General features: G+C 37.1%; 4 protein-coding genes across 4 annotated transcripts; 2 read left to right on the plus strand and 2 right to left on the minus strand.

Annotated features, from left to right (window-relative positions):
* The first annotated feature begins 12,594 nt into the window (after positions 1-12,594).
* On the plus strand, positions 12,595-18,691 carry LOC126693798 (magnesium-chelatase subunit ChlH, chloroplastic). The gene is made up of 5 exons (XM_050389933.1): positions 12,595-14,186; positions 14,530-14,612; positions 15,347-17,149; positions 17,575-18,051; positions 18,145-18,691. The coding sequence occupies exons 1-5, from the start codon at positions 12,776-12,778 to the stop codon at positions 18,520-18,522; spliced, it is 4,152 nt and encodes a 1,383-aa protein (XP_050245890.1). The 5' UTR covers positions 12,595-12,775; the 3' UTR covers positions 18,523-18,691.
* A 1,868-nt stretch (positions 18,692-20,559) lies between these two features.
* Positions 20,560-25,191, minus strand: LOC126693799 (probable glycosyltransferase STELLO1). Its single transcript, XM_050389934.1, has 3 exons — positions 23,136-25,191; positions 21,481-21,607; positions 20,560-21,315 (listed from the first exon to the last, which is right to left on the minus strand). Exons 1-3 carry the CDS (start codon positions 24,830-24,832, stop codon positions 20,845-20,847), a joined length of 2,295 nt encoding a protein of 764 aa, XP_050245891.1. The 5' UTR covers positions 24,833-25,191; the 3' UTR covers positions 20,560-20,844.
* Positions 25,192-33,660: 8,469 nt separating this feature from the next.
* Positions 33,661-34,401, minus strand: LOC126691563 (uncharacterized). The gene has a single exon (XM_050386582.1). It carries the CDS (start codon positions 34,399-34,401, stop codon positions 33,661-33,663), a length of 741 nt encoding a protein of 246 aa, XP_050242539.1.
* A 4,265-nt stretch (positions 34,402-38,666) lies between these two features.
* LOC126691564 (uncharacterized) lies at positions 38,667-40,970 on the plus strand. The gene is made up of 4 exons (XM_050386583.1): positions 38,667-38,863; positions 38,937-39,180; positions 39,901-40,247; positions 40,868-40,970. Exons 1-4 carry the CDS (start codon positions 38,760-38,762, stop codon positions 40,968-40,970), a joined length of 798 nt encoding a protein of 265 aa, XP_050242540.1. The 5' UTR covers positions 38,667-38,759.
* Positions 40,971-53,740: the final 12,770 nt, after the last annotated feature.

The raw sequence follows: 53,740 nt of genomic DNA on the forward strand, positions 1-53,740 counted from the left end.
AAAATGGTTTGAACTACTAGTCATTGGCATGCCCAGAGAATGAAATATCTATAAACTACTATAAGAGATTAAAATGTATGATCATTTAAAAATAAATAAAAAAGAGGATGCAAAGGGCTTAGATCATACTTGATTATTGTAGTTCTCATCCATGGGTACATTAGATGGGTGCATCGGCTGGCATGGTTTGCTGGAAGTCCTCTCTTGGGCAGAGTTTGCTGGAAGTCCTCTCTTGGGCAATTGTTCTAAAAAAAGAGAGGAAATATTGGGTATTATTCACAACAAATAAATAATTAAATCATTGAACTAACATTTAAAATTTAAAAAGAAAAAGAGTTACTTGACCTTGTAATATCTTTTAATGCCTTCCTTTTACGCTTCTCCATGTTGCTTTTCATTCTCGCATTTGTGACTCCTTTTGGTCGCACACATGGGGGATCTAATATAGGCAAATTATTAAGTGAGCAATTAGTCTTCTCAACATCACCAGAGATGTTATTATCCACAAAAATATTTTCTTTTTCACCATCATCTCTTGCCCCACTTAACATCTCCATATCTTTCTCAACAAATTCTATCATCTCTCTAATTTTTCTTTTGCACATTTCAATATGCTGAGTTGTTGCTGCACTTCTTGTGAAAAATTCATAAACTAAGCGCATTAATTCATTACGGTGTGATGTCACTAACAACTCATCATTTGCATCCGCTGATTTTGTATGATCACATACAACATTATCTTTCTTTGCATTTTTTGTCCATCGTTTCAAAATATACTGATCAGGAAGCTCAGTTACATTTTTCACAATAAGTATTCGCAAAGCATGTCGACATAGTAACCCCAATATTTCAAACATTTTACAGCTGCACGTGATTTCATTATTTAAGGAGTTAAAATAGACAACATGAACCCTTCGACCACCTCCTTCAATGATTTCATAGGTGAAAGACTCTCCATCAGAATTAACATCTTTGTGTGTGACCCCCAAGGTAGAAGTAATTTCTAACTCAAATCTTTTAAACATTGTACGAGTATAAATAGATGATGCATGTTGCAAAAGTCCACAATTTTGGACTATTTGAAAAGACGTACCTTGTTTGCAACGAAAATCTTCTTCTAACTCGTCTGTGCGCATATTTTTTGAAGCTTTCTCATACTCATGTACAAATTCTGTTAGTCTCATTGTTTTGCATGCCATATGTTGAAAAACATTATTTGTACTCTCGCTCCTGGATGAAGCTTTCATTCGGCAAGAGAAAATGTTATGACTAAAAACTGAACACCACCTTTCACGATTTTCATATAAGGTGTTAAGCCACTTATTACCCACCAAATTGTAATCTCTAAGCAAGGCATCCCAACAAGACTGAAACTCTATTTCTGTCTCACAATTATAAAGAATCTTATTAAATTTACTCTTAAATTCAGGATTCCCATAATGCCTTGGTAAATTTTCTACAGCATTTTTTGAGATATGCCATAAGCATAGGCGATGACAAGTATCAGGAAGCACAAATCTTATGGCATTCTTCATTGCTTGACATTGGTCAGTAAAAATTGTTTTTGGTTTTTGATTTCCCATTGATTCCAAGAATGTTTCAAACAACCAAGTAAACGAAGCAGTTGTTTCATCCAATAGAAATGCACAACCAAAAAGTACATTCTTCCAATGATGGTTGACACCTACAAATGGGGCACATATCATATTATACTTGTTAGTTCGATATGTAATGTCAAAGCATATTACATCTCCAAAAGAGTTATAATCAATTCTTGATCTACCATCTCTCCAAAAAAAATTTGTCATTCGATTTTCTTGATCAACTTGAATTGCATAAAAAAACATAGGATCTTCTGCTTGCTTTTGTTTAAAATGGTTTACTAAACTTTGAGCATCTCCAGCCTCAACATTGATTAACTTCTGCTTGTTCACCGCATTATAGCAATCTCATTTTATAAACCCAGCTTCCTCAACTAAATAGGAATATGTACTTACTGTTCTTATGCCTGCTTCTTTAAAAGTTCTTATTACACCTAACTGAGCATCAATTATTTTTCGATTCGACCCTAAAAACGGTCTTTCTTCAGGCTTTGCAAGCTCGTGATTATGATTAGAATTGAAATGAGTAACCTTCCACTCACCATTTGTCACTGTAAACCTTATACTAGCTCCACAACCAGTCCTAGTTTGTAATCTTTTGAATTTCTTATCATCCAAATGGTCACCATCTCGTGGAAATCCTTCTTTCGAACACACATACTCTCTCTGTCTTACACCATTTTTTGCATATCTGAGTTTTTCTTTTCGAACACTAAACCCAATTCGTATAGCATAATCATTATACAATTTATATGCTTCCTCCTCACTGTGCACCACCATTCCAAGCAAATTTTCAACATCTTGTTGTTCTTCATCGGCTCTAATATCTATAATTAAAAACATCACAAAACACATTTCTAAGGAAACTCAAATCAAAAGGATAATAAAAAAAGAAAAAAGAATGGTGTGTGCGTATAAACTATTAACTATACAAATTCTAATTTTTAACTATTTTTACATTTTGGACTTAAGGTACGTTTAGAACTTAACTTGTGCTCTGTTTCAAAAACAAAGAAACAGAGTGGCATCTAATAAACCCAAAAACAAAAAGTAGGCAGGGGTATGGAATGGGTTCTAACGATTCATACCATAGACTCATAAAATTTTAATTTTTAATATCTATAAACTAGATAGAAAGAAAACAACACATAAAAATTTCATTATTTTAATTATTTCTTATCTTGGGTTTTTATCAAACACGTAGAAGATACTATATGTGTAAACTACATAAAAACAAAACAAAGCTAAGAGAATGATACATTGAAGAGTGAAATGAGTCTTTGTAACATGCATACCTTGATCAATATTGGTTAGTTGCAATGGTGGTGTGTGGATTCCAGGAACTACTTCAACCATAGCTTACAGTGAGTACAACTCACTATTCATCCAAGGGAGAAGAAAGAAAACCCAACATAAGATTGTTTGAAAGGCTCCTCCAATGATGCGGGAAGGGAGAGGGAAGAGGATTGAGCGGGTAAAATAAAATTTTGTGTTTCAGAAATTGGGTGAGAAGTGGCTAACACAGTGGGTTAACAGGGTTTGATTTTGGCTAATTGATTTTGGGTCTCCGGGTAAGTGAGTAAGTCTATAAGTAGAGATGAGATTTAACCTTGGTTTGATTTTTTAATTATAGTTAAGTTAATGGGTAAGACTGATGTGGAGCTGAGTAAGAAAAGATTGTTATGTGGCCTTTTTTTATTAGATGTTGGGACTTGGGAGAGATGAGTCACGGTTCAATTTGTTTTCTTTGCTCAAAGATGTGGTTATTTTAATATACTTATGATCCTGTTATTAGATATTGTGTGTGGCCCGGTTTTGGGAGGGAAATGATGTTTTAGAATTCTTTCTTCCATGTCCCTTTTTAAAGATGAATCAGCACCTTAATTGGGAACAAGCTCCAACTCAACAACAAGCTGCCCAAGAATTGAGAAATTTTATTGCCAAAATGAACAAAATTTACAGAGAGATTCAAACACCAAAAACAGAGCAATAAAGGAAGCAAGTGAAATCAAATGTGTTATTCCTTGTGACCCTCATCAATACAATCCAACTTATTTATGTAACAGAATCCATGTTAACTAACTAATTTACTACCCAATGATTAACAACCCTGCTCTAACTGCCTAACTAACTAACTTCCCCTGACCATCCCAACCAAGCGCTCAACTTTTTGGTACATGCTGAAGCAGCAGCCCACGCACCTCACAGCAGCAGCCCACGCACAATACAGCAGCAGCCCGTGCACCCCAGTGCACCCCTCAACGCACACAACTATGCATCACCCAACACACCTTAATGCACACCATTGCCTTCAAAGCCACTGATACAATCTTTCTTCAAAACTTTGGGACATCAATTTCGCAGCATCAACAACAACATTCAAATTCCCATAAAAAAAAAAAAAAAAAAAAAAAAAAAAAAAAAAAATCTGTATGCCTTCATCTCATAAACCACCTCCCTGTTAAGATCGAATGGGGGCATGAGTCTTAAAACCAAAACCCAAAATTCCCATGACCACCAAAACCGATCGGAGCTTGGGGGCTTTAGGTCCTATCTTTGCTTCTCGACAAAGATGCTGCTGGTTGAGAGAGACTTCGACCTTATCGGGATGAAGGTAGACCTTGTCACGAAAGAGAAGAATGACGCCGACTTCGTCGAGAACCTGAACGAATGCGGCGGATCTAGCGACGCCCATGCTCTCGCACGCTTCCACATTCACCAATCTCATCAGCCTCCTCGCCTCCGCGAAAGACATCGCACTATTTTTATCTTCATCTTTATCATTATTGTTGCCGTTGCTGTTGCTGTTGTAGTAGCCACGGCTTGAATTTCAATTTCATACGAAAAGGGATGGGGATTTCTTCTCTAGAGAATTGGGGAAATAGGGCTAGAGGGAGAGAAAAAGAAAGAGGCGTGTTTGATTTTGGCTTTCCGACTGGGTAAGTTTTGGTTTTGTTTTAACCATGGTTTGGTTTTGTTAACCAGAGTTAAAGGACATGGGTTGCTGCTGATGTGGACCTGAATCAGAAAAATGGCCACATGGCACTTATTAATTGGTTGGCAAGAGCAGGGAGGACCACATCAGTGGTCCTCCCGGTGGAACCAAAAATTTCTCCATCTTTGGCTGTGCACTGTAGCTCAAAGCTATACCAAAATATTAACATTTTATTTATCTATTCAATTAAATAATATTTACTCTCATCTTCTTCCTCCTGTAGCACTATAGCACGAACACATTACATTCATTTTTCATCTTTAGCTCTTCTCCCTTTCTTTTTCTTTTTCTTTTTCCTTTTTTTCCCCTTTCTTCCTCCATGGAGAGATCAGAGATTGACGGTGTTGATCAGGGGTGAGCAAAGTGATACCAGAGTCGACCCAACTGACCGGCGCTGATCCAACCGTACCGCCTCTGTCACCGACCAACTGAGCCGAGGTCGGTGATCAGATGAAGAATCCCGCTCTGACGCCGGTGCAGTGCTGCCATCGGAACTGCAACTCCAAACCGAGTTGGTTACTGAACCGACCGATATGGCAATATTGTTTCATTCTATAGGTGTTTTGTGTTTTGTTGACAAAACGATTCATTTCACTTAGTAATTAAAAAACAAAATATTTCAAAAGCGGCGTTGTTTTGAGTTAGGGTTGCTGATTTCTGCCTAGTATAAATAGCATTTTTCCACTCTCGGCCGCTCAACTCTCTCAGACGCTTTATCTCAGTATCTCTCGCTCTCGCCTGAGTCCGTGGACTGTGACCAACAACTGACCGTGAGTCACTGAGTCGCCTCTTGCAGCTCGACAGGCTCACCATTCATGAGTCACGACCAGGCCAGCTACCGCACCTATGGAACCTTCAAAATTGGCCAAGTTAGTAATGAGGTGAACCTGATACCTTGCCATGTTTGTACAATTCTAAGTTTGTAAAGTGTGTCTTCATATTGGAGAAAGTCATGTTCTGTTGTCCCATACGTGACAATATGTAAATTTCAAGTTAGTTGAAGAATATTTCTTCTGTGTTCCTTATTCCTGTCTTGAGAATGCATTACAGGTGAGAGCTTCGGCAATTGAAGAAAACAACTACATTGGGTTTGCAATAGGATATTTTAAAGGTGTTTCCAAAGAAATGGCCCATAACGTAGCAGCCCAATGGCCCATAATTAACAATTAACACTTTAATTGTTTATCAAATCAATTATAATTTTAAGTCTGCTAACTTTTTTTTCTGTATTTTGATTGTTACGGAGGGGAGACCGAGACTGAGACAAAGATTTCTCTCACTCTTCATATCTTTACTTCTTTGATTGGTTTGGTAGGTTGGTTTAAGTGCTAGCCAAAGTATAAAAAGAACAAGTTAACACAAAGTACAAGAGCCAGTAACTACTAACTATATTATCAATCTATTTTTGGGCATATCAATCCGTTTCTGGGCTAATAGATTATATATCTATTTCTGAGCATATTTCTTTATTGCTTATATATCAAATTATCAATTGGTTGAACAGATTGTTAATTTCTTTTGGACAAATTGTTAATTATAATGGTCCTTTTCTCTATTGGATGATAAAGAAAGACTCAAAGTCATATCTTGCAGGACATATACTATTTGGATGCTAATGGTGCTCTCTTCGATGCTGCTTTACTATCAGCTGTTGCTGCATTTTCTCATTGTAAGATTTACATTCTTTCTGTCATTTGGTATTGTCTGTGACCTATTTAGATGCTAGCAACAGGCCTAACAGAAGCCTAGAAAATTCATCATACTTGGACACAACTCAACACGCCCCTAAAATTTGAATCTCGATTATACTGTTTCCTTACCTTTCCTGATGTATTGATGGTGAAGAGAGGCATGACTCTGGTTCTTACCCAATGTATGTAGCATTGGTTATACTTGGTTATGTATATGAAATTACGCCTTCTTTTCCCTGTTCGAATATATGTTGCAAGTTTTACAATGTTTCTGTTGGTTGTGTTTTACTTTTTGGTTTACTTGGAGAAACTGGGTAAATGCACACCATTTTTTTTATTTATCTTATTGTACAAGCACTGTAGAAAGCTTCTTGATTGTACGGTGCAAGTCCAACCATGTGTTGGACCTCCATCAATTTAGTAGTTGAAAATTTTGGGTAGTTTTAGACAATTTTAATTTGAGAATTTTCTGTCACATGATCTCCCACAAATATTTTCATTGTCCAAGCCAATGAGCTTCAACTCAAATTGTATCTACTATCATTATAAGAACAAATTTACCCGTCAAAACCTAGCGGTTGGAAGCTTGGGATGAGTTGTAAATCCAAACATCTGGGGCTTGATTCTCACTAGGAGTTCCACTAAATTACTCAAGGTGGGTGGCCCTGCCTTGGTGAGGTGAGGTTCCACGTCATTTAAAAAAAAAATATATATATATATATATATATATCATTATAAGTGTTAGGACATATGTGATTTGATGTTAGGAATATATGTCAATATTTTATGTAATTGACTAATCCTTTAACAAAACGCACTTTACTTGTAATTGGGTATATCTAATATGTGTTTAATACTTCAAGAAATAAGGTTTCAAGTTCAAGTATTAAAATCATGCAAGTTTGTCCAAGAATCAAGTAATGAAGTGCTGGATTTTAAAGCTCGATAGCTAGCTCGACAACTAACATCTATCAAGGTTTAAAAGCTGCTGAAGCCCATGGCTCGACAGCTAGCTCGATAGATGGCTATCTATCGAGGTTTATGAAACTCAGTTTTTCAAAACTGCTTTTTATCCAATTCGTGAGTATGTATTTAGGCTTTCTTTTCTCACAACCCTAAACATATATAAAGATTAGTTTAAGGGCCATCAAAGGTTATACAAGTTGCACAAGTGTGAAGTAAAGTTTTGTTCATGTAAATTGTGACCGGAGACAGAATTTGCCTTAGTTCATCTTTCTTTTAAAAAAGTTATTGTGTTTGTACACTGTATGGTTTTGTGACCAAAGAGCTTCTTGATTTTCATCGTGTGATAAACTGAAAAACTTTACAACTAAAATTCTTCTCAAGTTGGTGATTAAGTCGCAAACTAAGATCCGCGCAATTGGTTAGTCACATACTGGGAGTCATGCATTAAAAATGAGAGATTGTCACTATAGAACAAGTCCAATTGGGTATTGGGGTAAGGGTTCAACTGTAGGTTGGTATAAGGTACTGTGATTCTTTTACTTGTAACCGCTTGTTTTGATAATAGTGGATTATCGAGAGTGATAACCTTAAAATCACTTAGTGGGGTTTTTGCCGTGTAGGTTTTCTCCATTTGTAAACAAATCACCGTGTCAATTTATTTTCCGCTGCATTTAGTTTAATTGGTGATTTGTTTGTATTTCCACGTATTTTGTATGTTAATTTGATTAATTAATAAACTTAGCTAATTAATCAATTAATTCATCACAAGGGGTCAATACATTCTTAATCTATCAATAAGAACAACATGGAGGGTAAGGTTATGGGTTCAAATTCAAAACCCATTGGGTGTGCATGTAACTTACTAATCAAAAGGAAAAAAAATAGTGAGGTTGTGGGTTCAAAACTCACTAGATTTATGAATAACTTACCCCAAAAAAAAAAAAAAAAATCATAGTCTAATTGCTTTGCTAGAATTAGATGGTCTAAAATCGATTACTATGGGCGGGATCAGATTTATTTATTATTTTTTTTTGTAATCCAAGTTAGTGATAGATTGAGTATTTGTTAAAGATGTGTTTCTCAGTTTCAAGTTTTTATAACTACATAAAAATTTTCAATTCATATTTTTGCATACATATGAATGCAAATTTAACTCAAAATCTTTAACTATACCTGCAGTACCTTATTTGTTATAAAATTGTCCATGCCTTGCAATACAAATACCTGCAGTTTCCCTAAATGATGATGGTAAAATAGTTGTTGTGTCAGAGGAAAATGGAGGAAAGCTAGAAAAGGATGCTGTTAATAAAGAGAGGATGAAACTGACGCTAAAAAGCATTCCTATTCTCACTAACATGCGTACTTCACAAGAATTATATATTGGCAGACCCCACTGCAGAGGAAGAGTCCATCATGGAAACTGTTGTTACTGTGGTTTTGGATTCTTCAAGTCAACGTGTTTCTCTTTACAAGCCAGGTGGACCAATTCTCGCCTATAGATCTGCTATCCAGGTTAGATTTCACCCTTAAAAACACCTTTAAAGGATCCATCAAAAATGCCAATGTGTTGATTAATTTTAGTATGTTCCAAACTTTGGTCCTGCAATATACTTAGTTAAACCATAACAATTATAGCAGAATGCTTTTTGATTGTGAGGTATATGATCATAATATATCTAAAACTAAGATTGTAAAAAGTGGTTGACATTGATTCCATCCTTTTGTGAAATCAAATTGGAACCCAGGACTCGATACGCTGTTGGAAGTTTTGAATTATTAGACCTTTGTGTAGAAAAGGAATTAAAATTTTGAAATGGCTGGGAAAAAAGTTATGATGGCGTTATACTTTATCAAATTCTGAACTAATCACCCCCCATTCCCCTAGCAAAAAAAGAAGAGAAAAGACTCAGTGGAGACCATTTTTATACTGGTTTATCCAATTTATGCACAATTGTTCCAAGGAGCATATATCAGTAGATATTAGCCAATGCCCTTTCAACATTGACCTGTGCAAATACAAAGAAAGTTCTTAGTTGAATGCTGATGATGAAGAGTTGTTGTTGTTTCAGGATTGTGTTGCATTGACAAGGCAAAGAATGAAGGAACTACAAAAGATTTTAGATGAAGCCAATTCTAGTATGGAGGTTGATTAGTGCAGTTAATGAGTTTGGCTGTTCTCTTCCGCAGCTATATTTATTTATTCTTTGTTTTTTGTAGTGACATTGTTAAATTTATAAAATTTAAAAATAAAAAATTTGAAAGGTGTCTTCATTTTTTTTTATCTTGGTTGCACAAGTGGAAGAGTTTGTTCTTTGCATTTTGAGAGAAATCGTGTAACATTATTTTATTCTCAAGGGTAAATCAAATGTGACTTTCATAAAGAAGTCCACCTATCACTTGTAATATCTCTTCCATTCTACTTAGTTAATTGCCATTGACTTCCATGTTTGAATTACGACTTCATTAAGGGCTTCTTCTCTCCCTCTCTCTCTCTCTGTGGGATAAATAATTGCATAATTGAAGGGTTTTTTTTTTTTTTTTTTTTTTTTTTTTTTTTGATAGTTCAATTTTCACGAGTGGGAGAAGAGGGATTTAAACCTTTCTTCTCATAAAAGAGAACAAGCAGAGCCATTGGGCTTCAAGGCTCTTGGAAATCCATAGATACCTTTTTTTTTTTGGTTGTAAAATTTAGTGTTCCTTCCCTTTTATTATTATATTAATAAAGATAATAAGTACTTTGGGGGTCAAAACTTAAATAAATTAAATTAAAAAAAAAAATAGAAAGGAAAAAAACGATAAGGTTAAAGATCTCTTACTGTTGGATCTTGATGGAAATGTTTGCAGTCTAGACAGGGTTTAAAACTTCTTGATGTCCGATGCAATTATGAACTAATTGATAAGGTAGCATATAAGAACTAATTGATAAGTTAATGTATAAGACATGATTTAAAAAATGTAGAGTATAAGAAATTAGGGATTATTGTTTAGAGTATTGGAATGAAAATAATAATTTTAGAGTATTGTTTTCTTCCCTTGTTTGGTAGTTTAATAGGGGGAATGGAAAGTTTGTTTTCTTGTTTGGGAGTTTAAGTGAGAGAGAATGAAATGGGTAGGAAAGAATACACATTCCTCTCTATTCTCTTAAAACCTTAAAGAGCCATTTGGTAACGTTGTTCTAGTAATGTTGTTTTTATTTTTTGAAAATATGTGTGGGTGAAAAAGTGTGTGGAAATGCGTGTAATATTGTTTAAAAACTGAAAACATATTTAAATTTTCATTCCCCCAAAATTAAGAGGAATTGGAAGAAATGGAATTAGATTTAGTGATTTTTTTACTAAAACTCTCAAAATACCCCAATATATTCAACCTTTTATTCTAAAATAAGGGTCTAATAGTAATAGTAATATGTTACTCCCAAACAAGGTTACTTACATTACATTCATTTCTATTCATTTACATTCCTTTACTTTTAAACATCCAAACAAAGTTACTTAATTTCATTCTATTCCATTCATTTCTCTGATTTAAATACATTTCATTCCATTCCTTTATAATTATTCCATTCTATTCTATTCCCTTATGAACTCTCAAACGGAATCTAAATGAAATTTTTTTTTTCATAACGCACTTATATAATGCAAACATTCTGAGAAAGAAAATAAAACCAAAATCTTGGACATCACTGGGTGAACATGCAAGCGCATGCTTGGACATCTTGACATTGGCTATCCTACCAGGCATTTGGAAGAAAGAAGTGATAGAATAATGTGTTAGAAAATGCTTTTAGCTCTGTTTTTGTGTGTGTGGAGAATCATGTTCTTAACTTACTAAATTGGTAGTTCATTGAAACAAGAATGCCTACTATACGTTTAATGCCTCTTTTGCTGGACTAATAATGGGACTAGGGATGGATGCAACCTAATGAGGCAAAACATGTCTTTAAATATGTTAAATTGCATGTTCGTTCCCGCAAAAAGTACATGCTACAGCCTTTTCACTTTCCCAGAATTATAGAAGAAAATTTGGGCTCTAATATCCTCTTCATAAGTGTTTTCACTTTTAGTCCTTGCCTCCTCTCACCCCTTTTTCTCAATAATCAAGTAATATATATCAAGGGTTTTGGTTAACGCGTGTCTTAATGCATTGGTTAAAATTGAATTTTTTATTGTAATTGATTAGCTCTTTTTGGAGTCTCACAACATTTATTTAAAGAAATTATAAGGATTTGGTTAACAAGTGTCTCAAGAAATTAGTTAACGTTGAATTTTTTATTGTGATCAATTAGCTTTTTTTTTTTTTGGGGTAGCCTATAATATAAGTCCAAAAAATCTAGAGAGTGCTCACACTTTACCATAACTAATACACATGTGAAGTGGTGATTGGATTGATCTTCACAAGTCCATGTGTAAAAAATATAATCCAAGCACACATTGACAAATGTACAAGTTATGTCAAAGTGCATTGCAACATTTGTAACCATAGAATAAGGCGTAAAAGTCAATTAAAGTAGCATAGTATATGCTTATTTGCTTTGGATGCTTGTTTTACTTTTCAATGCAGTGAAACCCAATAAATTCCTCCAAGTGCATTGGCTAACAAAATCCGTACTTTTATTTGTTGGTCCATGAGTCCGTCTGTGGAAGTTCTTTCACTGCCATGCATTCAAACTATCCGTGTAAGATCCAAGTTCTAACGGCGTGAGAAATGTCCAAGCAGGAGCCTCGAATTTTAGTGGGCTTCCTCATGGCTGTACCATGTTTTTGTTTAGCCCAATGACAGTATGCACTTCTTTATATCTCTATGAGTATGAGGCCCAGAGAGAGAGAGACTGAGTGAAACATAAACATTAAACAGTGTGCTCTTCATTATATCTCTATCTATAGGGTCGTAGATTGCTTGGCTTAAAGCAAGGCACCTGGTCCCATAAGTATCACAGAAAATATCAACTCCTTTTCGATGAGAAACACAAACTCAAAAACAAGAATCTTTGTACAAGTAAAAGCCGAAAAGGCCCACCGTTGAAGTGAAAGAAAAATCTTGCCAATTCATCCTTTTTCTATCATCAGTACCATCATCATCCACTCTGCTTCTCATGGGTAATCCACTCTAACCAATCAAAATCCAGGAAACTCCATCATAAAGACACTAATAGATAGGCAAGTAGACCACACCATTGCATTGCCTCTCTCTCTCTCTCTCTTCACATCCTGCAAAGCAAACTCAACCTCAAAATTAACTCACACACTCTATAGACTCCTACACCACCCATTTTGCCACGTGCCACGTGTTCCTCACTCCACCACTAACCATAAAAACCAACTATTTCATTTCTCAACACCTTTACACACAAAAATATAAACCCAGGACCTTAGCCTTCTTAAGAAAAGAATAAAGACAGAGAAGAGGAAGAAACACTGAATTCGAAACTAAAACACAGGCCACTCCCTTCCTCTCTCTCTCTCTTTTATCTCCACTATCATTTACAGACACTGAGAGTGCAACCCTTTACTCAATTTTCTTAAATGGCTTCTTTAGTATCTTCACCATTTACGTTACCAACCTCCAAAACTGACCACCTTTCTTCTCTCTCTACAAAGCATTACTTTCTTCACTCTTTCCTCCCCAAGAAACCCCACCAAACCAACCCATCAAAGTCCTCCATTTTAAAAGTAAAATGTACTGCAATTGGCAATGGCCTATTCACGCAAACCAGCCCAGAAGTTCGTAGAATTGTCCCAGACAACAAACAGGGCCTCCCTACAGTCAAAATTGTCTATGTAGTCTTAGAAGCACAATACCAATCATCACTCACAGCCGCAGTCCAGGCTCTCAACCAAAACCAGAGGAACGCTTCCTTTCAAGTTGTTGGTTACTTGGTTGAAGAGCTTCGTGATGAATCAACATATAGAGCCTTCTGTAAAGACCTTGAGGATGCCAATATCTTTATTGGGTCTTTGATTTTTGTAGAGGAGCTTGCTTTGAAGGTTAAGGATGCTGTGGAGAAAGAAAGGGAAAGACTTGATGCAGTGTTGGTGTTTCCTTCAATGCCTGAGGTAATGAGACTCAACAAGCTGGGGTCTTTCAGTATGTCACAGCTGGGACAGTCAAAGAGCCCCTTTTTCCAGCTCTTTAAGAGAAAGAAGCAGTCTGCTGGGTTTGCAGAGAGTATGTTAAAGCTTGTAAGGACTTTGCCTAAGGTTTTGAAATATTTGCCTAGTGATAAGGCTCAGGATGCTAGGCTTTATATACTTAGTTTGCAGTTTTGGCTAGGAGGCTCACCTGATAACCTGCAAAATTTCTTGAAAATGATTTCTGGGTCTTATGTGCCTGCCCTGAAGGGGATCAAGATTGAGTATTCGGACCCGGTTTTATATTTGGATAGTGGGGTTTGGCATCCTTTGGCTCCTTGTATGTATGAGGATGTGAAGGAGTATTTGAATTGGTATGATACTAGAAAGGATGCTAATGAGAAGCTTAAGGGTCCAAATGCACCAATTGTTGGTCTGATTTTGCAGAGGAGTCACATTGTTACTGGGGATGAGAGTCACTATGTGGCTGTGATTATGGAATTGGAGGCAAAAGGGGCTAAAGTGATTCCAATTTTCGCCGGTGGGCTTGACTTTTCAGGGCCTGTGGAGAGGTATTTGATTGATCCAATCACGAAGAAGCCGTTTGTGCATTCAGTGATATCACTTACTGGTTTTGCACTTGTCGGGGGGCCAGCCAGGCAGGATCATCCCAGGGCTGTTGAGGCACTGAGGAAGCTTGATGTGCCTTATATTGTTGCATTGCCTCTGGTATTTCAGACAACTGAGGAATGGTTGAATAGTACCTTGGGGCTTCACCCAATTCAGGTAGCTTTGCAAGTTGCTCTGCCAGAGCTAGATGGAGGCATGGAGCCCATTGTTTTTGCCGGTCGGGATCCTAGAACAGGCAAGTATATCTTCCTTATCAATTATTTCTATTGTTGTTGGAATTTCATTTTATTGTTATTGCTTATATAGTCTGATTATAGTTAAGTCATCACCTTGGAAATGCTCTCAGGAAAAAACCAAAAGCAAGTTCTGCTTTTTAAATCAAGTGCAGTATTTACTTCTGAAAACAAGTACAGATTCAGACCCACTCTAACCATAAATTACATTTTATTTTAAATGGTTTTATTACTCGAGCTGAAGTAGTTTTATTGTTGCCTTATCTTGTTTCAATTTGATTCAGTACACTCTATCTCAGATGCCCTCTTTCTTAAGGGTTAATTAACGATGTAATGTGATTGCAGGAAAATCACATTGTCTGCACAAGAGGGTGGAGCAACTTTGTACTAGAGCAATCAGATGGGGTGAATTGAAGAGGAAATCAAAGGTATATTTGCATTTGTGCTAAATACTCTCTCCCAATAAATAGTGTTTTCCTAGATGGCTTATGGTAACTTTATTATTATTTTCCCTTTTACAATATGATTTGCAAATAATAGAAAACCTAAGTCAGCTTGAAAGAGTTCCAGCCCAGAAAAGCTTCTATGTGTAGTAGTGACTAACAAAGAATCGTTTGGGTTTCAAAATTTTGAAATCAAAATTACAAATGACTTTGGAGAAAAGTGTTGAAAATAATTATGAGGATGTTGACTTACCAATTAAGAATACTAAGAGTTATTGATGTAATGATGTTGCTCTAGACCTTTGTATCCCACTAGCTTATTTTCTAATCCATATTATATATATATATATATATATATATAATTTTGAATTGGCCGTGATGCTTAGTAGTTTAGAGTATGATTTGGATGTTGACAATAGTGAGAAGGATTAACATACCTTTTATTCTGAACTTTATCATTACCTAGAATCCAAATAGTTTCAGTGGACATGCTGAAGATTCCTCTTTCATTTACCTCATCTGTTTCACATTGTAGAAAATCCTTGACCGTTAGATGTTTTGCTTAGAAACTGTACTTCATGATCTGTATTTGATTTGTAATTTGAAACTTCATTCCTTAAGTGATGTTCTGTCTTTTCTATTCTGTAGAGAATGTACTTAAAGGCAATTAGATTTTTGTTTTCCTGAGCTTGTTTTGATAAATACATGCACTGATGCAGGCAGAGAAGAAGCTAGCAATCACAGTCTTCAGTTTCCCTCCTGACAAAGGAAATGTTGGAACAGCAGCCTACCTTAATGTCTTTTCATCCATCTACTCAGTTCTAAAAGAACTCCACAGGGATGGTTACAATGTTGAGGGCCTACCAGAGACTTCAGAAGCCTTAATTGAAGATGTAATTCATGACAAAGAAGCTCAATTCAGCAGCCCAAATCTGAACATTGCTTACAAAATGGGTGTCCGTGAATACCAAAGCTTAACTCCCTATGCCACAGCATTGGAGGAAAACTGGGGAAAACCTCCTGGGAATCTAAACTCTGATGGAGAGAGTCTATTGGTATATGGTAAACAGTATGGTAATGTATTCATTGGGGTTCAGCCTACATTTGGCTATGAGGGTGACCCGATGCGGCTGTTGTTCTCCAAATCAGCTAGCCCACATCATGGCTTTGCAGCATATTACTCTTTTGTTGAGAAAATTTTCAAAGCTGATGCTGTTCTTCACTTTGGCACTCATGGATCACTTGAATTCATGCCTGGAAAACAGGTTGGAATGAGTGATGTCTGCTACCCTGACAGTCTGATTGGGAATATTCCCAATGTCTATTACTATGCAGCTAATAACCCATCTGAAGCAACAATAGCAAAGCGCCGGAGCTATGCCAATACCATCAGCTATCTGACTCCCCCAGCAGAAAATGCTGGGCTATACAAGGGGCTTAAACAGTTAAGTGAGCTCATCTCCTCATATCAATCCCTTAAAGACACTGGCCGTGGGCCACAAATTGTGAACTCTATCATCAGCACGGCTAAACAATGTAATCTTGACAAGGATGTGAAACTCCCTGATGAGGGAGAGGCAATCTCAGCAAATGAAAGAGATCTTGTGGTTGGAAAGGTATATTCCAAGATCATGGAGATTGAATCCCGCCTTTTGCCTTGTGGGCTCCATGTCATTGGTGAGCCTCCATCAGCCATGGAAGCAGTTGCAACTCTGGTTAACATTGCTGCGCTAAACCGTCCTGAAGATGGAATTTCATCACTCCCAGATATACTAGCTGAGACTGTAGGAAGAGATATAGAGGAAGTCTATAGAGGGAGTGACAAAGGAATTTTGAAGGATGTAGAGCTTCTTCGGCAAATAACTGAAGCATCACGTGGAGCTATTACTTCCTTTGTTGAGAAAACAACCAATAAGAAGGGCCAAGTTGTTGATGTAGCTGATAAACTGAGTTCAATCCTTGGGTTTGGTATAAATGAACCATGGATTCAGTACTTGTCTAACACAAAATTTTACAGGGCCGATAGGGAAAAACTTAGAACATTGTTTCAGTTTTTAGGAGAGTGTTTGAAGCTGGTTGTGGCTGATAATGAGTTGGGGAGTTTGAAACAAGCATTAGAGGGAAAATATGTGCTTCCAGGGCCTGGTGGTGACCCAATTAGAAACCCAAAAGTATTGCCAACAGGAAAGAATATTCATGCACTTGATCCACAATCTATTCCCACAACAGCAGCAATGCAGAGTGCAAAAATTGTGGTGGAGAGGTTGATAGAGAGGCAGAAGGCTGACAACGGGGGAAAGTATCCTGAGACAGTAGCACTTGTATTGTGGGGAACAGATAATATCAAGACCTATGGTGAGTCCTTGGCTCAGGTCTTGTGGATGGTTGGTGTGATGCCAATTGCTGATTCATTAGGTCGAGTGAACCGGGTGGAGCCAGTAAGCCTTGAAGAGCTTGGAAGGCCTAGGATTGATGTCGTTGTTAATTGCTCTGGAGTGTTCAGAGATCTCTTTATCAATCAGGTATAAATCCTAATCATCATTCCCATTTGTGTAGATTCTAACATTAAATAATATAACAAGGGTACACATGGAGCACCAGGTATACCTCAATAATTGTAGAATTGTAGTTTTTGTGGACTAATATACGGTGAATCAGGATTTGGAATCTTAATTCTTACATAAGATAAGAGATATCAATTTACAATTCTTAGTATTTTGATGATATTTTTCTAACAGTGCCATTTAGGTATGATTTTAAATTCTGCAGCACCGTAATTCATGTCCTAACTTGAAATCAAAACCTTGAATGAAAGGGTATCAACTATTTTCTATCCAGACATTATGTTCTTCTCATTCTCTCCTCCCTCCTTTTTTGAACTGTGTTTTACCGTTTCCTGGCAGTCCTGCTAATGAAATTTTCATCAAAATTTTTATTTTCTTCACAGATGAATCTCCTGGACCGGGCAGTAAAGATGGTAGCCGAACTAGATGAACCAGAAGACCAAAACTATGTTAGGAAGCACGCTCTAGAACAAGCCAAAACCCTTGGGATTGGTGTTCGGGAAGCTGCAACTCGGGTTTTCTCCAATGCCTCAGGGTCCTACTCCTCAAACATAAATCTTGCTGTGGAGAATTCTTCGTGGAATGACGAGAAGCAGCTACAAGACATGTACTTGAGCCGAAAGTCTTTTGCTTTTGATAGTGATGCCCCTGGTGTAGGCATGACTGAGAAAAGAAAAGTTTTTGAGATGGCTCTGAGCACAGCTGATGCCACATTCCAAAACCTTGATTCTTCAGAGATCTCACTCACTGATGTGAGTCACTACTTTGACTCAGACCCAACTAATCTAGTACAGAACCTGAGGAAGGATGGGAAGAAGCCTAGTGCATATGTTGCAGACACCACCACAGCTAATGCTCAGGTGAGTCATAGAATCTTAATTTATTTCTTATGATTTAAAAAGCATAACTAGACCAAGTGATACCATTAATCGTATTGGTTTCTTGAATTGCAGGTACGGACCCTTTCTGAGACTGTGCGTCTTGATGCGCGAACAAAGTTGTTGAACCCCAAGTGGTATGAAGGAATGATGGCTAGTGGATACGAGGGTGTTCGTGAAATTGAGAAAAGGCTTACTAATACAGTTGGGTGGAGTGCAACTTCTGGCCAAGTTGATAATTGGGTGTATGAAGAGGCCAACTCAACTTTCATTCAGGATGAGGATATGTTGAACAGGCTAATGAGCAAAAATCCAAATTCCTTCAGGAAGTTGGTTCAAACTTTCTTGGAGGCCAATGGACGTGGGTACTGGGAGACCTCTGAACAGAATATTGAGAGATTAAGGCAGTTGTACTCAGAAGTTGAAGACAAGATTGAAGGGATTGATAGGTGAACTGCAAATCAACTGTGAGAAAGTTTGTAAAGTGCAAATACCAAAAACACTGATAATTTCCTTGAGTTTCTCTCTGTGTAGGGTACATTGCTGTAATTTTGCGCAATGTATGTAATGTGAATTTTTTTATCCATTGCCTAGTGTAATTTAATTCATTTTCGGGGATACAGCCTTCTGTGTGCTGTTGCTATTGCCTTTACATTATTAGTAACAACAAATACTTGGCCACTATCATGATAATATTGTCATTTCTCCTCGGTCTATCAATCCTGAATAGTTAGATTAAGTGTTAGCATCAGACTAGTACAAAAAAGGTGTTTAAATCAGAATTTTAAAAATGTGGCTAGAGTATCACATACCAGAAATATATAAATTCTTGTAATTTCTGCACGAGAGCAGTTGATAATTGATATGATCTAAGCACTGGATATCTGAATTCCTAACAAGTCTTCACCCCTCCTACTCCAACACGAAGATAATTTGAGAGCATTAAGACAATAGCCACAAGCATAGGCTCTTCAACTATGCTACGGTTTTGGTAGTGAAGGAAAGAGGGAAAAAAGAATGGAAAAATGCCATTAAGCTGTTGATGGGGGTATTTGATGCTACCGAAGTTACTGAGGTGGTCATTTTATGTTGGTAAAATATTATTTTCTGTGAGTGAGATAGCAACAAGGGAACAATGAAACAATATATATATATAACCTTGGGGTTAAGTTGATATGGTTGAATTTTAAGGACCCAACGGTACCAACCCGTATTTATGGAGACAAAAAGTAAATTTTTTACCTACCATTTTTTTCCGTCTTGATTGTGTTGGGAACGTAGCAATATAGCATAGAATATTTCCTGTGTCTCTTCAGACTGATTGTGTTTTTTTTAGAAAATAGAAATGGTCTTATAACCTAATCATATTTCTCCTCCCATCTAAAGAAGTGACCAGAGCGGTTTTGGTAGGATAATTTGAACAAGATATATGAAGAAATTTAGGAGAAATCACTTCTTTCAGGTCCCACAAATAAATTTATTCAAAACAGCAACTTAGTACAGATTACAAGCATCAAGAGCAGCAACCAGACAGCAACAGCCAACAGCCAACAAACGACTTCAAAAATTACAGCAGAAACTTTTAAGAACCTAAAAAATTTAAAATTTAAAAAATAATTTTTTTTTTTTTTTTTTTAAAAAAAAAAAGAGTAATAAGCTAATATCAATAATGCTAATACATGAGTGTTATGAGTCGGCAAATCTTGTAATTCAATGAAAGAATCTTTACCAATGCTTGAGTGAAAGGACCTTGCATCTGACATCAATGACAATAAGTTTATATATTACAGCATCTTCATCTATGATTCTCGCATAATGCTGTCTAGCATTCCTTTTCAATTTAAATGTAATACAGGTCCCACGTTTGAAATATATCAAAAGAACAAGCGAGTTAGGGGGACAAAAATAAATATGAAAGAGTCTATGCAGGGGACCATTCACAATAAAATCTCAAAGGGACCAAGCTTTTTTCCTTCTTTTCATCAATACATGACAGATGAGACCAATTTTGCTTTTTCTTCCCATTACTTCTTTAATTTTAACTGAAATTGGTAATCATTTTCATCAATCATAGACATATTTACTTCAAGAAAGCTTCTCCTTGCATCAATAATGTATCTCTAATCTCTTCTTTAGCAAATCGTTTTCCAAAAAAATAAGATATACTAACTTTAAGAAACGCTGCGTTACAGCCTTTTACAGTCTATGCAACCTCCTTTTTATTCTTTTTATTTTATTATTATTATTATTATTTTTTTTTTTTTTTTTTTTGGCAGTAGCCAGTAGGCCAGCTATGGAAGTGAGGTTTAGAAAACAATTCAACAAGACCTTCCTGTCATAATTACAAGGTTTGGTAGGTAAATTGAAGATTCATTGTTACCATGCAACTCTCAACTTTTCATTATATTTCCTTATTGAAAACACAAAATTATTCAAGCAAGATCCAATGTAGCATTTACAAAAAATCTTAACCATTCAATCAAACAGTAATTGTCAATGTTAAATACAATTCTCTTTTCATATATTCATGAGCAAAAAGAAAAAAAGATTACATTTTTCTGTGGAGGGAATCTCCAATCAGTAATGAATCATACAAGGTAAATCTACAAAAATGGAAAGAAGAAAAGGAAAAAGAAAAGAAAGAAAAACCCTCCCCTCCCTCAATAAAAAATACAAGAAAAAAAAAGAAGATACAGTTTGGTATAACTGTTAACAAAAGTGGAACATGTTTCTTGCTTCCTCTCTCTTGCTGTTGTTTCTAGTATCACATTAACTTCATACTAACTCCATTAGGAGAGGGTCACCTTCTGCCATTATTCTGATAAGCTTTATGAAATCTTGTTCACTTGACACATTCCATGGATGAACTGCAGTTGCTTGAGCAGAATAAAGTGTTGATGAATTATTTGTAGGTGGTTTTTGCTTGTAGATCATTGAACTAAGCACTGGGTCAAAATTCTGTGGTGAATCCATTGATACAAAGAACATGGGGATTGCAACCTTTTGATGGATTTCTAGACCACCCACTAAATTAACAAGTTCGACAAAGTCAGCTACAAAGCGCCGGGGAATGTAGAATACCTCAGAACTGTATATGGCAATGCTCTGGCTATCCGTCATGCTTTCCTTATAATTGACCTGGAAGTGAGCTTGCATCATGCTAACAACTTTCTTTACCATGTCTGCTTGTTTTGAAAACCAATCTGAGTTGCCATTGGTTGACACAGTAGTCCAAGACTTGGAGACCTGAATCCCATTGAATTTGTTAAAGAGAGCAATTCTAATGGTTTCCAATGAAAAAACTAATCCACTTTTATCATTGATAAAATATATGTGGCCCGAGATTTTCTTTGTGAGACCATAATATTCATATTAGGGAAATAGATGTTAGAGTAATTGAAGGTATATTACCTTATTTGCAATCCACAATTTACTCCTGTCTGCTTGTAGCAAATTCCAGTAATTAAGAATCGTATCATCCTGAAGGAATAAAAATCCTTCTGCACTGGTATATCTATCAAAAATCTTAGGCAAGTGCCTGAAAAGAGAATTAGACAATAATTAGACAGCATGATTATGAAACTTTAACCATGTTAACTAACTAGAGTTTCAAAATAATTATATATGGTAAAAGCCAACATATAGAACAGTTAGAACTTCAATTTTACACTTACTCCTTTCCATCATCATCAATAGTAACTGAATGATTAAGAATAAAACAAATTGACAACATAACAACCTAAGGTTGCTTCTAAGCGAACTTTGATTTAATAATAAGCAACAACTCAAACTAACACTTATCCAAACCAAACTAGAGGAATAAAATTTGGGTTGGGGGAAAGGAAGCTAAAAGAAGGGGGGGACCAACTATTTTATGATAACTCTCAATGTTTGTTGAAATGGGAGACTACTTGGAGAGTGATTCTAAAAAATCCACACTGCCTTACAGACTTCGTATTTGTAACAGTAACAACACTCTCCTTTTCTAAATCTGAATTCTTTGTTTAACCATTTGGAGCCTAGATAGGCAAACGTTAGCACTTTCAACTTCAAGGTTACAACAACACTATTCCCAAACCAGATTTTGGACCAAATTCTTCAATTTCAAGATTAACCAATGTGTTTTACGACCACTTAACAGTGTGCCCCAAATTCTTCTCTTTTCATTTTTGGGTCCATCAGGACAACCCCAGTTCAAGGCTAATAAGTACAGCACAGGCCAAATCTATGGACACAGAACTTTGAAAAGGTAGGGTATACCTCTTTTGTAGCAGTCTAAGAGTTGCCTTCCAGCACATGATTAGTGTTAGATTGAATCTAATGATCTACTCAGTCCACAACTGATATGTACCTACCATCTACCATTTTCATCATGAAGGTCAAGTTCAATAACTATTAATTCGCAAACTTTTTTTAGTGATGCAATTTGTATAAAAAGTAGCCTTTCCAAGTTAACTTTATATTGGGAGAAACTTCATAACAGCATTTTCAAGTACTTCACAGCTCATACCCATTAGATCTTATATACCACCAGAGATCCAATCCAACAAGATATGCATGTTTTTGTTCTTCTCCTAACTTCCACAAATTTTCATTTCAAGTTTCATAGAAAATTACAGCTCTTATGGAACCAACTTTACCTGAATTTAAAAGTTAATTACCCTGAATATAGATAAATTGAAAAACAGAAAACCAAAAGGAGAGCCACAACAACAGAATACTATTGCTCTCCTCATTGCTGCTTAAAGTCATACATTGTCAATTAACATGTTCGAATAATAAACAATAATAATTTCATGACAACCTCAACAGTTTCACATGATTGTACATGGCCAACAAATGCTACTGTCTCAAAGTTTTCACTCACTAAGCATAAATTTTGAAAAAAACATCTCATTTGGAAAATTATATTGCAGCATCCTCCATGTTTTAAGCTCTCCTCCTCAGCAACCAAAAGAACATAATAGAAAATAATATTCAATAGTCTAACGATATGCAAAGACAAGACAATAATGATAATAAATTGTATACATAATTAGTAAAAATGCATTATGTTAACAACTTACTTGTATAGTTGCTCCCATTGGCCTTGTTCAACAGCAAGATCTGGGTTCCTTGCCCCTGAAAAAATAATCACCGTTTTGAATATTCGCCCATAAAGCAATCTCCATTCAAGAGCAGTACGCTCCACAGGCCCATTGCAAAACATAATAAGCACAACATTCCCAAAATTCTTCCTCCACCTAATCAAATTTGCAATCTCGTAATTCACTGTTCCTGTTTCCTCTACCCCAAGATGAACGGATGGCAACTTTTGTGGGACGAATTCTTTCCTATCTCCATGACCGATACTTGCCCGTGGCCTATCCAATTCCAGTGACATTAGCCTCGGCTGCTGGTATCCAACAGCCAGCAAGTCCTGAAGCCAAGCAGCTGTAAACTTCAAGTCCTTATCAGACCAAAACCCCTCCTCAGCCATTGCAAAACTTAATTCCAAAACCTTTTCAAACAATCTGTGCTTATTTGATCTCCACGAAACCAAAAACTTTATCAGACGGCCAACATTCACGTGAAGATCCTTCTCCTCTGAAAATGGGTATCCCTCAATCCTATCATATCGATGAACCGTTGGGGGATAAACTACAACATAACCACCAATTTCCCACAAAAGCCTCTGTCCCCAATACCCTCTCAACACATCAGAAGCCATTGTGCTAACTGAAACAGGAAGCATCAAACCCCAAAACGCCGAAGAATGGTAAATCGTGTTGAAAGAATTGACCGGCACCATCATTCCTTGTGGCAACGCCACCTTCGGGGTGTGCTCATCGAACCTAATATCAAACGCTTCCAAACTGGATTTCCTCGTGAAATAAAACACGGAATCAACATCAGGCAAACCATTAGAAATCCCCTGCTGAATGAACTGTTTCCCACCAAACACTTCAGTGTAAAACTCTTCATGCCCAATTTCACCCACATTCTCCAATGGCAACCCTCTAGGCCAAACGGACCGCTGCCCAAAATGTATATACGGGTTAATCACGCTCCGATTGGGATTATCATGACTATACTGCAATATAACCTCTTGCCTAGCATCTTCCCCGACTAATTCTACATCAAAGTGCTTACCCAAATCCCCATCAATCACATCTCCACGATCATCGGCGTCGAAGATCTTCTTCGCGCCGTGTTGGATCGCAAACAAATACCCAACAGTTTTTCTAACATAAGAATCATAAGGAAGAAAATCCACAACACGAAAACCTAACTGTGCTTGTTGTTCCAAAGACAAAAAAATCGCACCTTTGAGGGACCAATCTGATGGCGTTTTGGAATTACCGATGGCGAGGACTTGCCAGCCTCTGATCTTGACGAGGTTTCGGAGCGAATCGGTTGGGTAATTGGAGACCGAAACGACGATCCAGCGCTCTGTTCGGAAATTAACGTAAGGGGACTTGTCGGTAATGGGTGAAATTGAATTCCAATTAACGTTGGGGAATTGGATCTTCTCGAGGTTTTTGGCCTGGGTTTCGAAGCAGAGGAGAGCGGCAGTGTCGCCGACATTTCGGAGGAAGAAGAGGGCGGCGACGGTGGCGATGAGGAGGAGGACGGTGATGATCTTGTAAAGGTTGTCGGAAAACCATGTTGAGAAATCGAGAGCTTTGGCCTCAGAGAAGCGGTTTTGTAAAGTATTTCTGAGCTTGGATTTCGGACCTTTCGGTGATTTCGGGGCTGAACTAGAACGGTCTTGGACCAACATTACTCACTCACTGTCACTCACTTTAGCTCTGAATCTGAAACACTAGTAGAGTATCAGATATCTCTCTCTTTCTCTCTCTCTGTCTGTAACACATAAACACTGTGCAACATTTAGTTCCTAATAATTCTTTCTTGCTTCTCTTTCGGTAACTCCGTCTTTCTCTTCTTTGTTTTCTTTTTTATTTTGTTTTTGTGTACAGGACTCAAGACCTGTGGTTGCTGCCGACAGGTGTGGTTGATTTGGGTGATTGGGGTGGGTTTCTTAAGCTTCAATATAACTGCTTATAGTTGTCTGTGGGGTTTGGTCTGGTGTCTCTGTCTCCTAACGTTTTGCTTTCTTTATTTTCTTTTCTTCTTCTTTTTTTTCCAGCAGCATGTGATGTGGAATATCTTTGGCACAGCACAATTTATTATGGTTGGATTGAATTTTTTTTTTTTTTAAAGGCAATTTATAATTGGTTAGATTGATTAATAAGGTGTACTTAACGTGATGATGATTATATTATTTGGGAAATGGCGGGGTGTCTTTGTTGGACATGAGGTGCTGCAAGCTACACTACATCCCAATGCAATTTGGTTTGGGTTTACTGATCTGTTTTTGGGGACCACCCCTTTTGATGGATCTGGACCATTGATGCAACCGCATCTAACGGTTATAAATGGTCTCACATCATCTATGGTTGGCAATGAACAAACTAGACTCACCACACTCTCACATAAACATAAATTTTAGGTGTGAAACTCACATACACTTGGGATCATAAAATAAAGAGAAAAATGATGTTGATACTATAGAATAGAGACACCAAACGTAACGAGCAGGATTGAGTGATTGCCAAGGTTCAGCTCCCCATGCCAATATTTTTCACGTGTATCATCAATTTTATCATATGTGTTTTGAGTCTTGAAAAAGAAAAGACTTCTATTCTAAGTTCTAACACAAGGAAAAGGTTTGTATTCAATGAAAACTTTCACTGGACACATTGGATTACAGATACATTGGATTACACACGAAGAGTGTAATCCAGTTGAGTTCGACGTCAAATTAGAGTGATTCATACTTTGGTTTAGCTTGCCACACTTATTGATCAGACCTTGACTTCAGTTTTGATCTTTGCTTTGTTTAGCAAACTCCAAAAATGGCACTCTATGATTGACCAATCATCAGGCACAAAAATTTCAGCATTGCTAATGGTAGCATACTGGCACTGGCAGTCTCTCAACTTCAACGGTTTTTTTAATTTCACCTATTTTTGGCATTCTATCCAAATCAAGACGGTTTTCTATGGGATTAAAAAAAAAATTTACTTTTAGCAAAGTACAGAACGGATAAGCAAATTGTCAACTGTCTTGAAGGAGAAACAAGTGAAGTGGTATCGTGGGAATGACCACAGCATCATTGTCACAGCCCAATTACATCAATTAAAAAAATGGCAAGTTAAGGATCAGATTTCAAGCCATCAGGAATGAGTTTTTTACTCATATACTCATAGATTAAACTAAAATATAATTTACATATTGTATAAAACAAAAATATATAATTTCCAAAACTGAAGTTGAGATAATTTACTCTCTTTTTTTCGGTTTTGTTCAAAGCCAAAAGTGTTGTGCGCACCGGAAATGAGATTATTGGGCCTAACCTCACTTGAGCTCACAACTTATTTATGAAGTGGGTTTTAGGATTTCCTACTTTGAGTCGTTCTCAACACAAAGACTCAAAGTAATATCCTCTCTTTCTCTCTCTCTTTCTCTTCCTTCCCACCTGTTTTTCCCCCTTTTTTTTCTGAACTCCTTTTTCTTCCCCAACTTCTTCTATTTATAGCTCTAAGTTAGTGGAGGGGTCATGATTATTGTCATTGTTAGTGCAATTAAAGGTCCAATATTATCTGTTGTAAGTGGGTGTTTAGGTGAGAGTGGAATGTTGAGATTATGGCTTTGGAACTTGGTTCCAACTCAAGCTAATATGCCCGGTAGTGATGTTTCCTAGGAACTGCCGAGCACCCTATGGTATGTCTGGATTTTAGACTTTCTTAGTTGTTCAGGAAATTTATGCCGAGCACCGGTTAGGGGACGAGATTTAAACTTGTAGTTCATGAAGGTAGTATAAAGCAAAGATTTGAAAAATGGGGTCGTGCTACTAGGCCTGAATCCAGGGCCCAATTGGGTCTGGGCACCTCAGTGCCGTACATTTAGCCCCCGCTTGATTCATGCCCGGTTGCTTGGAAGAATCAAGGAACCGACCAGGCCCTCTTGTTTCGAAAGCCCAACAACTAGGGACTCATGCGATTATGGATTCCCATTAATGCTCTTCTCAAAAGACGCACTATTCTGGAACACCAGGTTTAGTTGTCATTATTGCCTGACGGTTTGTGAACCGAGGCGGCACGCATGTCGGTTATCATTGGCATTCGTAGGATTTTTTATGAATCGTGCCTATTTATTGCTGATTAAACGTTCCCTTGTCCTCTTCTGCTCCTATAAATAGTTCTCTTCAAAACATTCTTTCACTTTTTCACTTCCTACTTCCTGAGCATACTCTCTGCCGATCATTCCTTTGAGCGCTTACTCACCAACCTAGAGACCCTTCCTTCCTTAGAGCCCAAAGTAAGTTCTCTTCCCTCTCCTTTTTCTTCAACTTCTTACTACGAGTTCCCTCTCTCAATATTAGATTTCAAAATGGGTTATTCTTTTCTTCTGGAGGCCCCGGCGGCTTTGGCCACCTTTAGGCAAAAGTTTGATATCCCCGGTGACGTGGAAGTGGCTTACTGCCACGAAAGTGAAATCGCTCTCCACAGAGGGCATGGTATAGCTTTTTTTTCCCTTAATGGCAGTTCTAGATGGTGGGGTTAGGTTCCCCATGGACCTTCTTTTGGTTAGCACACTTAGGTACTACGGGCTGTGCCCCAACTAGCTCCCTCCCAATTTTTACCGGGTAGTTAGCTGCGTCAATACGTTGAATCACACATTTGATTTACAATTGGATCACCATGATATAAACCACATGTACAGTCTCTGTAGGAATAAAACTTCCAATTATTACTTAAAAACTAGGGATAATCGAGTACGGCTGATATCATGCCTACCTTATTCAAATAGGAACTCGGCCGGGGAGTTTGTCCGGGAGCGCGGCAACTGGTTTGCCGGGGAGATCCCCTGCCCCCTCTCACGGCGTGAAGTTGGTTCATACCAATCTCTGACTTAACCATTTCTCTTTTCTTTTTCTTTTTTTTCTTTTGATTGAAGTAGCTTCTTATTACTAGTCGTTGATATCGTATCTCGTTCTTTTGCAGAGGGTAAACTATTCGTCCCGGACATTAGGACAATTCACGTCAGAGACTTGAATTTCATCCTTTGGTCCGAGATATTTGTGCATTGGGATGGACAACTCCGAGCCTCACATCTGATCCTCGGGGTCGAACCAGTTTATTCTACCTGGCAGTCCTTCAAACAAGCGCTGTTAGTTGACAATCTGCTTTTGTCGTACATAGACGTTCGGCACACGAATTTTCTACTGCCGAAACTTACAATTGGCGAGGCGAGGGAATTGGGCAAGCGTTACACCTGCTCGGACGAGCTAGCGCCTCTACGGGACGAGTCTGTGGAGCGCATGTCTTAGCGTCTCCGAGAGTTAGCTCACGAGGCTATCCAAGAAGAAGTTCTTGTTCAAGGACCCGCTCACCCCGAGGACCCTGTTGAACCCAAGGCCCCTGTAGAGGAAGCCAAGCATTTTGCAGTTGAAGTGACCAACTTGTCAGCCACTGATTCCTTTCTCAGCGAAGACATGGTGACCTAGAAAACCATGACCATTGATCGCTTCGTACCCGGTGCGCAGCAAGCCACGCAGCCCCCACCCTCTCGGAACCAAACCCAGGCGCCTTCCCCTCCACCCCCTCCTCAAGCTGGACGAGCCCAGAAAAGGTAGAGGATTGCCGATCAGCCGCCCACGGGTTCGAGAGATGTAGCAACTCAAACTCCTCCCCGACCAACCGGAGGTATTGTCATTCACAAGTCGCAAACCCAGGTCGAGCCGGGTGTTGCGTCCTTCTCTCAAGCCACGCCGCCGTGGAAGCCTAAATTTCTGCTGGATGGCAAGCCTCTGCCTTCAACTGCCTATGTGCGGATGTGGGAGAAAAGCGAAGGGGGCCGCATTGCTTAGACCTTGGCCACAGGTCTACTTCTACCTGATGATGTACATGCCTTTGAAGAAGGGTCGGAGGAGTCCGTGGGGCACAGGCTACAGTGGCATACTATCGCGGTAACTCTCTACTTCTCAATTACTTATTATCCTCTTCATTTCGTTGCCGTACTAATTTCTGTCTTTGTTAGGCTGGTCAATTGGCCCATATTTTGGGTGGTCGTGCAAAGGATCTTGCCAAGGAGGTTGATCGAGAGAGGGAAGCATGGGAGACAGCTATCAAAACGACTAAGGAAAAACTAAAGGCAGCTGATTATGCAGAGAAGAAGGCTGCTGCTGCGGAGAAGAATAGAGCATTGGCGAAGAAGAAGTCCACGGAACTCCTAGCTAAGCAAAATGAAACAGATGTCAAGTTGACCGAGGCGATTAGCTTAAAAACGGCCCAAGCCGAGGAACTTGCTGACCTGAGGGCGGCCTTGGAGGCTTGCGAAGAAAAATGGTACAACGAAGGGTTTGCCGATGCCGAGAATTCTGCGGAGCCGATGGTAAACCAAGCTCGAAGGCTAGGTTTTTGTATGAATGATAAGGTTTTCACCTGCTCGGCGATATTGATCAAACCGAGAACGGGGCTTCTGTCCTTAGAGTTTTCATATGAATGATAAAGTTTCCACCCGCTCGGTGATATTGGTCGAACCGAGAACAGGGTTTCTGTCCTTAGATTTTTTGTATGAATGATAAGGTTTCCACCCTGCTCGACGATATTGATCGAACCGAGAACGGGACTTCTGTCCTTAGAGTTTTCGTATGAATGATAAAGTTTTCACCTGCTCGGCGATATTGATCGAATCAACAACGGGGTTTCTGTCCTTAGAGTTTTCGTATGAATGATAAGGTTTCCACCTGCTCGGCGATGTTGATCGAACTGAGAACAGGGCTTCTATCCTTAGAGTTTTCGTATGAATGATAAGGTTTCCACCTGCTCGGCGATGTTGATCGAACTGAGAACGGGGCTTCTGTCCTTAGAGTTTTCGTATGAATGATAAGGTTTCCACCTACTCGGCGATATTGATCGAACCGAGAATAGGGCTTCTATCCTTAGAGTTTTCCATTCGTACTAAATATGCAATTACTTAAAGCGCAATAATGAAATCGAACATAGCTCAGACAAGTAACTTCATCATTAAATTGATTAGAGCGGAGCACAAAATTTGGACTTACGTTTTCGTGCATGAATGGTCACTGATAAAACTTCTTTAGGTTATGGACATTCCATGGCTGGGGGAGTGGCCTCTCGTCAAGGTCTTCTAGGTAGTAAGCCCCCGCGCCCGCAATGGCGGTAACTTTATACGGTCCCTCCCACATTTGAGCTAACTTCCCTGCACCTACGTCTCGCATGTTTCCCACAACCTTTCTCAGCACCAAGTCTCCAACACTGAATTCCCTACCTTTTACATCTCGGTTGTATCTTTAGGCGAGTCTTTGTTGATATTCTGCGAGCCGTATTGTTGCTGCTTCTCGGCACTCTTCTAACCAATCCAAGTGCTCCATCATTAAACCATCGTTTTGGATGAGGTCAAATCCTGCGACCCGTGCACTGCACAAGTTTACTTCGGTTGGTATCACGGCTTCTGCCCCGTATGTCAAGGAGAACGGGGTCTCCCCCGTGGACCTTCTGAGAGGTGTACGGTAAGCCCACAAAACGTTAGCTAACTCTTCGGCCCACCTCCCCTTTGCCCCGTCTAACCTTCTCTTCAACCCGTTCAAAATGGTCTTATTCACTGCCTTAGCTTGGCCATTGCTTTGGGGATATGCCGAAGTAGAATATCTGTTCTTAATGTCGAGATCACTACAAAAGGTCCGGAAAGCTTTGCTATCAAACTGTAGTCCAATGTCTGATATCAGTGAGTCCGATACCCAAAATCTTGTGACTATGTTCTTCCATACAAACTTCTTCACATCCACGTCCCGGATATTGGCCAGGGCCTCGGCTTCTGTCCATTTTGAGAAATAATCAACCGTCACCAACACGAAACGGTGGTTACCTGTTGCTCGGGGGAAGGGGCCGAGGATGTCTAGCCCCCATTGTGCAAACGGCCACGAACTGTTGACGGGGTTTAAACAACTCGCTGGCTGGTGGATTAGAGGAGTGTGTTTTTGGCATTGTTCACATTTCCGGAAATATTCCGGTGCATCCTTCTACATCTGTGGCCACCAAAACCCTTGAGTCATCGCCCTGTGTGCTAACGAACGCCCCCCAACATGACCACCACACACTCCGTCATGCAACTCGGTTAGAAGTTCATGTACTTTCTCGGGATGTAAACATAAAAGGTACAGGCCTCCGAAAGACCTCCGATACAATTTGCGATCTGTCGATAACCAATACCGGGGAGCCACTCGACGAATCTTTTTAGTCTCTTTTTCATCGTCTGGAACCTTATCCTCAGCTAAGAAGTCTATGATTGGGTTCATCCAGCACGGCTTGGTTGTTGAAACCACGGCCACGTCAACCCCGGCTGAGTTACAGTTATCTTTCATACTGATACTAGGCTCCCTTATAAGTTCTATTTTGATGAGCCAAGGAATCTCCTCGGTAATTGACGAGGCTAACGTGGCCAGTGAGTCAGCGTGTCTGTTTTGTACCTAACCTACCTAGGCTACCTTCACTGTCCCAAACTGGCTAATGATTTGCTTAGCTGCGTTCAGATAGGCTTTCATCCGAGAGTCCCGAGCTTCAAAGCTTCCCAGGATCTGATAAACAACCAACCGAGAATCTGAATAAATCTCCACATCCCTTGCGCCCAAGCACAATACAGCCCTCAATCTGGCAAGAAAGGCCTCATATTCGGCTTCATTATTAAAGGCTTTGAATCCCAATTTGAGGGAATGCTTCAGTCGTATGCCCTCCAGAGTGATTATCACAATTCCGGCTCCGGCCCCCATAGCATTTGAAGCGCCGTCCACAAACACCTTCCACAGGCGATTCTCTACATTACAGATTGTCTTCCCATCATTCTTGGGGGTGAATTCTGCAATGAAATCAGCAAAAACCTGCCCCTTCACCGAGCTTCGTGGCCTGTACCTTATGTCAAAGGAACCTAGCCGAGTTCCCCACTTGGCTATTCGGCCCGTGAAGTCTGATCTTTTTAACAATGACTGCAAGGGATACTCGATGAGAACGAACATAGTATGAACCTGAAAGTAATGCGGCAGCTTTCTCGTTGCGTGCACCAGAGCCAACACTAACTTCTCCAAGGGCAAATATCTCGTCTCAGCATCTACCAAGGTTTTGCTTATGTAATACACCGGCTGCTGCACTCCTCGGTCCTTCAGCAATATAGCGCCCACAGCATGATCGGACATTGAGAGGTACATGAACAAATCTTCTCCGGACTCCGGGGCCGTTAACATGGGCGCTTGGATCAGATACTCCTTCAGGTCTCGAAAGGCCTTGTCACACTCCTCATCCCACTAAAACCCCTTCAATTTCTTCAAAAGTTGATAAAATGGTCTGCATCGATCGGCAAATTTTGAGATGAATTGATTTAGTGCGGCTAACATCCCGGTTAATATTTGTACTTCCTTGGGATTGCTCGACGGTCTAAGGCGATTCACGGCTTCTATCTAGTTGGGATTGGCCTCTATCCCCTGAGTAGAGATCAGATACCCCAAGAACTTACCAGCCCCCACACCGAAAGTGTACTTCTCAACATTCAAGCGCAACTTATGCTGCCGAAGTACCTCAAATACTCCACAGAGATCTTTTATATGTCGTGGTTCCTGTTTACTCTTTACCACCATATCGTCAATGTATACTTCTACCGTACACCCAATTTTCTCTCGGAACATCCTTGTCATCATCCGCTGGTACGTGGCTCCGGCGTTCTTCAACCCAAATGGCATTACTTTATAGTGATAGTTTGCATCGGGGGAGATAAATGTTGTCTTTTCTCGGTCCTCGGGTGCCAGGGCAATCTGGTGATACCCTTGAAAGGCGTCCAAGAAGCTCATCCTCGGGTGCCCATATGTAGCATCCACCAATTAATCAATCTTGGGCATTGGGAACGGATCTTTAGGACATGCCCGATTTAAGTCCGTGAAATCCACACAAACCCTCCATTTGTCATTCTTTTTCTTCACTGCCACTGTATCTGCTAACCAATCCGGGAAGAACACTTCTCTTATCACTCCTGCTTCCTTCAGCCTTTGGACTTCCAAGTTGACCACGTCAACATGCTCCTTCGATGCTCTTCTCGGCCTTTGCTTCTTCGGGGGGAATGATGGGTCCACGTTGAGCTTTGGACAATGAACTCGGGATCTACCCCGGGCACTTCGTACGGACTCCATGCAAAGACATCCACATTTTGCAAAAGGAATAACAACATTTCTACCTTCTCTCGGTCATTCATGCTCGTGCCTATTTGGAAATACCTGTCAGTGTCAAGAAAAATTTTAACCTTCAAAACCTCCTCGGCACAACCTACCCTTACTTCTTCTCGGGGCTTCTGTAATCGCTATAAAGTTGCTCCTTTGGTGGTTTCCTTTTATCCAACCTGCTCGCCTTTCCACCTGACCACGGCGACCAGACACTGCCTGGCCACTCGCTGGTTTCTCCGTACCACGGCAACTCCATACTTGGTGGGAAATTTAACTTTCACGTGCAGGGTGGACGAAACAGCCTTCATTGCGTGAATTCACGACCTTCCTAGGATTGCTGTGTACAGTGAGAACGATTTGACTACTATGAAGGTCACCATCACTTCCTTGCCTTCCATATTCACCGAGAGAGAAATTTGACCTTCGGGGATTACCACTCTCCCGTCAAACGAGACCAGCGGCATATCATATTTCACCAAGTCCTGATTTTTTAATCCGAGTCCCTCAAACAAATCTAGGTACATTACATTAGCTCCGCTTCCTTGGTCTATCATCATTCTTTTCACCAAGAAGCCGTTTATCCGTGCTGTTACTACCAACGCATTATCATGAGGTTGGATCGTCCCCTCCAGATCTTCCTCGTCAAAAGAGATTGCCATCCAACCAACTTTCATCCTTTTCTCGGGTGATTTTCCTTTCGCGCAGGCCACTGTTAATACTCTCCTAATTGTGACCGCACTCCTCGGGGCAGCGTGGATGACCTCGATCACTCCCAACGGTGGCAGGAGGGGATTCCCTTTCTGCTGAGCACCCTGGTCGACATCTCGATTACTAAAATCCACTACGAACTCTTTCAAGTACCTTGCCTTTACTAGTTGCCCCAGATGATCTTTTAATACTCGGCACTGCTCGGTGGTGTGTCCTTTATCTCTGTGGTATGTGCAGTACAAGTTTTGATTCCTCCAAGATGGGTCCCCCCCCATCTTGTTGGACCACCTGAAAAACGACTCATTCTTAATCCGATCTAGAATTTTGTGAATCGGCTCTTTGAACGCCATATTCACTCCTTCAATTTACGCTTCTGGCTCCTGCATCCTGAAATCCTTTTTTGGTCTTGTCAGAAAAATGCCCTGCCAAGATCAACCGAGCAACGGGGCCTTATCCTTATTCTGCAGCCGATCATCTTCGAGACGCTTATACTCCTCAATACGCCTCATAAATTGCCTCATATCCTCGGGAGGTCTTTTCGTCAACGACTCCTGTAGCTCAGAATCTTTGGGAAGCCCCATCCTGAAGGTGTTTGCCGCAATCTTCTCATTTCCCCCATCGATCTCATTGTACAGTTCCCAATATCGACCGGCATAACTCCAAAGGGTTTCGCCGACCCTCATTTTTATGGAAAGTAGCGCGTCCATCAGTTGCGGCACCTGGCTGCACGTCACAAATCGAGCGCCGAACTCTTGTATCAACTCGGCGAAGCTACGAATGGAACCTTTTCATAATCCATTGAACCATCTCAAGGCCGTGGAGCCAAGACTAGAGGAGAATACCTTACACATCAGCGCATCATTGTATGCATGCAAGGACATCATGTGGATATAATGATTGACATGCTCCATAGGGTTTGTTTTCCCATCGTAGGAATTAAATGGTGGCTGTGTAAACTGACTCGGCATAGGGGCCTATTCAATTTCATTTGAGAATGGTGACCGAGCAGCTCTTCGTAAGGCCCGACTCATGGCGTCCATGGCAGCATTGTGGGTTCGCCGTTCCTCCGGGGAATCCGAACCTTGGTTGTCATATCCACGCGAACGTGAACGGTTCCGGTGCGGACACGTCTCTCTGGAACGCGAGTGGTTTCTGTGTTGGCATGATTCTCGGGAAAGTGACCATTCCCGGAATCGTCGAGGATCGGACTGGCTAGAGCCCCCTTCACCTCGATTTCCCACGCTATCATCCCTCCTTTCTTGGTTGTTTCGGTTCCTTCTCTAGCGCCGACCCCTTACTTCCAACTCCAGATCCCTCACTAGTCTACGCAACAGATCCAACTCTTGGTCTCTACCATCACGCTGCCCGCGTCCTGAGGCACTCGACATCATTCGATGAGTTTGGTCTGATCCCTCTCCCAGGCCAGATTCTTCTTCTCCTCGCCCATGCTCCCTATCCTCATGCCTTTTCTGTCTTCTTTCTCGCCATGTGAAGCCCTAAAAGGATCCTACCGATCCTCTCTCGGCTTGGCCTCCCAAACGCCCTTCAGACATTTCCTGTGTTTAAGTCTCAATCGAACCACAGCTTCGTAGGATAGCCCCACAGTGGACGCCAATTGTGCACGCCGGAAATGAGATTATTGGGCCTAACCTCACTTGGGCTCACAACTTATTTATGAAGTAGGTTTTAGGATTTCCTACTTTGGGTTGTTCTCGGCACAGAGACTCAAAGTAATATCCTCTCTTTCTCTCTCTCTTTCTCTTCCTTCTCACCTGTTTTTCCCCCTTTTTTTTCTAAACCCCTTTTTCTCCCCCAACTTCTTCTATTTATAGCCATTATTAGTGCAATTAAAGGTCCAATATTATATGTTGTAAGTAGGTGTTTAGGTGAGAGTGGAATGCTGAGATTATGGCTTTGGAACTTGGTTCCAACTCAAGCTAATATGCCTGGTAGTGATGTTTCCTAGGAACTGTCGAGCACCCTATGGTACGTCTGGATTTTAGACTTCTTAGTTGTTCGGGAAATTTATGCCGAGCACCGGTTAGGGGACGAGATTTAAACTTGTAGTTCATGAAGGTAGTATAAAGCAAAGATTTGAAAAATGGGGCCGTGCTACTGGGCTTGAATCCAGGGCCCAATTGGGTCTGGGCACCTCAATGCCGTACAAGTGTGATACTACAATGATTACAAATTTGAGTACACTAACCTTACAAATTAATTTGTCAACTTTTAAAATAAATAATAATAAAAAATTAAGAGTTTTATTTTCAAGAAATTTAAAACAATAGGAGAAATTTACATATTTGGTATCATGGTTGTTCAAGTAATTTGTAGAGAAAACCCAATGCAAAATAGTGATTTATGAATAAATTCTTCTAGTTTATACTCTACATCTTAAATAAACCCTTTTTATTTAATATCTTCATTGACCATTATTTTTTTAAGTGATTGTTCATCAAATAATGTTTAGCTACACACCTTTTTACAAATAGACTTCTTAATAGGATGAGTATATATCTTTCACTCTTATTATTATTAAATTAATTAATGTTGAATATATAATAATTAATTAATTACGATAACCCTATGTGGTTACATTTAATCTTCTATTGAAGATATTTTTACATTATTTAGTATGTTGATACCAATTAAACTTTTTTTGAGTAAAAATATTTATCACATTCATTGTCACATTAGTTTTCTTTTTTTTTTCTTTTTTTTTTTAGTAGTAGTAAAATTGGTAGAAGCTTTAATATTTTTTAAATGAAAATGATAATGAATGTTGACCATGTAAAAAGGTAATAAGAAATTTCATTCATGAGTCATAATAAATTAAATTAATTAATAAGAAAAGGTGACACACTATTATGTGAGTGAATGATTTTGGATAGAACCGGACATCCCTTCTTAATCTTCTCATGAACTCCACTAGTTGTGAGTGATTTTAGTATGAGCATAATCACATGCCATCCAACAATAATGTGTATTTACTATTTTGCTAATTTGATTTCAACAACAAAAGGAAAATAAAAAATAAAAATAAAAAATCTCATGCAATGGTCAAAGTCTATATGCATTTGGTTAAGCTTATTTGCTTAATACTAATGAGAAAAAAGTGAGTTAATCTAAGTTGAGATAATTAAAAAATAAATAAATAAAGGAGGAATAAAAATAAAAAATAATAGAATTAGTAAAAAATAACGTCAATTACAGGAAATAACAAAGAATATGACTTTAAATAAAATAAAATGATGAAAAAGTACATATGGTCAGCCCTTACTAATCTATTGAGAATTTATAGTTGACCCCAAAATTTCAAGCCTTAGGTTTGGTTGTTGTTTTGTTATTAAATTTCTAAGAACCCTTGGTAGTAGAATTTCACCCACTATTGTAATTTTTTTATATAAATTTTGAAACTTTGGCAATAACATTTCAATTAGAGTAATTATTTTAATTATCTTAATATACTTATAGTGTGTAACATGACATAAGGAGGAAAAAAAAAATAACAAAAGTGGTCATCCAAATTTTTTTTTTTTTTGGAACAATAATAATAATAATAACAAATAGTTGGGTTTGTCACTACTTGAACCCCTAACCTTAGACTTGCAAGGTGATGAGCTACAAGTGCTTCCTAAGCCAACCACATGTGAAAGGCATTAAGGTATATAATGTGACTTATATAAGATTTCTAATATAGTAACAAACTAGAAGATTTGTAGTTTCACATATAATAATATTTTGTATTTAGATAAGTTTTGGTCACAACTTATCTGAATTGTAATAAACTTTTATTCAATAGAGACTTTATTAATGGCATAAGTTGAATTTGAAACCACTTCAAATTCTAATAAAATTATGTATATATCAATTTAAAAACAAACACACACAAAGTGAAAAGGGGATCAATATCTTTAAGACTTAGGCTAAAAAAAGTATAATCACTTAATGTAATAAAAAAAATCTTGAAGACCTAACTTTTACTATATATTACTTTTTTTTCTTTTTAAGAAACAAACACATAGAAGGGAGAGAAAAATTGGTTCTAACATTATACCACAACTCTACTCAAAAGGCATAGTAACTTTAATATAATCACTATACATAGACTCATTTGTTATTTTCGAACTTTACCATTAATTTGCATAAAAATTTCCTCAACCTCATAAGAGCTTGTGTTAGTTGTGTGTAAGTAAGTAAACCATAAAATCAAAGGACTTGTTTGGTACACGAGTTCAAGTACATGTTTTCAATTTTTAAATAACATTACACGTATTTTTACACATTTTTTCACTTACATATATTTTCCAAAAATCTGAAAACTGTTATTAAAACACAACAAACAGGCCCAAAGTATCTCAAGATTGATTGCGTTTATAAGTAAGTACACCTGATGAAAATATAACAACAGCCCAATCACTAGTCACTACACCGTAGTCCATATATGATATCCATATTCCATTGGAGAAGCATCGATCCAAAAACTGAAAAAGAATAAGCATCCGGAAGTTGCCACCTGTCACATAGTCTAAACTCTGCTTGTCACTGTAAACCATCTCCTTTTATAACAGAATGCTAAGACAGTCACGATATACCGTTTAGAGAGAGAGAGAGAGAGAGAGAAGAAAATTTGAAAATTTAGCCACCCCGCCAGATTTAGAGTTTAGAGAATAGAGAGAAACAGAAAGAAAGAAAGAAAGAGAATTGAATGGAAAAGTTCCCGTGTCCTCTCGAACTCAAAGTTGCTTCGGCTCTGCTTCTCCTCTCTGTCTCAGGAGCCACTCCTCCTTCTCTCATCTCCCCTCCTCCCAAGTAATTTTCTCTTCTTTTTTATCTCTCTTCGTTGCCGCTGCTTTCTCTGTTTTTTTAATTTTTCTCTGTGTAGGTTTGATCGTGAGGACGTGTCGCTTAAGGATGGAAGGAAAAGAAAAAGTTGCAGAGAGAGCTTGGTGCTCAAGGATTCAAACAAGGATTTCTCACTCCAACTCCAGGACGATGAGTACCGCGAACGCTCTGTTTCCGTGTCCTGCTCTTCGTCGCTCACCAGCGAGGTTTCATCGGACGAGATTCGAGCGTGTAGGATGAGGCTCATTTCTGCTATGGCTCGTCACCATCAAATGAACCTCAAGGTCATCTTGTTTCTCTGTTTTTGGTTTTCTGTTTTTGTGCTTGTTTTAGTTCAATTTTGCTTAATCGATTTGCATCCTATGTAATTTGTTTGTTTTGAATTTGATTTTAATATGCATGACGATCGGGTTGATTCAGATTTTCTGAACTATTGGCGTTTAGAGTTGTTGTTTGGTTGTGTTGTGCAGCTTGTGCTCCACGTTATCTTTGAACTTTTGGCCTCTTGATTGTAAGCTTATATTTGAATTCATGTGTTAAGTTGCTTCTGCTTTTGCTTGTGCTTCTTTTTCTTTCTTTATTTATAATTTACATTTTGAATTTTGATATCTGAGTTTATTTTGTTGCTTGTTTTCGGATTTGAAGCTCGGAGTATATCGATTACTCTGTTTTTCGCTCACATTTGAATTTCGAAATTTGTTGCCATTGCCAATCGAATTGTAACAAAAATGATCTCCTTAGTCCTTGTTTGGCTTCTTCACTTCCTAATCCAATCTGGTCAAATTCATTGCTCAATATTTTCAAACTTCACTCTGGCTCCGTTCAATTTTAATTCTCTCTGTTCAAGTACCGCAATGGTTTATTTGTTTAATTGATCAAATTTTAATTCACATAGTTCCATTAAACCTAAACAAAAACTGTTTGGCAGTGGCACTCCTTTTTTCTTTCTTTTTAATTTGAATTATTTCGTCATCCGTGAAATTAATCGTTTCATACTGTCACAGGTTGTACGGAAGAGCCGCTCGAAGATTCAGTATAGCTCCGATGGACGTAAAATCAGCTCCGACAAATCGTCAACGGTGAGCTCTGAATCTGTATCCAGAGAGGCATCATGCTTGTCAAGCAATTCGAGCGCGCGAAGCAAAAGTATCCACTACGGTGGTACCACTACTTCGAAAAGGCAAGGCTCCGGGCCCGAGGAGATGATGAAGAAGAGGAAGCGAGTCGGCTCGAATCATATTCGCCGCCGAGCTGACGCCATTTTGAAGTTCCTCTCTGCTGGCTGTTTCTCTGAACTGAAGATCCGTCAAGCACTCGGTGACAGCCCTGACACAAGCAAAGCTCTCAGAATGTGATCTCTCTTATCTCTCTCTCTTAATTTGCACGTTTAGCTCTCTGCGTGTTTGTTTGGCTAATTGTGATGTGAGTGCACAAACACAATAGAGTGGGATCATTTCAACCCTCAACCGTTTGAAATGCATTGAATCATACTTAGTTTAATCAATCTAAGAACATAATATTTTTCATAATTGACATGAATTGTGATTTTGTGCATAATAAATATGGTGTTAGTAATCAACCCAAATGAGGTGAAAAAAATTTTACTCTAATCACAACATGAAATATCAGTAGTTTTGAAAAAAATTGTAAAAAAAAAAAAGCTTTGTCTCCGGCATTTCTTTTTTGAGTGGCTTGATCGACTCCTCACTCACTCTTGTATCCAATATTATAAGGACACAAACTTTTTTGCAATATTCTTTATAACATGTTGATATGGTAAGTTTTGATAGGGCTAACATTTATTTTACTTTGGTCCACTATTGACACTATCATTATTAGCACTAGTCATAACATTTCACAACTATTGAAGAAAATTGTGTGTACCTAATCTTATTGTAAGGGATGATGTGAGTATAGACTAATGAGAGCTAAAAATCTTTATATTTTCGTGGTAATTGAATATCTATGCAGGTTGGTAATGCTTGAAGAGGTGAAACGATCAGGCACTGGAGGGCGTCAAGACCCCTATATTTACACGGTATTTGTGCTCCTCACAACTTTTGGAGCCTTCTAAGTCTAATTTTGCACCCCCTATAAAGAAAGCCAACATAATATATATATATATAGAGAGAGAGAGAGAGAGAAAGAGAGAGAGTTTTTTTGAAAAGAGAAAGCCAACATATATATATAAAGGTTGTAATGTAAAGCGTGTGTTCAAATTGAATTATTTGGGGGTGATACCTTTCTAATTCCTACTGTACTTATAGAAATGATGGTTGTTTAGCATTTTTGTCTATGTAATGTAAGTTTAATTGGTTGTGTTGTTTTCTTTATTTGGGTGCAGAAAGCATGAGGAAATTGGGAGTTATTAAGGCCCGGTCAGAGTTTGGGCCATCCCTCTTGTAGGGAAGTTTTGGTCTGGCAGAGAGGTAAAAGTAAGAATTAATAACAATATGTTATCAACAAATATTGTTTAGCATACATATTATATATAGACCTAATATAGTGTTATGGCATCTTTGATTAAATTTTACTTCCAAATTTATGTTCTTAAGTGTAAATGGAAGCATCTCTATCCCAAACTTTCATATAATACTCTTCAAACTTTATGAAAGATTTCTTATATCACATTGTGTTACGGGATCATTATTATTTTCCTCAAGAGGGTTATATGAGAAACATAGAATACTTTCCCGCTTTTGTGCATGTTAGAGAGTCCATGAATGTTATGCATCCTAGTCAAATGGGCATTCTAATTACTAGATGTTGAGATTTCTTCCCTTCAAAACTAAACCAAAAAGAAAATAAATAAATAAATAAAAGTTGATAAATGTTTGGATGCGGCTGTTGAGCTGAAAGCTTTCTTGATAGCAAGATGGAATTGAAGAATGATGAAGTTCAGTGCAAAATGCAAATAGTTAAAAAGAATTAAAAGGCGAAATGGTAAAAGAAATTGAATAGACTATAGAGTATTCATAGAAAGTTCTAAAATTTTAGCTTTTAGTAACTCAAAAAACCCTTTTACCTATTTTAACACTTTATTTTACAATATATCCAGTATCAAAAATTTTTTTTCTTTTACCATTTTATTTAAATATATATATATATATATATTTTTTTTAAGTCTTTCTTTTACCACTCAAGTCTCCCTCTCTCTCATTTAAATAATATTTCTTATATTTACCGTCTAGCTACAGTAAAGTGTCAAAAATGACAATTTACAATAGCTAGGAGGCCGTTTGGTAAGAGATTTCTAGTAATGTTGTTGTTTTGTAGAAATACATGTAGGTGAAAAAGTGTGGAAATACATGTAATATTGTTTAAACACTGAAAATTATTGTTTAAACAACAATAACAAACACCCCCTAGCTAAGTGTTTAAAGTTTTGATTTTGACACCATTGACGTGGTGGGTTTTTTTAGGGTTTTGGGGTCCTAAAATAGCATTTTAGCACCTTTGATGTGAACTCTCTCTCTCTCTCTCTCTCTCTCTCTCTCTCTCTCTCTCATCAAAATTAATAAGTATTTATTCTTGCAATAATTTAAATTATTATTAAATGGATTAACACAACCTTATATAAGAGATAACAATGGGAAAAAAATTGAAAATTATTGCTTCCTTCCAAAAAAATAAAAGGTGCATATACTTTTTTTTCCCCTATCCAATCCATACTTAGCGACGCTATATACTGTTCTGATATGACCAAAGATATTAATAATTTGAATCTACTAATTCATGCAAAAATATAACGATTGTCATCTATATATATATATATATATATATATATGTAAATGAAAACCAAAAAAGGAGCGGGTTATATACAAACTGGGTTTTATTTGGAACCAAGAGTTCTCAATTTTTCCATTAAAAAAAAAATTGAAAAAAAAGGTGCTCTGAATTCAATCCATTTTTATTTTTAAATCGAAAAAAAAAAAAAAAAACGTGGAATTGTATTGATAAGAGATTTGGTCCATGTGAGTTTGCACCAGGACCAGGCTTATAATGCATGCTGAGGTATGTTTGACCCACACGGTTATATCGTCTACATTTGGCGTGAGTCTTGGCAATGCATGGGCCACATAATTTACCCTTTCTTCCAACGTGATTGAAATCTTGAATGAACTCCCACCATTTAAATAAGTTTCTTAATTAGGTCAGCTTTAATTTGCGTCGTCTTCGTCCATCACAAGTCATGACTCATGACCCGCCTTGCGACTGGAAAATGGCTAGTGCCGTGACAGTGTGTTCACTGAGTTTGACTGGAAAAAATTTTGGAATGGCTAGTGCCGTTTTCACTGATGAGTTTGACTTGAAAATAGCTTCATTGATCTTCTGCAAACACACAGAGACACTTTTATATCATCCTCCTTAGAATTTCCAATTAATCCAAATCACATATAAAAATTTTCTATATTTGTGTTACACTTTATATTTCAAAACTGTAATATAATATACTGTAATGTGTTTATTTCTCTCCCTCTCTCTCTCTCTCTCTCCATTTGAAACTTTGGTTACTTTATAAAGAAAGAACAGACTGCTTTTAATAGTTTGGGATTAGTGGAGGTGGAGCAAAAAGTGAAGTACTTGTGGAACAAAATATTTAATTTGAGCCTAAGGCTTAAAGGAATCCTTTTATTCACTTATGCTTCATAGGCATAACTACTTGATATATTGCTTCCATTCCACTCTTTTTGGTCTCTTCATTTATTAGCTCAAATATGTTTGCCTTTGATTAGAAAATTCATCCTGATGAGATCACTTTGTACGTGGTGGAGTTGGGAGCCATTTATCATTCTAAATCAAAACATATTGGCCATCTCCAATTCATCACCTTCTGGCTTATGCCCATGTAAAGAAACTCAAGCATAAGTCGTCAACCTTCCTTTACCAGTAGAGCCTTTTTGAAGGCATGGAGATCCCTAAAGCCCATGCCCTCATGTGCCTTCGAATCACAGACTTGTCTCCAATTTAACCAATGAATCTTTCTTTCGGCTTGCCTCTAACCCCACCAAAATTGTTGATTATCCTATATTGAGTTCCCATACAAAGTCTGTTTGGGAGCTTCACGAAGTAGCTCATGGCATATGTTGATATTGTTTAAACAATAGCCTTCATCCGGGTCTCTTTGCTTGTTTGAGATAGAAGCATTTCCTTCGAACTTCGTATTTTCCTCCACTCTTTTTAATTTTTTGTAAATGCCTTTATTTTTATCTCTCAATTAGGGATGGTGATGAGGCAAGGCAGATTGAAGGATAAGTGCTTTACTCCCGTCCTGCATGGTTGTTGTCTTGTTGTTGTCTTGCTCTGTCCCCATCTCACAAGCCCCCGTGAGATCCTACCCCACTTCACGTTGGTTATAATTTTTTTTTATAATACTTGTCATAATAATATAAATCATACTTGAAATTATAATTAAATTGTTTACTTTAAATCAAACTAATTTTTACTAAGAACTAAACCCGCTGAAACCAAGCCTCCAGGAACTAATTTATGACGTACTTTCATTTTCATACTGTATTTTTATAATTTAGACAATTTTTGTACTCATTCTATTTTGTTTATGGACCAAATTTGGTCGTAACCTAAGATTACAGCTTCCTTTTAAAAATATTAACATTACTATATTTTTTGAAAAGTTAACTGTTGGGTTGTACATTCCTTATATTTTTACACTCATGTCATTTTGTGTCAATCAGATGTTATTTACCATATGATTCATAAATTTATTTTTTATGCAAAGTATTTTTTATGCTCTTAATACACATCAAATTAATTTTATGTCAATCAAATATTGTTTACCATATGATCCATAAACTTTTTTTTATAGATAGTCTTAATTAAACTACAAAAATTTTCAATTTAGATAAATTGATTGATAACGTGGCTATTAATCTTTGAACTTCTAAAAATTTTGCAAGTATAAAAGATATAAGATGAAAATGTATTCCTCTAATGAAAGATTTGTCAAAATTCACATCTAATAAAAAGGTATTTAATAAATTGTTGTAACTTTAGACTTTAACTAAGTTTGTAGTCAAACTTTATCATTTTTTATATATATTATATATAGATACGATAGTATTTCAAATTTATGACATCATCTCCATAATGAAATCTCTTTATTATTAGATCAATATACCAATTAATTTATATATTTCTAATATTTCTAGTCAACACAACTCTTATTTTGACAAAAGAAAAGTGTTCATTATCTTTTTTTATAGCATTCACTATCATTGAAGTGAGGATTTATAATTGGCATGCTTATTATGGTGTGATTCCAACTCTTTAATTTATTTTGATAAAATGCAAAATTGACCCTTTAAGTTTTACATTTTGACATTTCAATCCTTTAAGTTTCAAATCTTGTCAATTCAATCCTCCGTTAGCTTTTGGTTAAGTGTTGCCGACTTGCTATTTACTAATCAAAATGACGTTGTTTTGGATGATCTTTTTTTTAAATTCTTTTTTTTTTTAAACTGAAAAACCTTAATTACAACCCAAAAACAAAAAAACAAAACTAAGGGCTCAGGGAACGACGTCATAACCCTAGCCCCTAGTTCCTTCTTCAACAATGGAAAGAGGAACTTTCTTACACCTGTTTTGTTGAAGTAAAGAGGATATTGCTTGAATTCATTTTCTTGCAACTGCTTCTCAAAAGGTGTAGAGTAAAATACTTGAATAATTAAATCAATAACAAATACCATTAAAGAAAAATCCTATTACTAACAATAACTTTAGATTTTTTTATCACGGGCATTTCGTCGAGTAGGTTGAGCGCAAACCTTTCATTCCAGTTTTAGCCGCAGTTCATTGGAGGAAGCCAACTCTGCTTCCAATTCCTGTAACTTTCTGCCATATTTTTTCTCAGTTTGCCTTTGCTTCTGTATCCAAACAAACACCAAAATCCAACTTTTCCGAGAAAGTAAAAGAACCTCAAGTATGTAGACAAATTCTTAACTAAGCTGCCAATATGGCTCCGAACTGGTGTCATCTTTGGGAGCTGATAGGCATAAATGCGGGACTCAGGCGTGCTTTGAAGGCCTTTTGGTCTCGCATTTCCTTCGGTTTTGGATTAATGGTTGCTCTACCATTATCAACATCTTGTTCAGTGCCTCCAACGGCGTAGTTCCCAGAGCGGCATAGCCCTTAGTTGTCTTTTGCTTTGTTTTGCTTCTTCTTCATTATTATTTTTTTTTTTTTTATTTTTTTTTTTTTTGTAATTAACATTTTTCAGTTTTTTTAAATTAAGAAATAAATTTTAAAAGAATCATTCAAAATGGTGTCGTTTTGGTTAGTAAACGACAACACTTAATAGAAGGCTAATAGAAGAATGAATTGACAAAATCTAAAACTTAAATAATTAAAATGACAAAATTGAAATGACAAAATATGAAACTTAGATTATCATCCTTGTATTTTAGCCATTTATTTTCTAATTAAATTTTTGAGGAAGTAACTTCACCCACTTGATGGGTGTTTGGGGGAAGAGCCAGATAGAACAATTGCTTACTCCTTGCATGTCAGGATGGGGCAAATATCATTTCTTTTCTTATTCTTTTTAAGTTTAATTGGTTGTATCAGCAATCAGCATTGCTTAAGATTATATATGAGGCAAATGCATTGGTCTAAACTCTAAGGGTCCGTTTGGTTGGGAGAGTAGAAGAGGTTTAGTTTTCTCTCATTTGTGTTTAGTTGAAAAGGTGAAAAAGTGGAGGGATGAAAAACTTTTTTATTTGGTTGAGATAAAAATGAGAGGATGAAAAATAAAGTTGATATAAATTTATCATTATGTCCTTACTAAATATATAAACAAAAAGTAACACATTTATTATTAAAAAAAATTTGTATGGACACTTTAATTTTTTTTATTTATTTATAAAATAAGCAAATGCTAAAAGGATATTTTTTTAAAAAAAAAAACAAATAAAAACAAACAAAAAGAACCAATGTCTACTGTGCAAAATTTTATCCAAAAAAAAAAAAAACCAAAACCAAAGTGAACGCAAACCTGAAGAAATTTTATCCAGGCAAAATAAAAAACATCGGAAGGACAAGTAGAAAAAGACAAAAAGTTGGCCATTGGATGGAGAAAGCAATTTTGTCCAACACACTCTTTCTCCTTTTTTTTCCCCATTTTCTCTCCATTTTGGAGAGATTGAATTGTGGTGGGCCCAAAAAGAAAATAGCTGGCCCCACCACTTTTCTCTCTCCCTTCCCCTCTCATCTAAACACTCTTCCCACCCATTTTCTCTCCTATTTTTCACTTTTTTTTTCATCCTCCCTAAAATCTACCCATCCAAACATAGTGTAAAGCTTATACTCCACTTTGCTCCTCTTTATCCTTCTCCTTTTTATTTTTAAATATATAATTTTAATTGAAATAAGTGGAGAGGTGAAATTTGAACATTGATTTACATGGTAAAAAAATTAAGTAATATGATTTAGATACAAGTCTTATGTAATTTTTTTTATCATTTTTTTTTTGTCAAGATTTTTGTAACTCAATCAATATCTTGATATGATATTTTCAAATAATAATATCTGATGATGCCGAAAATATCACCAGTAAGCCACACGGTCCTCGCGCGCTCCAAATAGCACCTGCACAGCAAAAAGAAAGGACCTAGCAGAGAGCACCAGTGTGGTACCGGCCAAATACCCTCCGAATGTCAAGTCAGAACTATTCTCACTGCTCTAGAGTGCTAGAGAGGGTAAATTATGCGTACCTTGGTTCGTGAGGGTGCTTGAGTTTTTATAATAGTAGGGGTTGACCCATTTTCCTTGGAGTAGAAGTCTTTTCCTTATAGGAGTCTCCTTGGGCGTATTTTGCTGGATCCTTTCCATATAAGAATCCCTCTTAGGTTTCACAAAATGTGGAGGGCAAGTTATTTACTTCTACAGGCAAACGTGGTTAGCAAGCATTCTTTGACTAGTGCTGTCAACTTACATTATGCCTTCAGTCTTCATCCCGTCAGCTTCAGGATCACCTTTCAGCTTTATTATCCCATCAGTCTATGGGTGCCTCTTCTTACAACTTTCGCCCGCCGTCAGTCATTAAACAGAGGCTGACAGCCTAGTAGATACCATCACCAATAAACCGTCAGCTTATCTTACTTGATCAATCTCTTTTATCCTTATCAATATCTATAGTTCAAATTTTTATCTTAATTACTGAATTATATAAAAACATATATTATTTAAATTTAATTAAAAAATTTATTGTATAACAAAAAAAATTAATTAATTTTTGGAAAATGTTAACCTATTTAGAAATTATTTTTAAAAACATTTGATTGGGAGAATGATAAAACAATAAATGTTATTGACAACATTTTATATTTCCCATAAAAATAGTGTTAAAACTTTCCTATTAGCATCCACATCAGTCCTTCTAAAATCATGTAAAACACAATTTTTACACATTTTGCCTCAAAAATGCTCTACCTCAGTCCTTCTAAAATCGTGTAAAAATGTGTATATCTCTACACTAGCTACAGTAACCGTGTAAATATACACGGTTACTATAGTTCGTCCATTTATTATTTTACTAATTTCCCGTTCGCTCCTTTTTTTCTCTCTCTTCTCCGGGCTCAACAAACTCAATAACTTCTCATCTTCTTCTTTTTCCTCAAATGCACACAAACACATCCACACAAAAAAATCAACACAGAGATACACTTGCTAAAAAAAAAAAAAAAAAAAAAAAAAAAAAAAACACAGAGATACACAAACACACAAACAAACCCAAACGAACAAACAACAAAGAGACAGATCAGTGCTTATCGGAACGATCGATGCTTGACTGGAACGATCGAAGCTCGTGAGTCTTGCTTGATCGGAGCTCGTGGGTCTCGCCTGATTGGAGCTCGTGGGTCTCGCTTGATTGAAGCTCGTGGGTACACAAACAAACCCAAACAGACAAACAACAAAGAGACAGATCGGTGCTTGACTAGAACGATCGGAACTTGTGGGTCTTACCTGATCGAAACTCGTAGGTCTCGCTTGATCAAAGCTCGTGGGTATGGATCTTGCCTGATCGGAGCCTGATTGAAGCTAGGGAGATCAGTACTTGCCTGATCGGAGCTGTGGATTGGTACTAGTGGATCAGAGTTAGGGAGATCGGTGCTTGTGCTTGTGACCGAGATGCTTATGACCGAGATGGTGTGGATCGGAGCTTGTGACCAAAATGGTGTGGATTTAAACCGAGAGGGAGAGTTGATTCAGAAGTGAGAGAGAGAGAGAGAGAGAGTGTGTGTATGTATGGGGGTTAGTTGAGGGAAATAATAAAAAAATTGAGAAAATTGATTATTTAAATAAAAGAGGTTGTAGAATAGAAGAACTTATGTGAGTATTTTGTAAAAAATAGATGTGTAAAATAGAAAAAGTAGGTTTTTAGTGTAAAAATGGATGTGTAAAATACACGAACTGATGTAGTTGCTCTTATAGTTTATTAACGATTACCCTATAGTTTATTAACTATTACTCTAAGAACATTAGCATTGGGGGTGTAAAACCCCCCAAGTTGCTAAAATAGTCACTAACCATCTAAAAAAAGAGCTCCATCTAATGATGTTTGCTTAACTTTTTTTACAACCGGGAAATAGTAAGTTCTTAAATATAAGAACTTACTATTCATGAGTTTGTAAACTAAAATAATATATTTTATTTAATTTTTTTCTCTCTCACTTTGTCTCACTCATTTTATATTTATATTATTATTTAATGGGATGGTTTATATTATTTTAATAAATTGTACATAAAAATAAAAGTTGAGATGTTGTGTGAATTGTAAAATGAGATGATAAATTAATAAAGTAGTATTTAAAAATGTAAAATAAATTTTTTTTTTTTCATTCTCGAATGCTAATGCTCTAAAAGTATTAGATAACCTAAACTTAATTACAAGTACATTTCTCTTGTTATTAGAATCGCATTGTAACATAATTGTACAATAGTAATTTTTTACAAGTGTAGATGCAGAGGATGTTTTGGACTTTTATGTTAAATTGAACTAACACATACCATTCTCATGTGGATGCTCTCGTTCGATAGCAACAGATTTGGAATGGCTTAAAGACTGTGCGTTGGATGGTGTGTGCATTGGTTGGTGTGATAGGTAGAGTGTTATTTATTATTTATTAATTAATAATGGGGTCATAAGTCATAACCTCTGAGTTGGTTCGTGTGGTAGGCAGAGTGCGGTTTGGGAATATGACAAGTCCCCATTCTTTTAAAATAGTAAAACCCTAGGGCCTAGACTAGACAGCGCCGTCAAGATGAGAAGTACGCGTAGCACCGAAAGTTGAGTTGGTCTTTGGTTGGACTTTCTCGTCTTAAAACGCCTGCTGGGAATTAGTAAAACTATTAATCATAGATTACACAATGCCCCCGCCTTTTGCCTTATTTTTTAAGGCGGTCCTCAAGTTTTTTTTAATTCCATTCTATCCCAAAAATATTCTATACTTATACAACTTCTTACTTTCATTCTTTTTCTCTTTACAATTTCAAAACAATTCATATCAATTTTTTTTTTTAAGGTCTAGCTACGAGAATGAGATATAATTTCCAATCCAATTTCAATCCCAAAATCATCGGTCATCCAACCCATTGACTTTGAGAGTTTGATAGTCAAAACACTACTAAATTTTACTGTCTCAATGTTGATAAAGTTTTTCTCCAAAAAAAGATGTTGATAAAATGGTTAGACATGGAATAGCTTAAATACTTAAATGTGAGTACAACTTAACCACGGTGAGTGGACTCAAAAAGAAGAAGAAGAAAAAAAGAAGCTAAATGTGAGTACAACTTAACCACGGTGAGTGGACTAAAAAAGAAGAAGAAGAAAAAAAAAAAAAAAAAGCTAAATGTGAGTACAACTTAACACTTTTTTTTTCTTTTTTTTGAAAGGGACTTAACACTTGTTAGCGTGACAAAAACAATAACTAATGTCATCCTAGCAATGGAATAATTTTTAGGTACTATCGGATATAGTGAATTGTGTTTCATTCTCTTACATTCAAGATGGATTCCACTCATTAAATTTATGAAATTGTCTACCATAAATGTGAGCGTAATGAGTACAATTTCACTATATTCTAAGACTTTGAGAGTGTCTAAAAATTTTATGTAATAACGAGGATATAATCTATAATCTACGAGTATAATCTACAATTTATATATTATATAGAATAGGATTTTTTAAATTCTCAATTAAAATATTGACACATCATATAATAGAATAAATATTTTCATATACTAGCACAACTATAAAATATATTTGTTAATAATTACCATAATTATATGTTTGATAGTTTCATATACAAACAAAATTATATTAAATACCTATTAACAGCTACCATAATTATCAAATTTCATATTTTAATATTTTATATACAAACACAATCATAATAAATACTTATTAATAACTATACTAAGTATCAAATTATATTTTATAAAACAAAATAAGAGATTAAAAATTATATTTTGAGATAAAATTGTATTTTATTAAATTTTCATGTCCATTGCACCGGTCTATAATTCATCTAACCTACTATAAAAAAATAATTTTTCTTTGACAAAACTTAAACAAAAACAAATCAAAATAACCTTAATGATGTGACATTTTTTTTTCAACTACACTATATTTTTGGATTGAAAATTTAAATATACATGTAACAAATGTGATTATTATTGATAAAAAATAATTAAAAAATGATTATAAGGTTACTTATGTTATTTTGGACCACATAAATATAAATTAACTTGGTATAAATTTTACCATTTAGCTAATTAAAAGCCACAATGTAGATAAATGAGCAGTGCAGTCATTGGTTTGAGGTATAACATAAATCTAAAAGTTTCATATTTAATCTACCGCACTATCAGTCCATAGAATTTTTAAAATATTTCATAAATATGAATTGGAATAATCTTAATAAAGGCTCAGACACTATTTTCATATTTAAAAGAAAAATAAATAAGTGGGTATAAATTAATAAAGAATTTTTCATAAAAGCAAATAAGAAGAATTAAAAAGCGGACAGGGGTAAAGTGCAATTAAGTAGAAACAAGAAGGAGGCATGTGCAAAAAGACCTTCGTAGAGAGAGGAAGGAAATAGGGAGGAAGGTGAGAGAGGCAAATGATATAAATATGTTTTATTCCTTTCTCCTCAAAACGCATTCAGATCTCTTTCAATTTTTCTGGCTTTCTACAGCTACACACACAAACCCATATGATCTGAAAGTCATCTCAATCTCTCTTTCTCTCGGTAACCCCCCAATATACTACAGTATTAGATATAGCAGAAGGGATCGAAAGAGAAGAGAAGAGAAGTATGTCAAAGTTTGTGGAGCTTTTGGACATGGGGGTCAGAATAGCCGCAAGATTTCATTCCCACTGTCCCCATACGGCGCGCATGTACTACCACCCTCCCGCCGGCCATGAAGATCAAAACCAACACCATGATTTTCACAGCAAGGAGGACACTACTGCTTGGATGACGAGTTGTAGTGCCAAAGGCAACCCAGCTGTTGGCTCTAGATTTGATTCCACCGACTTTATTTTTCTTACTGTTGTCTAAAAAGAAAAAGAAAATACCAAACAACAAAATTTTGGATGTACGGAATTCTTTAATATAATCTCATTCTTATTCTTTTTTAGTTTAGTTTATGCTCCTCAATTTTAATGTTTTTTACTTTTTTCTTTTTTGTCTCCATTGTTTTTTTTTTTTTTCGTCAGATTTTATTTTCGTTAATGGTTGTGACTTTGTTAAATTTCATAAGATTGATGTTTTTAGACTTTTTTTTTTATAGGGAAAAATGATGTTTTTAGATGACAATAAAATTAATGCGCTTTAAAATAGATAATATTAGCTCAAAAAATAAATAATATTAATTTATATTGGAATTACTAAATACAAAAGGGGAAATCAATTTTCTGTATCCTTTTGCTTTTTTTGGTGTTTTGTAATACTATGTATTAAAGTTGTTTTCTCGTCCCAAATCAGAAATCCTTCTGATTGGCATTTCACCTCTGTTTTTTTCCATCAATTTTCATTTCTCTTCCAATAAAAAATGACCACCACCCACAACAGTCCAACACCAACCCCAGTCCACCACCATGATGAACTCATTGAACAAAACCCAAACTAAACACAAACCCAAAATAGTAGGGATGTCTATAGGTCAGGTCGAGTCGAGATGGGTTAGTGCTTAACCTACACCCTACTCGATCTAATTAGGTGAAGGAAAACTTGTCTTGACTTCAATTGGAGAGGAGTGGTGGATCGGGCTCTTCACGATTAGCCGGTGGTGGTTTGGTTGACATTGGCTAACCGTGAAGAGAGGTAAAGAACTATTTAAAATGGTAAAGATCTAGTGAGATCTCATTAGATTCGACATAGATCTCACTAGATTCAATGAGATCTCACCAAATCTAGTGGATAATTGGGTTCATCGACAAATATCTCATTAAATTCGGTGAGATCTCACCCAATTTAGTGAATAATTGGGTTCGTTGTCGAATTCAGTAGATCTCATTAGATTTGTGGGTTTTCGTGCAGTCAAATAAAATTGAGTTGGATTTTGGAAGGGACTTATTATTACCAAGTTTTGAAGGTGGACACCCACTAGAATCGTCAATCAATCAAAAATCGAGTCAAGTGGGTTGGGTTTAGCATGTCTTTGGACATCCATTCCCAACAACCCGCCATCATTGCTAAAGAGAGAGAGAGAGAGAGAATAAATTAATAGTGATAACAAATATTACTAAAATTCCATCAACTTATTTGCCACCCAAAACAAAAAAAATAAGTTACGTAAAGGGAAAACAACTCCAAGGTG

The sequence above is a fragment of the Quercus robur genome, chromosome 7, assembly GCF_932294415.1.
Source record: "Quercus robur chromosome 7, dhQueRobu3.1, whole genome shotgun sequence".
Classification (NCBI taxonomy): Eukaryota; Viridiplantae; Streptophyta; class Magnoliopsida; order Fagales; family Fagaceae; genus Quercus; species Quercus robur.

What these genes read in the sequence shown, in the direction of transcription:
- LOC126693798 (XM_050389933.1), top strand. Translation starts at nt 12,776, where the DNA reads ATGGCTTCTTTAGTATCTTCACCATTTACGTTACCAACCTCCAAAACT. An exon ending in AATTGAAGAGGAAATCAAAG is followed by an intron (nt 14,613 to 15,346) that starts GTATATTTGCAT and finishes GCACTGATGCAG; the next exon opens with GCAGAGAAGAAGCTAGCAAT. An exon ending in GAGATCTCTTTATCAATCAG is followed by an intron (nt 17,150 to 17,574) that starts GTATAAATCCTA and finishes TTTTCTTCACAG; the next exon opens with ATGAATCTCCTGGACCGGGC.
- LOC126693799 (XM_050389934.1), bottom strand. Translation starts at nt 24,832, where the DNA reads ATGTTGGTCCAAGACCGTTCTAGTTCAGCCCCGAAATCACCGAAAGGT. An exon ending in CAATGGGAGCAACTATACAA is followed by an intron (nt 21,608 to 23,135) that starts GTAAGTTGTTAA and finishes TTCTCTTTTCAG; the next exon opens with GCACTTGCCTAAGATTTTTG. An exon ending in AATTGTGGATTGCAAATAAG is followed by an intron (nt 21,316 to 21,480) that starts GTAATATACCTT and finishes AATGGGATTCAG; the next exon opens with GTCTCCAAGTCTTGGACTAC.
- LOC126691563 (XM_050386582.1), bottom strand. Translation starts at nt 34,401, where the DNA reads ATGGCGTTCAAAGAGCCGATTCACAAAATTCTAGATCGGATTAAGAAT.
- LOC126691564 (XM_050386583.1), top strand. Translation starts at nt 38,760, where the DNA reads ATGGAAAAGTTCCCGTGTCCTCTCGAACTCAAAGTTGCTTCGGCTCTG. An exon ending in CTCATCTCCCCTCCTCCCAA is followed by an intron (nt 38,864 to 38,936) that starts GTAATTTTCTCT and finishes TTCTCTGTGTAG; the next exon opens with GTTTGATCGTGAGGACGTGT. An exon ending in ACAAGCAAAGCTCTCAGAAT is followed by an intron (nt 40,248 to 40,867) that starts GTGATCTCTCTT and finishes ATATCTATGCAG; the next exon opens with GTTGGTAATGCTTGAAGAGG.